The sequence below is a fragment of the Chrysemys picta genome, chromosome 3 (assembly GCF_011386835.1).
Source record: "Chrysemys picta bellii isolate R12L10 chromosome 3, ASM1138683v2, whole genome shotgun sequence".
In the NCBI taxonomy this organism is placed as follows: domain Eukaryota; kingdom Metazoa; phylum Chordata; order Testudines; family Emydidae; genus Chrysemys; species Chrysemys picta.
In genome coordinates this window covers 30,510,650-30,582,738 of record NC_088793.1, presented here as the reverse complement: position 1 = coordinate 30,582,738, position 72,089 = coordinate 30,510,650, and positions in this window count along the sequence as shown.

Genomic DNA, 72,089 nt, shown 5'->3' with positions numbered 1-72,089 from the left:
GGAGCAGTGTTAATGATGGTGAAGAACTATATAGCAAGGGGAAGAGAATGACAAGGAACTAGCAATTCATTGTCAGACATTCGCATGTTTGGGTCTTTTTGAAAGGTATACAAGTTTTGTAAACTGTAATATTGTTTTGAGACTACGCTGGATTCTGTTGAAACATACTTTCAAGCTTAACTCCTTATTAATTAAGTTTGTTGTGTGAAAATATGTTGTGCCCCCTAGTAAGCATTTTTGCTGAACTGTAGGCCTGGTCTACACTAGGGGGGGGGATCAATCTAAGATATGCAACTTCAGCTACGAGAATAGCTTAACTGAAGTTGACGTATCTTAGATCAACTTAGAATCACTTACTTCGCGTCCTCGTGGCCCAGGATTGATGGCCGCCGCTCCCCTGTCGACTTTGCTTCCACCTCTCACTGAGCTGGAGTTCAGCAGTCGACGGGAGAGTGATCAGGGATCGATTTATCGCATCTAAACTACACACAATAAATTGATCCCCGAAAGATCGATCGCTACCCGCCGATCCGGCGGGTGGTGTAGACGTACCTATAGTCTCTAAATACTGGTTATATGAACAAGGCAGTGGTTCAGCTGGATTTCCTGTCAGACAAAGACATACACTGGCACCACAATCATGATTTTTAGGTTCATTTCTTGGAATAACTAAAGGCTTCAGAAATGCAATATTTCTATCAACTGCTTTACCTTGGCATCACCTTATATCCTGCATCCTCCCTCTCTGTTGTCTCAATCTCTACCTGTTTCTGTTCTCAACAACCCTCAATACAGGTGTTGAAGACACTAGAGTTGTATGAGATGGAGAATATAAGAAATTGGAAAGAGAAACATTTCTACGGAACATAGGTATAGGTGCTGCACACCTCCTATAAAAATTGTTCCAGCACCACTGAAAATAGGTCAGATTAATAATAATGAATAATACCTAGTGTTTTCATCAGTAAATCTCAAAGCACTTTACAAAGGAGGTCAGTATAATTATCATAGATTAGGTTAGCCTCTTTTGTTGTAATTTTAGCGGTATAATTTACCATAGCACACAGGTATTTTTACTAACAGCTTTGAGACATTTTTGTAAGTTAGTGCCTAGAAAAATATTAGGAAGATGTCCAGCCACCTCATAGCCTCTGTGGCAGATATAGTAAAACTCTTTTAGACAGTTATTTTATTTGTGGTAAGAGGTATGTTCTTTATGATGAACTTAGGCCTTGATTGTTTTCTTTTGAATTATTATTTATTTATTTTATTTTAATTTCAGATTGATATTTACAGCACACAGGATCATAAGCATGGCCTGTTGAAATTGGATCTTAAATGAGGACTAAGTAACTGAGGCTTAGTCTAGATAAGATAATGACAGTAGATATGGGAAATCAGAAAGAATATGTGGTGGGGGCTGAAGGAAGACACACACTAGTTTGTTTTCCAGGGTCCCAGTTTGAAGGCTATGTTAGATCCTCTGCTGTGCTTTGGGTGTGCAGTAGCAGCTATAGCCAAGATTACTCTCCCCCCCCCTTCATTTGTGCTTGGTGAGAAAGGTACAAACTTTTCTTTTGAATGTGGGCCTTGCTATATTTATCCATGCTGTTGTCACCTTCAGATTAGATTATTGGAGCGTGTTCCAGACGGTCTATAGAGTTTGAAAACTCAAGTGAGCACAGCATGTTGCTGCTTCTTTGTAGCTCTGGTGTAGTGTATTCTTGGCATGAAACATTGCTTAACAAAGTATGCACTGGCTGTCTGCTAGTTTCCAGGTAGAATTTAAAGTGTTGGTTTTGATCTACAGTATAAAACCAAAAGTTTGGGACTTGCCTACCTGAAAGTCCATCTTGCTCCCTATGTGGGATCACCATAATTGCATTCAGTGGAGGCATTCGTGTTGACATCCCTCTTCAGGAGACTGGTGGCATAGTGTCTTCTGTGAACTGGCCATAAATTTGCATTTCACTCCCTCCATGGGCTGGTTGAACTTGTAAGGTATATTGGAAGGCACATCTGTCTTCTAGGATGTTTGACAAAGATGACTGGAACATTGGGAGCAAGGGGAGCTTATTGTTTATCTAATTCATTGTTGGTTCAGGATTGGTTAGTGTTTTATTTTATTCATTGTCTGTCTTTAAAACTGATATTGACATCCAAGATTTGAGATACAATAGGTACTTAATACAAAATCAGAACATAATTAAGAGAACAAAGACAATATATACACACATATGTATAAAAAGTTCCAAGTCTTACAATTGTCACAGTATAGTCTTGAATTCTTTTGTTTGGCTTATTATATCATGCCTGTAACCACAGTGTTTGAGCCCCTAGAAGGCTAACTGAAACCTATTAAAGAATCATAAATTAGAGAAATTAAGGAGAAACACACACAAGAGTAACAAATTAAACAATGTGAAATCTTTAACCCTCTCCTAAGACAATTTTTCTTCTTCCCCTGTATTCTTTGCTTCCTTTCCTCTCCTAGGCTCCAGCTACCAAGCGGCAGTTCTTTTCTTGTTATGCAGATATCCTAATAAACTTCTAAACTTTGCTTATTTGACTCCTCAGAAATCCTCCTTTGACTTGGCCTATCCTTTTGTGATCAAACAATGGTGTTTTTACTTTGTGTTGTTCTGGGTCTGAGTTTGTTCAATATTATCTTATTTCAAGGCAAATAGCTCAAACAGTTCTGGATGAACCCTTTCTCTGCTGAGGCTATTATAGCAGGATTATAATAATACATAGAAGGTAACCAGTGAGAGATCTATTGAAATCATAGTGAATGTCGATAAATAAAGCGTAAGACTGCTGAGAATCTTTTAGCCATTTGGGATTATAGAAAGTACACTGAGTGAGAGGCAGCTGAGCTCAAACAGAAAATTCAACAATTTGGGGTTGTGAGTTATGGAAAAAATGTTTTAAAAATAAAGAAATAATAATTCAAAAGAAAACAATCAAGGCCTAAGTTCAAAAATAAAGAGAGACTTGAAGTTATTCTTACAGAGATATAGAAAATCCTGAAAGGAAATGAGTATTCCAATGCCAGTAGTTTGTATGTCAGTAAGCAATATGAAAACAAGGTAATTCAGGCAAAATGTAGGTCCACACACATGGTGAAAGTGTTTAAACCAACATTTTTGAAAGGGATACTAAACTTCATGCTTGAGCATTTTAATCATAGACCTGTACGGCTGGAAGGGACCTCCAGAGGTCATCTAATTCATCCCTCAGAGCTGAGGCAGGACCAAGTATGCCTAGACCAGCCCGATAGGTCTTTGTCAAACCTGTTCTTAAAATAACCTCCCGTTATTGGGATTCCACCTCCCTTTGAAGCCCGGTCCTGTGCTTAACTACCCTTATAATCAGAAAGTTTTTCCTGGTATCTAACATAAATCTTCCCTGCTGCAGTTTGAGCTAATTACTTCTTGTCCAACCTTCAGTGGACATGGAGGATAATTGATCACAATCCACTTTATAACAGCCCTCAACATATTTGAAGACTATTATCAGGTCCACCTCAGTTATTTTTTCTTAGGGTGACCAGATAGTAAGTGTGAAAAATCCAGATACTTTTTTTTTCAAGGGAGGGGGGCCATAGTTGCATATATAAGAAAAAGGCCTTAATAGCAGGATGTCCGGTCACCCTATCTTTTCTCAAGACTAAACGCACAGGTTTTTAACCTTTCATCATAGGTCAGTTTTTATAAATCTTTTATCATTTTTGTTGCTCTGTTCTGGACTCTTTCCAATTTCTTCACATCTTTCTTATAGTGTGGTGCCCAGAATTGGACACAATACTCTAGCTGAGGCCCCACCAGCACTGAGTAGAGTGGGATAATTACCTCCCTTTTCTTACACATGCCACTTTTTCTTAATACACTCTAGAAGGATGTTAGCCTCATTCACAACTACATCACACTCTTGACTCATAGTCAATTTGTGATCCATTCTAGTCCCCTGATCCTTCTCAGCAGTACTACCGCCTAGCCAGTTGCTTCCTATTTTGTAGTTTTGCATCTGACTAGTCAGTCTCTAACTATTGGTGACCAGGAAGGGATCTAATGTGAAGGACAGATTATCTCATATATGTCTACTGCAGGATTCTTACACTGTCCTTTGAAGCATCTGGTGCTGGCCACTGTCAGCGACAGGATATAGGACTAGCTGGACTTGGGTATGATCTAAAATGGCAATTCTTATGAGATTTACAGTAGTTCCTGCTTTCTAGTTGGGTAAGAAATAGAGGGAAAACAATTTTGAGCCTAATTTTTTTTCACCATTTCTGCTCTGATCCAGGCCCAAACCTGGAAGTATACAGACATGCAAGAAGGAAAATTAATAGCATGGATGGGGAAATAACTAGCCAATTGCCTACTTCTAGTATTTTTGCCATTGTATTAAATGGACACTATAAGAGTTCATAATGCCAACACCAGACAGTCAGGTTCCCAGCTACTGAATAAAGGAATAAATTACAATAGGGCAGTATCACATAAAAATGAAAGTCTAGCAGGGACCTCAAGAGATCATCTAGTCCAGCCCCTGCCCTGAGGCAGGATTAGGCATAGCAAGACCATCCCTGAAAGACATTTGTCTAACCTCCTCTCAAAACCTCCAGTGATGGAGGTTCCACAACCTGCCTTGGTAACTTGTCCAGTACTTAATTATACGTATAGTAAGAAAGTTTTGCTAATATCCAATTTAAATCTCCCTTGCTGCAAATTAAGCTGATTACTTCTAGTCCTACCCTCAGTGGATATGGAGAACAATTGAACAGTATCTTCTTTATAGCAACCTTTACATATGTGATGACTGTTAACATGTAAGTGAAGAAATGGCAAATTACTGTTTCCACACTTTTGACCTCTTTTCTGCCAGATCAAATTATTTCTAAAGCTGATCAAATACTATTCAAATCTCACAATGTTTCATATAAAGTATTTCACAAATAATGTCTTACAGTACCAGCACAGAAATACAGTCCCTGCCCCAAAGATCTTACGCTCTAAGTATAAGACTGAGACAGCAGGTGGATATAGACAGATGGGGCAGACACAAGGAAGTAATGAGCCTCTGATGTTGCAAAGGAGTGAAGACTGGCTGCCTCTCCTCACAGGGCCCAGTACCAGAATGCCTATCTACTATGCCAGCACCCACCCTCCCTGAACAGTCCCCAGTGACGGTGCGGGCCCAGAATGTGCGAGACCCTGGCTATCCTCAGTGGGTGTGTACTGTTTTATGAGCACTGTTACCACCTGGCAAGTGCAGAGCAGTCCCCATGCTGCTTTAAGTTGTGCTGGGGCTGCAGCTGGTGAGAACTGGCCTTGGAATAGAGAGCTATAACCTTCATCTGTCCCTAATGAGATTAATCACTGAAACTTTCTTGGTGGCCATTAAAATTCAAGTAATATTTCTACCCAGAGTAGCTGTGTTAGCCTTGTTTTCTGAATAAATTACAAGAAAGTACATGCTGGCCTACCTACAATCACCTGTGGTTACAAGAGGATAAACTATCCTTCACTTTCCATCTTAATTTATCGTATTGTGTTCCTGGCAGTGGTAAATGTGTGCTGCATTCCAACCCAGAGGGGGCTATATTTCAATGTGAGTGCTGTGATCCATATACTGGTATTATCACACCATACCGCCGAGTCTGTATAGCACCCTGGGGTCCCAGCTCTTCTGGATGAAAGGCATTCCAAAAATGTAAGGTATGTTCATAATGGGTTGCAGTGAAATACCACATTAGCCTCACTGGATTACAATGATTACTTGAGTGAGTTATGTACTTCCTTTTCACAATGCATTCAGAGTATGAATACATTAAAAGTAGTTTGGACAGCCTCCACAGAGGAGGCCCAAGGCTGAAAGAGCATGGGAGGGAGAGATGTGATGACTTTTAATAATAAAAAATTAGCACTCTTCATGGACAGCTCTCAAAAAGCTCTTCCAAAAAGGCAGGCAAGAGTTCTTATCCCCACTGTACTGATGAGAAAACGGAGACACAAAGGGATTAAGGGTACATTTTTCAAAAGCACCTATTTAGTGGGGGAGGTCTAGGTTGGATATTAGGAAAAACTATTTCACTAGGAGAGTGGTGAAGCACTGGAATAGGTTACCTCGGGAGATGGTGGAATCTCCATCCTTAGAGGTTTTTAAGGCCTGGCTTGACAAAGCCCTGGCTGGGATGATTTAGCTGGGGTTGGTCCTGTTTTGAGCAGGGGGTTGGAGTAGATGACCTCCTGAGGTCTCTTCCAACTCTAATCTTCTATGATTCTATGATTTGAAAGTTGAATTGAAAGGAACTGTTAACTGTTTAGGCTACTCAGCCCTGCTCTACCCTACAAACTTATGTCGGTTAGGGGTGTGGAAAACCCACTCCCCTGAGCAACATACACCTCTACCCCGATATAACGCTGTCCTCAGGAGCCAAAAAATCTTACCATGTTATAGGTGAAACCGCGTTACATCGAACTTGCTTTGATCCGCCGGAGCGCGCTGCCCTGCCCCGCCCCCCCAGAGCACTGCTTTACCGTGTTATATTTGAATTTGTGTTATATCGGGTCATGTTATATACTGTAGTTATGACCACAGAAGGGTTTCTCCCATTGGAATAGCTACTGCCTTGCAGGTAGTTGGACTACCACACTTAACATAATTTTATTTTTTCATGAAGAAGGAAGGGTTAAAATGTAGCAGAACAAGGGGCAGTGCACAGTTATGCAGCCCCAGCAGCAGGTTAGAGAACAGGTTGTGAATCAGAGTCATACTCTGCATCTCAGATTCCTTCTGTTCAGCAGCGTTATCTGCACTAGGCCTGTACTTGGCGCAAAATACATCCCTGGCACAACTGTACTGTCCAGGACATTGCAGGGTAGGGGAGAGCCAAAATTCCTTCCTTTTCTTGCTACTCCCCACCCACATGTACAGGGAAGTGAGGGGGGGGGACATGTAGCAGCCCCGTAGAGGCTGCTCTCCCCCTTTCACAGAGATCCATAGTATGGGTAGCCAGTGGAATGGAGTAGGGGGCAGCGTATGTCCTCTTACTTCCCTATACCAGTGTGCAGATTGGGCTGCAATCTGGCCCAATGAAAGGAAACGTTACAAAAAATGGACATGGGAAAGTTAAGTATTTCAGTTCTCATAGTTGGGCAAAACCTGTGTCTGTTGCTTTGCAGTGCACCCTGTATGTCTTAGCTGCTGTAGGTTTGATCGTTATCTGTCAAGCTTTGTGTGTTGCATTTCAACATAATCTGAACCTTTTGTCATCTTTACCGCACACAGCAAAGCCATCACCCTCTGGGCCCATGTGAGGTATCTGTCACTTTTCTTTTTCTTTCTGCTCCACTTCTCTGTCCCCCATGCCTTCACTTTTTATAATTGTTTTTCATCATGCTCTACTTATATCATTTGATTTCTCCACAGAGTTTGTATCCCAATCTGAAAACTAGCCCCATCCCTCCTCGTAAAAGAAAATATTTGGTCATATTTACAATAGATTGAAAAGTCGATGTGGGGTGTTACTGCCACAGTTTACCCACAACAATCCAGTCCGTTAATATTTCAATGCATATTTAGCTAGCATGCCATCTTATAGTCCATGCAGTTATATGAGATCATGTCACTGTAGGCATCTTTAAATTAACAGTCACATAATGAAATGATTACACTAATTTTCTAGAGGGAATCTCAAAGATACAGGTAGGTGAGTAATATCTCTTATTGGACCAATTTCTGTTGGTGGAAGGTAGAAGAGAGCTTGTAACTCCACCATCAGAAGTTTGTCCAATAAAATATATTACCTCCCCTACCTTGTGTCTCCCAGATGTTGCGACCGACATGGCTACAACAACACCGAAAATAAGAGGGAATCTATCAGCTACAAACCAGTGCAGACTTTCCACCACTGTGTACTGGAGAGGGATCACTTTTGCAGATGATACTCCATATTTTTAAAGGTCTTTAGGTGTGTAAAAATCCCAGTAGGTGCCCATTAATTGCAGGAGTTAGGTGTGTAGACACTTTTGGAAATCCTACTGGGCAGCTACCTGCATCTTTAGGTACCTAAATACCTTTTAAAAATCATGCACTCAGTGTATTTGTATTCTGCTGAGGAAAGCAGATGTAATTGGTTTTCTTAGTATGGGGACATGTGTGTATTAACATTTAGCACTAACACCCAGGGCCGGCTCCAGGCACCAGGCACCCAAGCACATGCTTGGGGCGGCACCTGGTAAGGGGCGGCCGGGGGAGCGCGGTGCGGCATTCTGCAGGGGGGGCGCTCAGGCGGCGCGGCACGGCGCTGGGGGGGCGGGCTCCGGTTGCGCGGGGCTCGGCGAGGGGGCGGCGCGGGCGCGGCGCTGGAGGGGGGTTCCAGTGGTGCTCAGCGGGGGGCGGGGGCGGGCTCCGGCGGCGCGGCGCTCGGCGGAGGGGGGCAGCGCGGGGCTCAGTGCTCAGGGGGGTTCCGGCGCGCGGCGCTCGGTGGGGGTGTGGCGCGGGCACGGCGTTGGAGGGGGGTTCCGGCGGCGCTCGGCAGGGGGCGGGGGCGGGTTCTGGCGGCGCAGCACTGGGGGGGGGCGGCGTGGGGCTCGGCGCTTGGGGGGGGTTCCGGCGGCTCTCGGCGCGGGGGGGGGGGGGGCGGGCTCCGGTGCTCAGCAGGGGGGGCGGAGTGGCGCTCGGCGGGGGGGCTCGGGGGCGGCGCATTTTTTTGCTGCTTGGGGCAGCAAAAAAGCTAGAGCCGGCCCTGCTAACACCAAACTGTGCTGATTAAGGAACCTCGGAACGAAAAGTTCTGTACACCAGTAGTAATCCCATCAGTCAATCTTATCCGTCAGCCCATCTCCTTCACATTGTGACAGTCTAGTTTTACATATTTCTATATCAATTGCCTAAAAATATTAGACAGTAACCACAATCTGAGGGAACTCATTCATCACTCAAAGTGAAGATTAGTGTACAATGTAAACTCTTCATTTTATCTGTCATTTATTTATTTTCACTAAAGTCGTAAATTTATCTCCAACCTCTCCTCACCATACACATGATTTTCACACTTATGAATGATTAGTCTTACCGCTTACAGTCCTGACCCTACACACTTAGGCACAAGAATAACTTAATACATGAAAGAAGTCCCAAATGGTGGTACTGGTGGTAAAAATGTGAAGGCTGGGGGCTTGTATTTCCAACATAATGTATATGAATAAAAAAGAGAACATTATTTTTTCCTTTTCCCCAGTAGATGGCACTATGTAACAGTCTTGTGACACTATAAAGCCCAACATTTTTTCCTCTAAGAGGGTTTTTGAAATATTAATCGATTGGCAGAACTAATACAATACATGAAAACTAAGGCAAAAGTTATTTAAACTCTGTTTATTGGAAGAGAATGAAATGACAGGGAATACATTCAAATTCAATGAACAGGAAGTTGGACAACTGAACTCACCTTCCAAAACGCAGCTTTGCATGGGAATTTCAAAGCAAAATGGGAAGCTACTGTATAACTCGTAATTTTTCTGAGATTATAAATAGTTATATATCCATCATCCATGTTAGTGAGGGCATTAGAGGCAAAACAAATGTTTTATAGATGATAAAGAAGAATGACTTAAGCAAAGGACTGTCAAAATTGATGTGTGGGGGGAGAGGAAGGAGAATGGGGACCCTTCCCGCCCCCCCTTGTTTTGGAGAGAGTCTTGTTTGAAGAGATGAGCTTTTGCACCAGGTCCTAAAAACCATGGGGCAGGTACCAGGCTAACAGCTGCTGAGTGGTGGAGGTGGAATGGAGAGAGGGGGAAAAGAAACACAATGTGGTTCCCTGAACTTGGAACTAGTACTTCACTGGCCTCTGATATAAATTAGCAACCCAGGGCTGCCTGATTATAATCTGTAAGGGGCCATCTGCTAGTCAGGGATAGGTGTAGTTCAGCCGCACCCCCCCACACAAACTGACTGCCCCTTGCCATGGATGCTGCAGGGGAAAATGGTGTAGGAGCCAGTAACCCCTGTTCAACACCCATGCCAGGGGACTGCCTAGCCAGGGACATGCAGCTGTTTTCTGTGCCCTTTGAGCCACCAGAGCTGCACAGATGGAGCACAGCAGGCCAGAGAATTGAGCCCCTTTTGTATATTAAAATGCCATTTTTTTCTTTCATAATTCCAATGTTGTTATGAAAGAGCTAAAGGAGATAAAAATAGCCCCTTTTCAATTTAAAAGACAAATGTTCAAAGGCCAAGATTAAAAAGTCCAATTGTATATGTCAGTTTATTATATATCTCTCTGCATTTATATCAGCATTCATTTTTCTTTTAAATGGGGGGTGGGGGAAACAATGAGATGAAATAAACATCATCATGAAGCTTAACTCAACAATATCAGGAGAAATCTTGTTTTTGAAAGGAATACAGGAATAAAAGAATCTACTACAGATCTTATCCTGCAAACCATTACTTGGACAAATAATCTTGGTCACATAAGCATCTCTGTTGATTTCAGTGGGATTACTTGTGTGAGTAGGGATTGTTTGCATAAGAGTTCATAAGATTAATCTTCTATTTCTAGCTGTTTAGAATGTTCTTGTCCTTTTAATAAAACATACTGTGCTTTTGATCAGTATTTTCTAAGTCTTGATTAGCAAGCTGTGAACATAAAAGTGTGGTCCAAGTTTGAAAAGTCCACTGTAAAAAAATGACATTAGGATGTGTTTGTGTTTATGATCTCTTTATTGATCCTTCCATATCTAATTTGCCCAGTTAGCAAATCCAAACAAGATTCTCTGAAGTGCCAGCACTGCAAACAAGCTAAAGCCTAGCATCTGAAAATGAAAGCTCTACTCTTTCTGCTTCATACATTGTCACCAGCAACAGAGAGTATGGAAAGAGAACTCAGCTGTCCATTTTGCAAATGGTGCACAAGTTAAAATAAAAGACAGCAATGCCTTTCTGCAGCCATTGTATATTGGCGCTACAGAGCAGACAGTCTAAGTGAGAGCAAATGTTCACAGGTTTGGAGGTTGAGTTTAGGTCAGACCAATATAAAAATTAAGATTGTTGTTCAAACCTTATTGAAAGTTATCCTGACCTCTTGGGTTTGCAAAATTGGGCTGGAATCTCAAATTGAGGAGCTGTGTGATGGGACTTGCAGCATTTTGATACTTCAGCTTCTGACTTTATCCAGAAACTTGCAATGCTTGAGGCACATGGAACTGAAAGATAATGAGGAAGAAGCAATTTTTTGAACTCCAGGACTTGTTTGAATTTTGGCTGAATGTTAAGTCCTGTCTCATTTTATCTAAACTATTTTACCTGCTTCTAATAAAATCCATTTCTTTTGATTAACAACCCAAATAGATAACATGATCTGGAAGACTCTTAGGGAGCAGATAGATTTTAATATGCCATTTTAAAATCTGAATTATGGAAAACATTTGTCATATGTAATTGTGTAAAAGAGGATACTTTTTTTTAAAAATAAATACTCTAGATTTTTTTGGGCAAGATACTTAGCAGTAAAAAGTGAAATACCTCCTTTGAAGTCAGTTGAGCTATGCCTGAATTATATCTGCTGAGGACCTGACCCTTCTGAATCTTACAGCTGCAAGACAAAAAGTTATATGGGCCCCATTCTGCCCTGGGTAAAGGAGAGGCAATGCTGAGTTTCAACTCAAATATTTTCCTACAAACACATTCATCAGATGGATGTTATTATCTTGTCTCCCATAGAAGAACCAGGGATTTTGTTTTCTCAATCAACAGATTCCCCAAAGACTCTAATGGATCTCAAGGGATGTGCAGGAAGCAAAGTGCATTCTGTGACCCCCACTCCCAGCCATCATTGCTTCTGACTGGTCCCTGGAGAAGAACCATGTTTCCAAGCTTTCTCTTGACTGCTTCCTCCTTGTACAATGGGATTGGAGTGAGCAGGCAGAAACAAAGCAGGTAAATACAGCCTCAGCTTGCATTAATTCGTGCTGTTTCCCCGTGGGCTTGGGAAGAGGAAAATCCAGAGAGGCATAAGTGCTTCCCTTGCTCTGCCCTCCCAGCTCCATAGAGCCTGGACATTGTGTGCCCCCAAAGAGGGTCTTCAGTAGTGTTGACAGAGCTGGGGTACATACCACTCCTCATGTTCACAGGCTGCAGCTCTCCTTAGCAAGTAGACAGAAAGGAACATGAACCCATACATTTTATTGTACATCTCAACCCCACAAACATAGCCACGTCTTTCTTTGTCTTCCATAAATGCACCTCCTCCAGGCTGTGTTCAGCTTGGGGGCGGGGGGGAGAGGGGGAAAGGGAGAGGGAAGAAGAAGCCAAGTAAGGGTCTCAAAGCCAGGGGGGTGAGTAGGGAAATTGCACACAGGTCTTGAAGCTGCTGATTGTGTGATAAACTAGTGCATCATGTTATATTCAACCAACAAATAATCTTGCAAACCACAGCCATTGGAGAGAGAAATGTGTTCCTTGATTGAGAGCTTATCTATCCTATAAGGCTCAGTCCTGCAGATGGGCTGAGGACTCTGACTCCAACCAGCAAATTACTTAAGCATGTGTCCCATGGAAGTACTCACATGTTTAAAATTAAGCACATGGTTAAATGCTTTGCTGCATTGGGGCATGTAGGAGGAATGAATTAAATTACTTCCAAGCCTGAATTGTCTCTATGATACAGTGTACTGTATATTTCAGTGAATCCTGTAGCAGAAATGCACTACACCACTGGATGTCACTGTGAGCATCAATGCAGAGGAGCAAAATGATATTGCAGATGAATCCTTGCAGAGGGTGACTGGGGAAGAGCACCAGTTTGTGAGTCAAACTGGTATGCTTTCCTATCCAGAACAAGCAAGAGAAAAACAACGATGTACAGCTAAACTCTGCAATAAATAATACTGTGTCCACAAAGTTGCTTGTTGCATTGTTACAGACAGGAGAGTTGATAAATTGGGAAATCCCTGAAGCACCATTAAGTACTCAGCACACAACATTTTATATATGTAGATAAATAACTCTGCCAAAATGTAATAAATCTGTGAGGGTGAAATAGTGTGGTTTTATATCTATAATGTGAGCGTTTCCAAGACATAAGTACCAGTTTATGCAAATAGGTCCTAAACTCATCAGTTCTACTTACCTTATTATCGGTATCTGTCTTCACTGAAACTGTGTACTGAGTGCACTTCATTAAAGCTGACAGACCAAAGGCCTCTCCTTCTCCCTGGGTATTGCCATTTCCATTACAATACAGAGGCCATTAGATGAGCCTTACACTGTAAGTAAACTTTTTTAACTCCCCCAACATTTCTTTATTGTACTTTAAAAATCCCATTTAAAGAGGAAGGAAGGATTATTTTGCAATGGGAAATCTACCACCTTGGACCCCACAGGTAACGTATGCACTCCTGGGTATTTCATGTACTTCACAAGGTGTCTGAGCCTTTTAACCACAAACGTATAATTTAACCATTTTACAGGGAGTGGTGTTTGTGTTTTTGTGAAATCCAGATGTTTTCTTTTCAGAGGCCCCATTGTGCTGTTCACGACCATATTTTCTAGTGCATTGGTCATACTGCCATATTTAAAGGTGAAACAGAATGCTTCAAAGATAAATCCCCCTCAAGCATTAGGTTCCGGTCAACACCAACATGACCGAACCAAGCGGATGACAACAGGAAAATCTCCCCCAACTCTTGCACCCCTGCACAGGGACTGGCCAGAATCCTTTAGTCCCTGCTTCCTCCTAGCGCCACTAATATTTGTTTGAAAGAAGGTGGCAACTCCAGGAGTAAGGGGGATTATGTTGCACTCTCTTAAAGGGCCAGTGTGCGTACCTGGGCGTTCCCATCAGGAATTCTTGCTGAGTTGATAAGAATTCCTCTTGAGGTCTCTGAGATTTCTATGCAGCCTCTTCACACCCACTCCAACATGCCATATTGTCTAGCCCTTACAAAAGGCAGTCACTCTCCTACTCTGCTATGTGTACATGTCTTTACTCTATATCTGCATATAGTGATCCCAGGAACATTCTGTAAGACACAGTAGTCTTCCTCGGTAGTTAGCATTGGAAACGTGGTATCTGAAGTTGAGTTTCTAATGGTGACCTCTATAAATACATTTTAAAATATGTGTCAATCAATTTCTCCCTTACTCACTGCTAAAGAACTAAATTCAGGGTTCTGTTTTTCCTCTGCTACACATGATGACAACATTAAAACCTAAAGTATTGCAAAGGACATCACTACTTGCTCTGTTTTCTATGTTACAGGTGCCAACAACTGTTGCCAGAAAGACTCAAATTTGCACTCAGACATTGGCAGATAAAAGCTTTTAAAGTCACATTTAACAAAATATGAGTTGCTTGTATTTAGAGTTGTCAAAGTTAAGCCACGAATTATACTGTACAACAAACATCTAGAAGAACTCATACAAGAAACTTTGCTACTCTTACTGGTAGTGCCAATGTATGCTACATCACAGCCATCATTTGGTTTCCTGAAACTGAGTCAAGAAATTGGTCATACAGACGCTTATGCATGAATCACAAAGCATCTGCTAGGACTTTCAAGTAACAATGCTTATGTTTCATTGAAGCCCCGTATGAGTCTCGAGGAGTATAAGGAAGCAAGTAATAGTTTGGTTCCAGCTCAGGTCATTGGGCACATGCACTGCATTACTGCTTATTAGAGGGTTTGGGAGTATGCCATTCAGTCATAAAAGACTGTAACAGCCAGGCCATATGATATTAACATCATCTTAGGCACTTCAGTCACTAGGGAAAGAGAACCAATATGGTGCTAAAATCAGGCGCCTAGATACTAGGTGTAAATGAACCCTTTATTACATGAGTGAAGTAATCACTGCAAAAAGGGGCCTGCATAACACTGATCTACTGCTTGGTTCATAATCTGCATCCACATGCAATTTAAGGCAGCGTGGCTGAAACAACCTGGCAGAATAAATCATAATGATTTACAATTGGATATTATTGGCCTTTTGTCTCTAAAATGTGGGCCCAGGCAGATTTTTCCTTCAAAGAGGACTGGCAATGACAGATGTCTATACACTCAATCTTTTTCTCATTCTCCTGCACAGGCAGGATTTGTTCACCCTTGGTACTCAGTGTATAGGACCATGGCTCTTAGGAAAGCTGCTTCCCTACGTAGTGCCTGTACCCACATATTATCTGTTGGAGTTTTTATGACTACTAATAGTGTAGTATCTGGATGCCATGGTCTCACTCTGCTTCTACTGTTTTCCCATGACCCTTCAACAGCCCTGCTGCTTCTTGGTCTGTGCTGCGAGACGCTAGCCAGGACTCCTCTAATTAAGGAGCTGATGAAGACAGTTTGGGTCCATAGTCACATCTCAACATGGGGTTCCCCATACACAAGAATCCTGGCTTCAAGAAAAAATAGACAGTAGTGGGGATCTTTGGTCTGCATAGGTGGGGTATGTGGGACAAGGTGGCTTCCTCCCTGGCTCTAATGGTTACTGCTTCTACCTTTGCTGGAGGCTGTCTGCAGACTCATACAGACATCGCTGCATCATTTACACTTAGGTCATGTATACAAGCTTGCATAGGGTTTTTTTTGCAAGTGAGGGCCATAAACTTTTTAAAAATGAAAACTGAGATTCTGATGTCATCATACCAATCTCTGTCATGTGAACACTTCGGACTCTCAGGTGCTAATTGGTAGGTAGAATTATCCGGGGAAGGCCGTTCTCTTTCACAGTTGTGGTTAGAAGAGGATGCCAAGGCGCATGTAGTTATTAAACAAGCATTAAAGGAGGTTGCAAGTATCTTAGAGTATCTTATGCAGGGCTCCCAAGCTGCCAGTTTCATAAACCATGTCTTTATTTTTCCAGCATAATGGAGGTCACTAGCTGCTGGAGGCTCAGAAATGCCCATTCGTTATATAATACTTTTATTTCCAAATAGCATAGCCATTATTCTCCCCTGCCTTTGATTAGACACTTACACCTGTGCAAAGTGGGCATAAAATGCTACTGGATCACAATAGCAGAGTTTTACACTCCCTTTGCACACGCTCCAGGGCAGGGGAGAACCAGGCCCTATGTGTTTCATGGTGAATATTTCTTTTTTCCCCTGAATGCTTAGATTATTTAGCAAAACCAGAAGTTTCCTTTTCAAATAGCTGCTACTGTTGTCTAGAATTTTCAAGGGCTGGTTATGCTGATACATGGCAGATCTTGATACCAACACTTTGCTGGTGGTGCCATCGAGATCTGCAGAACTTCAGTGTTAAAAAAAAAGACTTCATTGACATGGCATTGGCATGTAAATAATGTGATGAACTAGGCCCTACATTTTTAGTCATTCCTGTAGTGAGGAAAATCTTGATTGTGAACTGCTGAGGTCCTGAGGGATTGTCTTCAGAGCAGCACGTGAAAAGAATAGTTTTATGTGAGGAGTGAATAGCTGTCATTCATCTCAATCAGATGTTAACTCCTAAGTCTAACCACCACAATGTATATATCAAAAATTCACATACACATTCTAGCCCTAGGCTGCCTTACTGACTGCCTCTTTCCTTGTGGGGTAGCACACAATTGAGATCCACTGAGGTGTTTGAACTAACTTCCCCCTGGTTTAAAAGCGTGGAAACTAGTGGCAGAGCTTTTCCAGTGTGATGCACATGACTCTGGAATTTGCTTCCCCGTTTGGTCTGACTTTTGAAGCACACTAGAAGACCTATCAGTTTTGAGCAGGAAGGTGGATTAGAAAGGTTTAGCAGTGGTGACATTTGTCCTGTGGGGCCTTACTGCAAAGCTCAGTCCTGAGGGCCCTCTACCTGTGTGGAGAATGCCCTTCTGCTGTACAAAATGACATCCTATTCACAGTGTGATCTCCCATGCACTGTACATGCAAGATCATACTGAATGGATGCCATTTCTCTGCACAGGTAGGGCACATTCCAGCTCCATGCAACTGTTTGTCACCAGGGACATGTGGCTGATCACCATTAGCTTGCATGGATTGCAGATGCCTAATACAGCCACTGGGGACAGTGGTTATTGATAATTTGGGTGAGTTAATTGGTCAAAAGTCTATAATTTATTGAAATATGCTAGAAGACTTGCAATTATACATGCACTTATTCACCCTTTAAAAATGGAAGTGAATATTTAATTATTTAGATATAACCTCTCCAATACTCTAAGCACCATAACATATAATTAATAATACAATGCAATCCCAGCATCATTACAATAATCATCCACAGGAACTAGGCCAACTAGCCAGAAACTCCCTGCCACTCCTTTATTGTTATGGGAGGCATACCCTCAGCCCTCTTCAAACACCCGGTCAGAAACAATTCTCTCACAGTGTCCTTGGAAGGTCACCATAAACAGGCCATTTCGGAACGAGGGAAAAGCCAGTTCCAAAGTCCTGGAGTCCTCAGAGAGTGCCCTGCCAGAACCACCTCCACCCCCTTTATAAAGAAAGGGATCCAGTTTGTATGACCCTCATGACTGCAGCTGTGGGAAAGAGCTGATACCTCAGGTAGGCCAAGTAAACATCAAGGTTTATCCCTTTAGCAGAAACATCCAATTCCCCTGAGAATGTAGGCAGAGCCTTACTGTATCCAACCCACCTCAAGCAGACTGTTGGTATCTTTTTGCACTTAGGACTGAATGATTAAACCTGCTGTAATTCTGGAAATTGTAGTTTCTAATTAATTTGTGCAGTATTCATGTATTTGGGACAAAAATCTGAGAACTAATTGACAGCTAAAATTTTCAGCTCTGCAGTAACTCCTGTGACCTCCTTACTCTGCTAGTCTTGCTACAATCACACATATTTCACCACTGAACTCTCTCTACTCTTGCTTATTGGGATTAAATCCTCTGAGGAAAGATGATTGCTGCCTTAATGAGGCAATTATTACAGTGCCACTATAAACAAGAAGGTTTTTTTTTAAACTATGATTTAATTCTCGAAAGAGAGTTGGGAACAGGCAGTGAAGGTTGGGAGAAGAAGGCAACATTTTAAGTGTTTATAGTGAACACAATCTGAGCTGTGTGAAACTCCATTATTTCAGTTTGCAGAAATTTGTACAAATGGCTTATTTGGCTTAATTTCCTATAGGTTTGTGTATTGTAAGGAGAGGACTGGGAGGAAGGGGATCTGGGTTCTGTTCCTTGTTAGTGTGTCAAAGAGATTATTAGGTTGCTTTCTCATGTTTTTTCCATACAAGATAAAGGATATCAGTTCAAATCTCCTTCTGTTTGGCAGGGAAATCTGGGTTTTACAGTCACACCTAAGTATACTTCATCTGGTTCAGGTTTTATCAAGATTGTGCTGAAACAGCTGTATTTAAATATCACGCATTTGGTAACTATATGGTCATGTATCAGCTTCTTTTTCCTTTATGTCACTTTTCCTGGTTAGGGTCGCAGTGGCAGCATGGGGAGTAGGAAGGACCAGATCTCCCTTTCCTCCACAGCAGGTTCCAGCTCCTCTTGGGGGATTCCCCAGTGTTCACAGGCCAGACAGGAGATATAATCCCCCTCCCGCATGACCTGAGCTGGCTTTGGGGCCTCCTCCCAGTGGGACATGCCTGGTAGCCTCCTAGGGGCATCCTTATCAGGTGCCCGAATCACCTCAGCTGGCTCCTCTTGATTCGGAAGAGTGACGGCTCTAGTCTGAGGCTCTTCTGTATAGTCTAGCCCCTCACTCTATCTCAGAGAGTAAGCCACTTGTACTCATGATTTCGTCCTTTTGGTCATTACCCAAAGATCATGACCATAGTTGAGGATGGGGACATGGACAAATCTCTCAGTTTACAGGTCAATCTAAGAACTCATGTCCTGCTTCACCACCACAGATCAGTACAGCGCCTATATCACTGCTACTGCTGCACCAATCCGCCAGTCGATCTCATGCTCCCGCTTGACATCATTTGTGAATAAGACCCCTAGATACTTGTGCTCTTCCATTAAGTCATCTGCTCCCCTTTCACCTGCAGAGAACTGTCCACTTTCTTCTGGGAAAGGACCATGACCTCTGATTTGGAGGTGCTGATTCTCATCCCAGCTGCTTCACATTCGGCAGCGAAACATTTGAGTGTGCATCGGAGTTCGCGGTCTGAAGAAGCAAGAAGGACATTATCTGCAAACTGCAGAGATGCCACCTCTGAGTCCCCAAACCAGATATACTCCACTGCTCGGCTGCACCTTGATATCCTGTCCATGAAAATCATGAACAGGAGTGGGGACAAGACACACCCTTGGCAGAGTCCAGCACCCATCTTGATGAACTCAACTTAATGCCAAGAATACAAACACAACTCGCACTCTGAGAATAGAGGGACTGGATAGCACGCAAAAGTGGCACCGGCACCCCATCCTTCTACAGCCCTTCCACCATGACATCTCGGGGAATGCAGTCATATGCCTTCTCCAGGTCTACAAAACAAAGGTAGACCGGATTAGCAAACTCCCACGACCCCTCAAGAATCTGCGAGAGATCAAAGAGCTGGTCCATTGTTCCACGGCTGGGACGGAATCTGCATTGTTTTTCCTGAATCCGAGGTTCAACTTATGGGCGTAACCTCCTTGCCAGCACCCTGGAATAGGCTTTGCTGAGGAGTGTGATACCCCTGTAGTTGGAACATACCCTCTAATCTACTTTCTTAAAGGTTGGGACCACCACCCGGTTTGACAGTCCAGAGGTACTGCACCCGACTTCCACGCAACATTGAAGAGGAGCATTAACCATAAAAAGAAGAACAGGAGGACTTGTGGCACCTTAGAGACTAACAAATTTATTAGAGCATAAGCTTTCGTGGACTACAGCCCACTTCTTCGGATGCATATAGAATGGAACATATATTGAGGAGATATATATACACACAGACAGAGAGCATAAACAGGTGGGAGTTGTCTTACCACCTCTGAGAGGCCAATTAATTAAGAGAAAACGAACTTTTGAAGTGATAATCAAGCTAGCTCAGTACAGACAGTTAGATAACAAGTGTGAGAATACTTACAAGGGGAGATAGATTCAATGTTTGTAATGGCTCAGCCATTCCCAGTCTTTATTCAAACCGGAGTTGATTGTGTCTAGTTTGCATATCAATTCTAGCTCAGCAGTTTCTCGTTGGAGTCTGTTTTTGAAGTTTTTCTGTTGTAATATAGCCACCCGCAGGTCTGTCACTGAATGACCAGACAGGTTAAAGTGTTCTCCCACTGGTTTTTGAGTATTTTGATTCCTGATGTCAGATTTGTGTCCATTAATTCTTTTGCGTAGAGACTGTCCGGTTTGGCCAATGTACATGGCAGAGGGGCATTGCTGGCACATGATGGCATATATCACATTGGTAGATGTGCAGGTGAACGAGCCCCTGATGGTATGGCTGATGTGATTAGGTCCTATGATGATGTCACTGGAATAGATATGTGGACAGAGTTGGCATCGGGGTTTGTTACAAGGATAGGTTCCTGGGTTAGTGGTTTTGTTCAGTGATGTGTGGTTGCTGGTGAGTATTTGTAAGTATTCTCACACTTGTTATCTAACTGTCTGTACTGAGCTAGCTTGATTATCACTTCAAAAGTTCGTTTTCTCTTAATTAATTGGCCTCTCAGAGGTGGTAAGACAACTCCCACCTGTTTATGCTCTCTGTCTGTGTGTATATATATCTCCTCAATATATGTTCCATTCTATATGCATCCGAAGAAGTGGGCTGTAGTCCACGAAAGCTTATGCTCTAATAAATTTGTTAGTCTCTAAGGTGCCACAAGTCCTCCTGTTCTTCTTTTTGCGGATACAGACTAACACGGCTGCTACTCTGAAACTTTAGCATTAACCATGACACCCCAACATTGTCCAGTGATTTCAACATCTCTGGATGAATCTTGTCCACCCCTGCTGCCTTACCACTTTGAAGGCACTAGTGAGAGAGCTTATAAGGGGTATGATTTGCACTTTTTTATGGTTTTAAGCTAACTACATAGATTCAAATTCCCAAATGTTGTCGTTACTTATAGTGTGCACAGATTTTATTTATATAACACACATCCACACTAAGTAATTACTTCAGAAAGAACAAATCCTGTCCCCCTTAGGCTCTGCACCAAATTCTTCTACAGGGAAGTGCATCTCCCTCTATTGTTACCAGAAGATTTGATTCAATAATCCTTTATAACTATTTAAACTGATAACCAAGGTTGTGGCCCGCCCTAAAGGAGTTGCCAGGAAAAGCCACAGCTAGCTAGCTTTCTCTTGAAAGGACAGGGATATGGCCCTCCGATGAAGAATAGACAAGTAAGCAGTAAATCTTTGAAAACAAAAATAATATTTATTTAGAAATAAGTAGTTACAGTGAAAAAATAAAGATAGATATCAGTAGGTACAAATACAATAAAGGTTACAGTTACAAAAGTGAAGTGGCGTGGCAAATAAAGCGATGCAATAACAATATAATAATTTACTTAATACTCTATGCCTTATACCAATATAGCAATTAAACATATAACAATATATCAATTAAACATTCAATACTAAAAGCTAAACATCCAGGAAGCACTGGCTGGGTGGTTAATAAACGGGTAGGGGGAGATCTCACTCAGACGACAGACATCCAGCTTTATTTACACTTGGAACCCATGTGCTCTAGGATATTAAGCAAAAGGAAATTCACTTACAAAATGCTTCTTAAAATTCCTTCTGAGACCATCTCAAAGGTCCTTCTGCTCTGTCTGGTGTTGGGGTGCAATGGAAGGGCGATCTTGCTGAGCCTGCGGCTGCTGACATGAAGTGCCTGCTTGCTACTGCTAAGATAAAACGGTTTCTTAGGTGAGAGAGACAGAAGTCCTCTTGGTAGCTGCTGCGGTGGCCTCCTGCTGGCTGGGTAGCAGAAGAGCCGTTGCCCGGGACAACCTCAGAACTCTGGGTGGGCTGCTGCTAGTGCTCCTGCAATAGCTCCTTTTTAGGCAGCTCTTGGCTTCGCAGGGTTCCGCTGATGCTTCTCAGGTGGCTTCTTCCTTGCAGGTGTCTTGTAGCCTCTTCTCTCTTCCAGGTTCTCGATCCCACTATAGTGTTTAGCCTACTGGCTGTCACTCTTGTATACAATTTGCTCTCCCAAGCTCAGCCAATCAGCTTCCAACTTTCAGCTGGCTCCTCCCACTCAATAGACTTCTATGGGGCTATAATGTATCTCTATGGGACTTTGCTGAGTCATACCCGGAAGTGGTGCAATCCTACCTCCCAATTGCATCATCCCCATACATTCCTATAAGCTTCAATGCATTCCTATGGGGATTTTCTTAGCCGATCTATGAATGACCTGTACTTCCCTTCTGCAAACCCCATGTATTTCTATGGGCTCCAATGTATTTCTATGGAGTTTTGCTTAGTCATTCCCCACAGAAAGTGAATATAAGAACATAAGAACGGCCATACCGGGTCAGACCAAAGGTCCATCCAGCCCAATATCCTGCCTACCAACAGTGGCCATGCCAGGTGTCCCAGAGGGAGTGAACCTAACAGGTAATGATCAAGTGATCTCTCTCCTGCCATCCATCTCCACCCTCTGACAAACAGAGGCTAGGGACACCATTCCTTACCTATCCTGGCTAATAGCCATTAATGGACTTAACCTCCATGAATTTATCTAGTTCTCTTTTAAACCCCGTTATAGTCTTAGCCTTCCCAACCTCCTCAGTCAAGGACTTCCAGAGGTTGACTGTGCTCTGTGTGACTGTGGAATTACTTCTCTCTATGGCCGCCATTACTGAACTTTTCCATTTAAACTATTATTATTTTATCTTTAATTAAGTCCTTATTTTTAAAACTAATCATTACTCTGAGCATCCCAAAGGATCCTGACACTATCACCACTTCTTTTATGTCTAATTAAGCAAGTTACAATTTTCACAGATTTAAACCCCTTCCTGAGGTTTTTCTGCAGACCTTCAATTTAAAGTGTTATAAAACATTTCAGGCAACTGAGGCAAAATTTCTCGCCATGCCATCATAGAGGTGATGTTCACCAAGATTTAGTTTACATGGTAATCTGGATACAATAATAAGAAAGCTAGAATTTGGCTGCATTCAATGGAGCCAAATGACATTCATGCCATCTAGCAGTACATAGTTCCAGAAAGAGAGCATTTTCTGTCCCTTGCATCATTTAAGCCACACTAAGGGCTGAGGAGTGGTATATCAAAGCTGAGTACTATCATACGCAGCTGAGGAGAATTTTACCCCTAAGGATCTATACTACTGCTACTTATGTGATATGTAATTTGGTTCTACTCCCTCTGGAATGAAGGCAATGGAAGATAATATAAGTTCTTGCAGTACTCTGGATGGAAAAAAGCTAAGCTTGGGCCAAATTCTGCAGTCCTTTAATCCAGCAAACCTCCAGTGGAACTAGTCATATATGTAAATGCTATTCAACATAAATGTGAAATCATGCCTTAATTGTATAAACCAAATGTGATTATAATGCTGTTTACTTTTATTAAATATGTATGTGTATATATATATATTAGGCATATCACCTATATATACAATATATAGTACAATACACAATTATTTTGCATTGGCTCTTTCATATAAACTGTATTTCAAAGTGCTTTTACAGTATAACAATTTTACAGTAACAAACATGAAATCAGGAAGAAATAAAAGCAGAGGCACATACATTAAGAAGTAGTGGCAAGGGAGAATAGAGATGTTTTCAGATGAGATTTGAAAATAGATGGAAAGTAGAAAAATCCTTCGGTAAGCAGAGGGATGGCCTGAAGTGTGCATTATGTATAAATTTGGGTATTAATGAATATCCACAGTTGAATGCTCTCTCATTGCCTTAGAATACAATGTTTTATGCTTGCTGCTTTTTCTATAACTGATAAACAATATCATCTTTGACTAAAACTTTGCACATTCATTTTCACCTTTAGAAGATTGCAATCCTTTCATCCCAGATCATGATACATGGCAGAGCTGTGTGAAAACTGTTATGGAAAAGTATGGAATGTTATATTTTTAACCCATTTAATGCAATGGTTTTGCCTTCATATATCAGAGTCAAGTACAAGACCAGTGAGACTACCTAGTTAATCACCGCATTGACAGGGTTTTGATAGGTGAAGGCAAAACACAATTTCCAATAAGCCCTTGAACTTTATTGGGGACAACTTTTTGTTGCAGAGAGCGGAGAAAGTATTTCAAAATCTTCAATAATGATTTGGATAATGGAGTGGAGAGTGTGCTTATAAAATTTGCAGTTGACACCAAGCTGGGGGAGGTTGCAAGTGTTTTGTAGGACAGGATTACAATTCAAAATGACTTTGAGAAACTGGATAATTGATCTGAATTCAACAAGATGAAATTTACTATAGACAAGATAAAGGAAAAATCAACTACAAAATGAGGAATGCCTGGCTAGGTAGAAGTACTGTTGCAGAGGATCTGGGGGTTATAGTGCATCATAAATTGAATGAGTCAACAATGTGATGCAGCTGTGAAAAAGGCTGACATTATTCTGGGATATACTAACAGGGATGTTGTATATAAGGCCCAGGAGGTAATTGCCCTGCTCTACTTGGCAGTGCTGCTCTACTACATGCAGACTGCAATATGAAAAGGGTCAACAACTACCCCAAATTGTATTGTTACCTGAACTTGATTATCTCCTTGTGAAAACATTTTACACCATACTCATGCATGGTCTAATTCACAGGCTTTGGATGTAGGGAGGCAGGAAACTTGGAAGAGAAATAGTCGACGGATTAGTTTTCATTGCTTATTCCTTATCCAAAAAGAGTTCAGTGCTTCTCCATCATACTCTGTTACAGATTAGCCAATATTTAATGGGTTCATTCAGTCCTTTTGCTTCTCTTCCATGAGTCTGAAACAGCTTTCATTTATATCTATAAATTGAAGTCATATATAAAGGCTCCTTCAGTTAAATATTGTGGAGAGAAATCATTCACCACATTGATCAAGTCTGCCTGTTCTGCATGTAAGACTACCTCTTCTTAAAGAAATGAGGATTTAAACCCTCTTCGTAATAGCTACTCAGAATGAAGGTAGGTACTGTAGTTCTGAGGAACAGGCACCTGTTTTAATGAACAAATTCCCCAAAGCGATTATGACTCCAGGATGCAGTTGGAATTTCATTCCATTACCATTAAAAGAAAATCACATTTATTTCTTTGACACAGGAAAGCATATGACAGAAATTTTACCACAATTCTAGTTTTTTTTTTAATATGCAATAAATTTTCACTCTATACATACTATTTCCTTTCTCAAGCAATGCTACAATCAGGTTTTAAATTCATTGCTTGGAAACATGGTGGAATGTTTAGTAACCACTCAGGAGTCAGATTTGTCTGGAGAGAAGACACAATGTTTCATTAATTGTGTGAGCTCTCAGTCAGAAAAGGCTCAGATTTCTTTCTGGAAATGTCTAGCTTACATTGGGCATGCTCAGAAGCTTGACACTGAAATTAGCATAGTCACTCCCATATTAGCATTACATTTCCTTTGCATCACCCCTCCTCTTCTGTTTAAATTAATCCTCTACATTACAACTAGAATGAGGGCAGGAACCAATGAGAGAGAGGTAGAGACACAGCAGCTCTGAGAAACAAATTGAGAAATTAGAGAGAGTGTAATGATTAGTGTAGACATCATCTTCACCGATAGATGGTGCTGTAACTTTATCTTAACATTATGTTGCTGTGTTTTATTTTGTTATGCTGTTGATCTGACCTGGAGGATGGTTAGCAGGACAGTCAGTCTTGCCTGTGTGTGCTGGAGTTGTTATTTTCAATGTTCCAATAAATCCCTGTGATTCCATAAGTGACTGTGTGAAAGGTAACTTGGAGGGCTGGGCAGCTTTAGAGCACATGGCTCTCAGCCCCCTGCACGGTTGAGTAGCCTCAGTCTTTAAGGCTGGGGAGTAGTAGGGGGACCCAGGCCCTCTGTGACGGGAACCCCAGGGTACAACATGGAAATGTGGTACTGCTGTGCCTACTTAACTCTCCAGCCTGGGCTGTCTCTCACAATGCTTTGCTAGTGACAGGCAGCAAACCCCTTCAGGTGCTGTTATCACTCAGCACAACAGCATGTGGAGCCCCACACCCAGCTAGATTGCATGAAGGCTCCCAAAGTCTCTCATGAATCACACAGAGAAAGGCACTAGCCAATTATCCCCAGCTCCTCAGCCTTATACTCCAGAGCTGTACTATCTTGCCCTGGTCAGAAGCATGACCAGTGTACATTTTTTACCAAGTTCATCCCTCCCTTATTTTGAACAGGATGTGCACCAGATTTTGTAAATTCAGCTGAGGTTTCCCAAGTACTTCAAGCAAAATACACTGTTTTAGATAGAGTATAAAACAGATTTATTAACTACAGAAAGATAGATTTTAAGTGATTATAAGTGGTAGGCATTAAAGGTCCGAGATAGTTATAAAAGATAAGTGCACAATCTAAAACTTAAACCTTATTCCATTAGGCAGTATTTAGATCAGCAACTTTCTCACCCCACTGTATGTTTCAGTTCTTAATACATAGACTTCTCCCTGACGCCTGGACCAGTCTGCTCAGATGAAGTTGTTGTTTTCTCAGCGTTCTTGTTGCTTCCAGACATGTCCCAGTGGGCTTTGCTGAGTCACAGTGATCGAGTAAACCCCCCATTGTGTGGACTTGTGCAACTGAGTCATAGAGTTGATTAATGGTCGGTTAGCACCCTCCTGGCAGTAGAGATTCTCAAACTTACAACATATTTCAATAACAACCCTACAGCAAAATGCCATAACTTTATTCACATTAACAATATGTATAACTGGACAGAACAATGGGTTTCAGTAGGGAAACAGCTAGCTCTGGTCTCTTTGTCAGTCAATCCCAAACTGAATCAGGCAGTTCTTTTCTCCCCCCTCCAGGGCTGGCATTGACTGCAGGTATAGTGGGGCAGGGCTATCTTGGCCCAAAGGCTTTCCTTAACCCCTGCTGTGCTTACTGTCAGTTTCTCTGCTTCATCACAGAGTGATAGCTTCATGATGGAATATATGATTCAAGTGGGCAGACCGATATGGAACCCTGCATGGAAGGCAGACGACCTGGATTCTTGGGAGTTACTCTTTAAATTCATAATCAACTGGGAGGGGGTAGGGAGTTGAAATGATGAGACTGGGCAGCACCTCCACCAGTAGATGGTGCAGTGTCTTTATCTTGTATGTTATATTCTATGTCATCTGGGGCATTTAGGAGGAAGTTCAGGCCTGTCTGTGTTGGAGTTGGTACTTGCAGGGTTCCAATAAATCCATGTGATTCTTTAAGCAAATATTACAAGTGCAGGGGTGCTGGAACAATTTGTATAGTGGGGGTGCTGAGAACCATTGAACCAAACCATAAACCCTGTATCTGATGGAAACCACTTGAAGCCAGGCTGTGTGGCAGCACCCTAGCACCCTTAGTTCCAGCACCTATGTACAGGTGTCCCGTGGATCCTGGAATACTCTGGATTTCTTAGTCCTCCTTTATTTGGGTGTTTCCTGTTTCCCCTGCAGCACTCCTCCTATTGTCCCATCCCCTATTGTTTGGCTCCTATTTCATTGCTTGTGCTTCCTCCACTGGGGTTCATGTTTGCTTACTCCATTTTTCTCACACATTGGCTCCTCTGTTAGTCTGCACTGTAATTGCACTGATAGCAGCACAGATTGGCATGTCTGTGTTAGCTTTAATCTAACGAGCACAGGTAAAAATAGCAGTGAAGATGTGGCAGAACAGGCTTCAGTGTAGGCTAGGAATGTGACTAGGTACCCAGGGTCCCAGCATGCTTGTATAGCCTGCCCTGAAGCCCAGGCTACCACCATTTCATTGCTCTTTTAGCTGTGCTAGCTAGGTTAAAGCTAGGTTAAAGGTAGAGTGGGAATGCCAACCTGTGCTGCAGTCACACCTCTGATTGTAGTGTAGACATATCTGCATCTCCTGTTGTGCTCCATTCCCAGCTTTACCATGATTCACTAGAGTTGTGATGGTTGGGAATGGATGGGAAAGCAGGAGTCCTCAACCTTATTTCCTCTAGCACTGCTCAAAGCAGCTTTAGGCTATGTCTACACTTGGAGCTGAGGTTATGATTCCCAGCTCAAGCAGACATGCACTGGCTGTCATCAAATAGTAGTGCAGCCGTGCTAGCAGCAAGCAGTGGCATGGGTTAGTTACCCTGATTAAGAACTGTAGGGGTCCAGGTGGGTTTGTTCTGGGGGCAGCTAACTCATAAGAACATAAGAATGGCCATATTTGGTCAGACCAAAGGTCCATCTAGCCCAGTATCCTGTCTTCTGACAGTGGTCAACGCCAGATGCCCCAGAGGGAATGAACAGCACAGGTAATCATCAAGTGATCCATCCCCTGTTGCCCATTCCCAGCTTCCAGCAAACCCATGCTGCCACTCACTGTGCCCATACTGCTGTGGCTACACTGCGATTTTTAGTGCAACTTTGACAAATTGATCCAGATTCAACAAAATGAAATTTGAAAAAGACAAGTGCAAAATACTTCACTTACAAAGGAAAAAATCAAATGCACTACTTCAAAATGGGTAATAACTGGCTAAGTGGTAGTATTACTGAAAAGGATAGGGGACCATGGTAGATCACAAATTGAATATGAACCAACAATGTGATGCATCTGCAAAAACAGCTAACATTATTCTTGGGTGTATTAACAAGAGTTTCCTATGTAAGAAGACCTGGGAGATAATTGTCTTGTTCTACCCGGTATTGATGAGGCCTCAGCTGGAGTACTGGGTCCAATTCTGGGCATCATGCTTTACGAAGAATGTGGACAAATTGGAAAGAGTCCAGAAGGGAGCAACAAAAGTGTTAAAAGGTTTAGTAAACCTAACCAATGAGGATAGGTGAAAAAAAACCTTAGTCATGTTTAGTCTTGAGAAAGGAAGATTGAGAGGGGACCTGATAATAGTCTTCAAATACGTTAAGGTCTGTTATAAAGAGGATGGTGTCAATTGTTCTCTATGTCTTCTGAAGGTAGGACAAGAAGTAATGGGCTTAATCAACAGCAAGGGTGATTTAGGTTAGATATTAGGAAAAACTAATTATAAGGGTAGTTAAGCTCTGGAATAGGGATCTAAGGGAGCTTGTGGAATCCCCATCATTGGAGGTTTTTAAGAATAGATAAAAAAACAGCTGTCAGGGATGGTCTCTGTTTACCTGCTCCTGCCACAGGCTTGGGATTTGATGACCTCTCAAAGTCCCTTGGAGCTCTACATTTCAGGGAACTAAATAATGAATATGTATAACTTTCTCTGATCATCTCTAGGAGTAATGTGAAAAATGTCAGTCTCTGTTAGTATCAAAAGTGCTGTAATCAAACACTCAGCCAGTGACTTTGCCTGTAATTTAGTGTATTATACAGTGTTTATGCATCAAAAACCAGATATATTATTGAGACAAATAGTTAGATTCAGGAGATGTGGATTGTGTTACCCATTAGTCTATACAAATAAATGCTGAAATCTGTAACCTGTAAACTTACACTTAACAAAAAATAGAAATATCATTAAAATAGATCTCTTTTTAAAAAATCACTTCTGATTGGAAAAGTATTTATTACACCAGCTACTTGCCCATACTTTCTATTGAAATTCTATTTATAAATAGCTTATAATGTGTTAATAAATTAACATATATTATAAGAGTCCATTTATAAACAAGTTAATAAGTAGCAAAGATAGGAGTTGAATATTTAAGGAGATGAAACTATCACTTTTCTCTAGATGATGTAAAAATTGAGACACATTTGAGAGAAATATGGTGAGTTTTGACAGTTTTTATTGTGATGATCCTGTTTTGTGGACAAAGAAGTGGGATTGGCCATCTCTGTTGCTGATCAGAAACCAGTCCATTTGCTCTTAGATGCTACACTGATAAACACTGTATACGAATTTAGAGAGCCACAAGTATTTTATTTGGCTAGATTGGAGGTGGGGGAGGGAGGGAAGAGCGTGAATGGGAGAGGAAAAAATGAGAAGTTAAGGTGTGAAAAGGAAGAGTTAACCAAACAAGAAGAGGGGAAGATCTAGTCAGCATTGTAGACAGATGAATGAAAATTTCTGCTCAACGTTTAGCAGTGGTCAAAAGCAAATGACTTGTTAAGATTTATAAAGAATGGGTTAAAAATATAATGTACGTTTACATGGAATTCTGGTCACCCTGTGTCCAAAAAAAAAAAAAAAAAAAAAAGCTAGAATAGTTTTCAGTCCCCCCTCTAGAGATCATTTCTCTCAGAGGTGCAAAGGCCAGGTCCACAAAGGGATTTAGATGTTGCAATACTGAGTGCCTTGAAAATCACTGGAATCCAGAAGCTCTGAATTAGGTGCGTAGGCACCCTATCCAACACATTAGGGCAGAGAGATGCCTAAGAATGGGATTCACAAAAGCCAGCAAGCTAGTAGGGAGCCACCTAAATGAGTCAATGGGAGATGCCAACAAGAGGGGGGGATGCAAAGCCCCACCCCTCTGACAGAGTTAAATGCCTACATCCAGGCTGCAGGGAAGTGCTTAGTCTCTGCTTGAAATCCACAGGGAGATCCTGTCTCTGAATCAGGCGCCCAAGCCATTCTAGTGAGGAGGAGGAGATTAGTCCAGTGATTACTGTACTCATCCAGGTTGTGGAATGTGGTTCAACCCCCCCTCTGTTTGATGGGAAGAAGGGATTTGAACACATCTTGGGTAAGTGCCCTAACCATTGGACTGTAGAGCCAGTCACTTTGTCTAGTTCAATTAATGTTTATTTATGTTAATGCAAAGTAGAATGGCTTCAACAGGAATGATTGAGAGAGAAGCCAGTTTAGTTTAGAGACAAAGCAATTAAGAAGGGATGTGATAGAGCCATATAGAATAACAGACAATACAGAGTTGGTAATTTGAGCACTTGTGCTTACTTTTTTCCATAATACAAGGACCAGGGCATATTTAATGGATTGGCAGGTAGTGATCAATCTATCGGGGATCGATCTAGTGTAGAAGCAATAAATCGATCCCTGATCGCTCTGCCGTCGACTCCTGTATTCCACTGCAGCGAGAAGCGGAAGCGGAGTCGACGGGGGAGTGGCGGCAGTCGACCCCGTGCCGTGAGGACACGAGGTAAGTTGACCTAAGATACGTCAACTTCAGCTACGCTATTCTCGTATCTGAAGTTGCGCATCTTAGGTAGATCCCTCCCCCCCCCCCCAGTGTAGACCAGGCCTTAAAGGCAACAAAATGAAAGCACTTAAACAAAATGAATTAACTGTGGAATTTGTCACTACAAATTTTCTCTGAGGCTGAGTGCTTAGTAGGATGACAAAAATAATCTGATACTGATTGGGAAATGAGCTTTGGTTGACTTTATTTTTTCCCCTCCCATGGAAATTTCATTTTTTAATTTTATTTTTAAATCCAAAATCCCCCCCCCCCAAAGAGGTGATTTTAGGATTTTCAGTTTCCTAACCACCAAAACAAAATAACAACAACAAAAAACCAACCAACCAAACAAAACCCCTTTGTTTTCCTAGGTGGGAGACAGGGGAGAGCGGAGGTACCTTCTGGAAAAAATCTTGTTTTGTCAAAAACCTAATTTTTCTGTTGGAAACAAGTTTCATTGGAAAACTTTTGACCAGCCCTATCAGAGATGTTTATATATTGAGAACATACATAGTTACATTATAGGATATATATGTCGGATATAAATTCTCATGCTTCAAGGCATAACTCAACCACTGATGAGGGATTATAAAGAAGTTTCCCCTATAGACAGGTTATTTCATAATTGTCTCTAATGGGATTTGCTTCAAAGTATCTGGTAACAGCCATTGTCAGAGTCAGTATACAGGGCTCAATAGATCTGTCTGATCTGGCAGACGAAGGAAAGAAGGGAAATAAATAGATAATGTTAAGACAAAACAAGCAAACAACACCACCACCATCCCTCAAACTCATAGAGTCAGATTCCAAGACCGGATGGGACCATTGTGATCTTCTAGTCTGGCCTCCTGTATAACACAAGCCATACAACTTCTCCAGAATTATTCTCCTAGAGTAGATCTCTCAGGAAAAAATCCACTCTTTTTATTTAAAATATGATGAAGAAAATGCTGAGAATGCCTTAGCACAATGGAGTCCTAGTCTATTTGCTTGGGCTCCTAGATGGTCCTACAATATAAATACTACTACTACTAATACAAAACAGAAACAAATAGAAGTAGGACAGTAAAACTGGCAAACAGAAAGTTCAAGCAGAAGAAACATTTTTTCATTCATAAGAAATATTTCATAAATGTAACAATCTGTGTATTGCTTTTGAAGGAAGTGGAAAAGATGTCTTGCAGATAATTTATGGTGTTAAAACAATATTTTTCCAGTCATATTATATTGCCAAATGTTCTGATTGCTTCTAAACTAAACAAGAGTATTCAGGACACTGACCTCATCCGAGAAAACAACCTCTTGAAACTTTTTCATCCCTGCCCTAGGGTCTGATTCAATAAAAACGGTCCATGGAAGCTTGTGTGAAACTGCAGGCACAGTGGAAAACAGATGATCTTTTATAACTTGTACAGAGATAGCTTTCTACACTACTATAACCATACACTCTATAGGAGACCACACCCCCAGGGGTTAAGGATAAGTGCTCTTTTCTTTCTCTCTCTGTGGCTATTTAAATGCTAATCTGTCTCCTTGTTTCACTGTTTTTAATTATTCTTTTTAATTATTTCCTTCTTGCCTTCGAGGTTCAGCACACCATTATCATTAAATATTAAGTTGTTTTTTAGCAAAGTCATTTCTTAAGGTTCTTTGAAACAGTCCTCCAAATACATTTGTTTATAGTCCTTCTAAATTATGTCTTGATGAGTTAAAAGGGTGGTGTAGATCTTCCCAGATGTATTCAGTTAATAATTATAATAGTACTCGGCACTTACATACCACTTCCATCTGAGGATCTCCAATCAACTTTCAAATATGAATGAACTGTGCCATCCAACACATCTGCAGTAATTAGTCTCAATTTACAGATAGGGAAACTGAGGTACATTTGAAGTTAAATGAGTTGCCAAAGGTCAAATAGGAATTCTATGGCAGAACTAAGAATGGAATCTAGATCTCCTGGATCTCTCTCCTGTATGTTAACCACAAGACCATCCATCTGTTCTATTGCTGCAATTTGACAATGCCCTGAAGATGTTTGGGATCAGATTTTTTTTCTAAAGAACTCAGCTTTATTTAGGCACCTATGTAAAGGCTGCACACTTTGGGAAACATTGATTAAAGAAAGGATTCAACCAATGAGTATAACATGTGAAGGGGTGGGAAGGATGGGGTAGCAGAAAAACGAATACTCTACAATTACAAATTGTTCACAGAAATTTTGATTTTTGTTTGTTTTTGTTGATGGAGAAAAATAAGCATAGCAGGAGCAGTAATTTCAGCTTGTTGCTTACCTAGCCATTTATCTGTTGCTCTTGTTTTGTAGGCACCGCAGGAAAAATGTGTGCAAAGGAGGGTGTAATTATTACTGATCTTAAGGTAGTAGCTAAGTACCCCAAACAGCTATTAGGGCCCCATTATATTAGGCCCTGTACAAAACTGTTCCTGAGAGCTCATGATTTAGGATTTAGAAAATATGTAAGAGGTGACCTTAACAATGTTGGGGTTCATTAAATAACAAACCAGTGAATGAGAGAGGAATAAAACTTTAATAAACAAAGTGGAGAGCACCTCTGGTCAGGGGTGCTGGAACAATTTGTATAGTGGGGGTGCTGAGAGCCATTGAACCAAACTGTAAACCCTGTATCTAATGGAAGGCACTTCAAGCCAAGGGGTGCGGAGGCACCCCCAGTTCCAGCATGTATGCCTCTGGTGAACTGCTGCACACAGCCACGTAGTGTTCCCAAACCCTGCCTCCAGGGCATATTTCCAAATTCCCACACTCACAACACAGTCCCTTATGAGGGAGCATCTCCAAATCACAGTCTCTCATAAACATATCTCTACAATGACTAAAGACCCAAATGTGGGTGATGAGTACTAGAAACAAGGTGATGGTAAAGTGAGTGGCCACAGTTTGCTCTCAGCAGTGGTGGGATGTGGCTCAGGACTGGAATGGATCCTCCATTACGTCATATGGTCTGAAATCTCGAGCTTCAGCTGGTCTCCTGAAGGAGTCAGGAAGTAATATATTGCCCCTGATGTATTCTGGGCTGTGTATTTTTGTTTGTTTTGCTTTCTCCCCTTCCTCTGAAGCATTAGAAATGTCCACAGCTGGAGAGGGGACACTGGGTGAGATGGGCTGGTACTCTGAATAGGTACAGACACTTTTTTCTCAGATGCTTTGATGGTCAGGATCAATCTGGTCTCCGTTTTCGGGGTTGGGAAGGAATTTTCTCTCAGGTCAGGGGGATCATAGGAGGGTTTTGTCTTCTTCTGCAGGATGGGATGTAGGTCACTTGCTAGGTTCATCTGGCTATATTTCAACTCCCTGTCACTGTCAAATCAACTCCCTGTCACTGCAGAGGCCTTGGTCATGGGTGACCCCAGTATCTCCTGTTCTGTGCTTGTGGCACACAATAGTTTAGTCTCCTGAGGGCTGTGATACTTGAGTCTAATTCAGGTTATTGGGCTCAATGGGTAACTGGGTGGGGTTTAGTGGCATGTGCAGGAGGTCAGATTAGATGATCTGGTGCTCCCTTCTAGCATTAAACTCTGATTCCACGTGGATGCCAGCGTAGGTAGATAGTGGCTTTAAGTATTCTGTCTTGATATTGATCTCACTCCAAGTGAGCGGCAGATGGTGTTGAGATGCAGATTTCCATTTATGACTCTAACAGCATCCTGGTGAAAGAAGGCAAGAGACGCACTGTTATCTGGTAGTGAGTTTCAGCTGGCCTGACCAGTCAAGTGTACTACAACTCACTGTCATACACTGTGTCCAAAAGATATCATGTCAGGTAAGATATCAATAGACAGCTTATAACATACCAGTCATTAATATTATTGCTTGGGGCATGTAGAGGACAAATGCAAAATTACAAACATATTGGGAATTATGTTTTTGGAATGTATCTTCCGGGCAGGACTGAAGTTACCCCACCTTAGACAAAGGAATGTGGTTCTGCCACCTTGAAGGTGCCTCCAAGGTACATTAAGAAACAATGGGAATGTATTTACATAATAGATAAACTAAGCCATCAAGCTGACAAGGGGAGGAGATTGCAGGAACAGATCAATTTGCATTTTAGCAAATACTAGTGGGGGAAGAAACCAGCATGGAACTTCCATCACCAGCAAACTCCATATCTCCTTCCTCATAGCTTGAGTATGTGTGTGTGTGTGGGGGGGGGGGAGTAACATTCAGAAGAATCCATTTCAAAGGTTCACTGGACTATGGAAAAGAGGGGCAAAGAACCCCAAGCTATCTTTCACTTAAGAAGACAAAGAAACTGAGCACTTTGGACTTGTGGGAGATTCTGACCAAGGGGGTGGCTAGCCATCTTGATAGTAGGTAGTGCAGTAAGACTCTTACCTTGAACCAAGACTGTAGTTTTGTTAAGTCTTAGTCTTCAGAAAGCATTGTTCACTTTAATTTGCTTGTAACCATTTCTGACTCTATCCTTCTTATTTGAAGTCACTTAAAATCCCGTCTTTTTTGTTAATAAACTTGTTTTACTTTTAATCTAAACTACCCCAGTGCTAATTGAAGTGATCATTAACTCCAGTTAAAGTGATCAGCTGGGCATTTTGTCTCTTTAGTGGAGTAAACAAACCTTATTATTCCCCTGAATGGTCCAGCAGAGGGCTGGACATTGTTGGCACACAGTTTTCAGAAAATTTGGGAATGGGGGATGTTGGGGTCATCTTGCCAAGTGTAACCAAAAGCTGGTGGATACAAAGTGTGGTTGGAGTATAACAAGCAGGCTGCTGGAGTCAGAGTTGCTGATTCAGGACTGCTTATCACTCAGACAATCAATGCGTGATTGTATGCTGGCTGTGAGCACCCAGATAAGGGAGCTACAGCAGCAGAGCAATTTAAGGTACACAGGATTACAGGGCAGGCAGTGACACAACTCCTCACTCATCTGGACTGCACCCCGAAACATGACATATTTCTACCTTTTAACAGTCTATTGAGTCTCCACTTCTAAGCTACCATTGAACTGCTCTTGGGAGAAGGGTAGAACGTTCCAAAAAGTGGGTCTCCCTCTGATCTTAACTCTCGGGTACAGCACACGCATTCTCATAGCTCCTCTCATGCATCATCTCACACATCTTCTCTCTCTCTCTCTCTCTCTCTCTCTCTCTCTCTCTCTCTCACACACGCACACACACACACACACATTCCTTTCAATCAAAAGCTATTTTGGGTGCTTGATTTTTGGAATTGCTCTTAGCAAAAGCCTAAGTTCCAGATGTATTTCTTGCTTTTTGTTTTTAATAAAATTTACCTTTTTTAAGAACAGGATTAGATTTTTGGTGTCCTAAGAGGTTTGCGTATATGTTGTTTAATTCTGGTGGCAACAGCTAGTTTCCTTTGTTTTCTTCTCAGCTCTTCCCTGGAGGTCGGGGTCGGGGAGGACTTGAGGGCACCCCACAGGAAGGAATTCCCAAGTGCTCCTTCCTGGGTACAAAGGGGTTTTTTGCATTTGTGTGGTGGCAGCATTTACCAAGCCAAGGTCAAAGCTGTAAGCTTGGGAGTTTAATACAAGCCTGGAGTGGCCAGTATTAATTTTTAGAATCCTTGCGGGCCTCCACCTTCTGCACTTGAAGTGCCAGAGTGGGGATTCAGCCTTGACACGAATCTAAACCGCCCTGGCTGCAATTTAAACTCATTGCTTCTTGTCCAATCCTCAGAGATTAAGGAGAACAATTATTCTCCCTCCTCCTTGTAACAACATTTTATGCACTTGAAAACTGTGATCATGTCCCCTCTCAGTCCTTCTATTCTCCAGACTAAACAAACCCAATTTTTTCAGTCTTCCCTCATAGGTCATGTTTTCTAGACCTTTAATCATTTTTGTTGCTCTTCTCTGGACTTTCTCCAGTTTGGCCACATTTTTCCTGAAATGTGTTGCCCAGAACTTTGGACACAAGACTCCAACTGAGGCCTAATCAGTGCACAGTAGAGCAGAAAAACTACTTCTCATGTCTTGCTTATAACACTCCTGCTAATACATACCAGAAGGATGTTTGCTTTTTTTGCAATGGTGTGATCCACTATGACCCCCCAGATCCCTTTCCGCAGTATTCCTTCCTAGGGAGTCATTTCCCATTTTGTATGTTTGGAGCTGATTGTTCCTTCCTAAGTGGAGTACTTTGCATTTGTTCTTATTGAATTTCATCCTATTTACTTCAGACCATTTTAATCCTACCCTCCAAAGCACTTGCAACCCCTCCTAGGTTGGTATCATCTGCAAACTTTATAAGTATACTCTCTCTGCCATTATCTAAGTCATTGATGAAGATATTGAACATAATTGGATCCAGAAATGATCCTTGCAGGACGTCACTTTATATGCCCTTCCAATGTGACTGCGAACCACTGATAACTACTCTGTGGGAACAGTTTTCAAAACAGTTATGCACCCACCGTATAGTAGCTCCATCTAGGTTATATTTCCTTTGTTTGTTTATGAGAAGGTCATGCAAGTCAGTATCAAAAGCCTTACTAAAGTCAAGATATACCACATCTACCACTTCTCCTCATCCACAAGACTTGTTAATCTGTCAAAAAAAACTATTAGGTTGGTCTGACATGATTTGTTCTTGATAAATCCATGCTGATGTTACTTACCATCTTTTTATCTTCTAGGTGCTTGCAAATTGATTGCTTAATTAGTTGCTCCATTATATTTCCAGATACTGAAGTTAAGATGACTGGTCTGTAATTTCCTGGGTTTTTCTTTTTCCCCTTTTTATAGATGGGCACTATATTTGCCCTTTTGTAGTCCTCTAGAATCGCTCCTGTCTTCTTTGACTTTTTGAATGTAATCGCTAGTGGCTCAGATATCTCCTCAGTCAACTCCTTGAGTATTTTAGAATGATGTTTCTCTACGAATATTATTATTAATCATTTTTTGTTATGGTGGGGCCTAGGCCAGCCAAGAGTGGAGCCCCATTGTGCTAGCTTTTGTCACAAAGAGCAGTGACAGTCCATATCCCAAAGAACTTACAATCTAAACAGACAGGACAGGCACAGGGTGGGGAAGGGATAGAACACATAACCGGAGTGAACAATGCAGTGGCAGTAAATGGCATGTTAGCCAAGAATTTTGTGGGGAGGGGGGGTTACATAAGAGAGGATCAGCTTAATTGAAAGAAAAAGGAATTGGGTGAGGGGAAGAGGGAAGATGGGCAGGATTGTAGTGACGCTCAAGTGGAGAAACTAAGGGAGGTAGAGAGTTAGAGCCAACAGTCAATCAGCACAGAGCAGACAAAATCCAGTGAACACTGTAGGAAGTTCTCTGAATATCCAGAGGTACCTGCTTTGGCTGCCTCTGCCTAGAGTGTCTCTGGCTGACTCCTCTGTGCAGTTTTCCCCAAGACCACATGGTGCGGGGGGAAAAGGGGAGATGACATCTAGGTCTTAGTGCCCCAACAGTTGGGGGTGTCTCCCCTGCAAAGTTCTGAGTCAAGCAGGGTGCTGAGGAGGGCCCCATTTTACCTACTCCCCGGCCCAGTGCAGCAGTCTCTGCTTTGGGTGCTTCGACTCCTACCAGCTGGAGTCTCAAATTACTTGTAAAACAGAGAGACACCATCTTCACAAACATGTAAAATAATCAGCTTAATTGAAGAACTGAGAAATAAAGCCAAGAATAAAGAAGGCCCAAAAGTGAAAAAAAACCCAGCAAGGTTTGTTTTAATGAAAATATAAATAAAATTTGCTTAAAAAAAGAAGGAAAGAGGGAAAGAAAGCAAGAAGAATAGTTACCAAACCCTGTAGTTCTTTGTACTGTCCAATGGATAAAGTCAACTTCAATGTGGACCATTTTTTTTAAATATGCTTTTTTAAAGCTATTACCAATAGAAGTGATTCTATTTTTAAAAATTCTGATTTTAAAATGTTTTTTTTTTAAAGTTTCCTGTCACATTGAAACACTGAGACATGGGCTACACCTAGAAATTGCACCTATTTAATAAATATTTTTTTGGATATTCTTAAATAGGCTGATATTGATGCAATTTAATTCAGTTTATCACAGAACAGTTGCTCCCTTTGCCCACAAACCTTCTATATTTCTTCTCCGCAGGGCCGGCTCCAGGCACCAGCTTACCAAGCAAGTGCTTGGGGCAGCCACACCAGAGAGGGGCGGCACGTCCGGCTCTTCGGAGGCAATTCGACAGTGGGTCCCTCACTCCTGCCGAAGTGCCGCAGATCGCGATTGCGGCTTTTTTGTTTGTTTTTTGTTTTGCGCGGGGGGGTACGCGGGGGGGCTGCTTAGGGTGGCAAAAACCCTGGAACCGGCCCTGCTTCTCAGGCAAAACAAAATGTGCACAATGAGTTACTTAGCAAATTAATTTTATGTTGCTTTCAACATTTAGGAGTATCCAACTCAGGAATGTCTTCCTCAGTTCAGGGACACAATGATTATTTTGTTAACACAGTTAAAGTTCATTAACATTTATTATACTAGTTTGAACAAATGCTTCTGCAATCTGGTATCTGAAACATCCATTAGGATAAATTAAATTAATTTGACTTTCAACTGTTAGAATGCGAAAGCTATGAATAAATGAGTCCCAACAGCAGCATGTTGTTCAGACTACAAGGACAGATTCCCCTTCTCCCTTGCTCTTTTCCCTGTCTTTTTTTTTAAAATCCTATACCTTCAAAGCAAGAAAAATTAAAACTTCCATTACACTTACCCTCAATAAATAAATAAAATAAATACATAAAAATGCCAAAGTAAATATAAGAATTGAGCAAATCTTAGGAAATGTTTCCCACAACTACTATTACTTTTTTGTAAGGCCTACATGTTGCAGTCAAGATTTGGACCCCTTTTGTGTCAGGCACTGTACACACAAAAATACAAAGGGCAGCTGTTGCCCGAGAGAGCTTAAATCTAGTAAGAGCTTAAGCTATGCTTCTGACCCTTTCATGTTGCATCACCAGAAATATTCATGAGTTCAGGCTTTGCCAGCATGAAAAGTGAGTTTGTAGCTCAAATGATTGGGGCTAGTCCTGAAAAGGATTTCAATTTGTGTATAGTAATACTGAAAATTTATATTCTGCTGGTTAGTTATATAAACAGACTTGGAAGGATTAGATTCCTATCAGTAAATGTTGATAAATGTCAGTTTCACCATACCCATACACACACACACCACACATACACACACAGATGAAAAAAATATTTCCATTAATGGTAATAGAAATGTACAGATAGACAAAGTAAGAAAAATGCTGCTTGACAACTTAGAGTTTGATTTAAGGCTGTTGACTTTGTACATTTTGAGACATGATGTTGACAATTTATGTTTTAACAGTTATACAGCTTTAACTTTTAGAATCTCAAGATGTACTGTCATTATTTCTCATAACTGAAAATTTAAATGGATAAAAATTGAAAAAAAAAGCTTAAAATTAGGCATTGATTTCCATTTAATTCTGCCAACTCTCTATATAAGTCATCCAGTCAGGGGACAAAAAGTGCATTACCTTTAGGTCTAGAGCAATGGAACACATGGCCTATGTCATTTCAAAAGGTGTAGCAGAAGTCATGATTCACCAGTACTCTGAGGCAATGTATTTCAGCACAGTGGGAGTGACTGACCCCTTCTCTTCTGGCTCAGCCTAACCTAGCCAAGAGTCAGTGGAGAATTGAGAATCCCATTTGATTTTGGATTCACTTCCAAAACAAAGCCCATAGAATGGTTCAGATTTGGACTTCAGTATCCAAACTCCCCCCAAAATATTCATGGTACAGTTCTCAGATAGTGGAGCTCAGTTGTGCTCATTTCTAGTAGTAGTCTCTATATAATGCTGTTCAAATGATAAATGGGTGACTTGGAGACTGCACGGGATGTTTGATTTCATGGTTACTCAAGAAGCAGTTAAGGGCCAAGTCAACATTATTGAATAGAATGCAAGGGTGTACTGGTCAATTGGCATTTATCTCCATTAAAGAGGACCTGCATTTTTTGATGATTTAGTTTCACAGTTACTTGTTATTCAAGACTGGACATTGTGGAGTAGTCAGAAAGAATTGACACTGCTAAGTAAATATGTCATGTGCATCAAAGAAAAAAGCTTGGCCATAATGTTTAAAATTGACTCATGTTGAAGTATGCTGAACACTTAATTAAAACCAAACATCAAGAATACAGTTCTGTGGCTCAGAACAATGCAGACTGTGACCAGGTCCTCTGCTGATGTAAACTGATGTCACCCCATTGAAGGAAATGGAGCCATGTTGGTTTAGGCCAGCTGATCCTGTGTAGTTAATAAGCAACATTACTGAATAAGGCACGTTATGCGTAAGGAGCAAAACCTTGCAGACAACAGAGAAGCAGGAGGTGTTTTTGCTATTGCTTTGTGGCATGAACAGTATCAAGGATTGGGATAATCTCATAACTATCTTGTAAAGCAGTAGTTTTGTTGCCTTCTTCTTGCTCTCCTATTTTATTGTTTAGCCTAACTAATAGCAAATTGCATATTTGTTAGGCATACATGTGAGATCTGTCAAGAATATTCTGTTCCCTTGCAGTAAAAAGAAGAACATCAATGTAATTTGAATTACAGTATTCATCTCATTGTAGTGACCTTCTACAATATTGTGGCCATAGTAGCAGAAGATGTTTGAAGTCTTTGATATATTGTATTTATTACAGTGTTCCTGAATGTCTAGCTTCAAATTATAAGATTGAAAACAGAAATACACAAATCTTTCAAGGGACACTTTCAGATTATAATTTATGTATATAAACTAGACTATAAACTCTTCCAGACAGAGACTCTCGTGGTTTATTTTGCAATGTATTCCAGTGTAGAGAGCGATCTGGAGAAAATGAAGATCACTTCTTGTTCTGTTATCTTTCCTTTGAAATCTCCCTGGAGTTTATAGAGGATTATGCACATCTTGCTGGTCCCAATCTCTTCTGCTCATATCCAAGGACCCTGTCCCTTGAATTCCCTGGACCTGCAAGGAGCCCTCCCTCGGAAAAGTGGGGGATGTTGCAGTAGCTGAATCCCTTCCCATACAACAGGGATGAAATCTATGTCAGGAGATTTCTTCCACTTGTGGATCCCAGGGGCATACCCAGATGGATCTCTTTTCTCCCCATCAAGCACCTTTTTTAGTTTGTTAAATAATAAAAATATTTCAATAACCTTTATTAAAACTAAACTAGATCCATATGCAGGAGTGCCATAGAATGTGCAGAGAGTGCCCTAATTTAGGATATGAATGGAATTGGAAATACAAGAACGATTTACTATATGTCATGAGCCATTCTTAAAATACTGTGGTGTTTGTATTCCTTTAGGAATAATATCAGCAGAGGAAACTGCAGAGAATTTATTTGGACTTCAAGACAGGATTTTTTTTATTCTGTACCATGCAAAAGACTAATCTAACAGACCATTAAAATGTTATATATGCTGATCTATTTTAAAGGTTGAAGATGTGTCCTGAAAATAGAAAACAATAGATCTTCAGTATAGATAAAAGCAAATGGAGTTCAAGGATCAGAATAGAAGCAATTTGTACCTGGAGAAAGGATTAAATTATATAATAACTAAATTTAAAGCCACACAAAATATTTGAAGGGTTGGAAAGGTCACTGCAAAGAAGAAGGGCAACCAAATTCATAAAAGACTAAAATAGACTAGAAGCATGAACAAATAAGTGGCTTATTTGATTTAGCATGGAAAAGGGGAAGGTAATAAAGCTAGGGATATAACACCTGAAAGAGAATATGCCCTGAAAAGATAATATATTTGGCAAAACAGATCAGGAAAAGGATCTAGGGATTATTATGAATAGAACAGTAATATCTTCAGTATGATGTTTACAGCCAATACAAAAAGTCAAACAGAATTTTGGATATATAATAATGAGCAAGAGTCAGAAAGATAAAAGCTTAAATTTTATATAGATGAAAAATACACACCAGGGACATCTGAATGAATTGCAAATTTTAAAAGTAGAGAAATGAGCAGAGGAAGTAGGTAATTCCCATGTGGTATACAATTTTTTTAATGAGAACAGAATGGTGAGATATTGCCAGATAAATGTGGACTATAAGAACCAAATGACTTCAGTATTTAAGTTAAAATTAAAGGGTAAGCACTACTGCCCAGACTTTCAAAGATATTTAGGTGCCTAATGATGCAGATAGGCATTTAGTGGGATTTTCAAAAAGCTTTCAAAATTAAAAAAAATCTTTTAAAATCTGGCCCCAAGGCTGTGATTCAGGAAGGCACTTTGTGTCCTGAAGACCATCCTTATTCAGGACTTTGTGTACATTTTGCATTGATGCCAATGAGATTTAAGCAATGCTTAAGTACTATCCTGATTCTAGAATAGAGACACTGTCCTGAATTGCAGCCTATAGTAGCTTGCACAGGTGTTGTTTACACAAATAGAACAGATCACGGAAGGCAGAAATGCTAAGTTAGTATAAATTGTTTATAAAACGTATATTAACTCAAAGGTAAACATAAACAGGACACTTGGTCCTCCCACCTATGTGATTTAATTTTACAAGTGAGATACCATGTGAAAGACAACTACAGCTCATCACAAGTCAAAATAACAGCACAGCTTGCTACTAAGTAGTTCAATCTTATTTCTATAATACCACATCTAACTTCCAGTTTCTCATCTAAGAAACCCCTTCCATGTTAGCAGCACTGTGATATTAAAGGAATTGTCCATCCATATTACTTTAACCAATGAAGCTTGGATCTGAACGTCCTTTCCTGATTTCCCATTACCTGTGTGTCAAGGAGATTTCTTTTTACTTGCAGGAAAAATAAAAAAAAACAAGATTAGATTCAGCTCTGCCTAAATTTCAGGGGACTTGACAAAAAAGAAATGGAAGCAGTACATTGTTTTAGAATCAAAACTTTCCCCACCAACCCCAAATTTAATTTTAATGTAGTAAACAGCTGTTGCAGTTATTTGTCCACTATGATACCTAAGGTCTTTTCAGAGTCACTGCATTGGGGGATACAGTTCACCATCCTGTAGGTATGGTCTGCATTCTTTGTTCCTTGCATTTGACTATATTGAAATACTCTTTGTTTGAATGGCCCCAGCTTATCAAGTGATCCAAATCATTCTGTCCGACTGCCCTGTCCTCATCATTTACCGTTTCACCAATCTTTGTGTCATCTACAAATTTGATCACCAAGTGATATTCTTACTTACTTTTAGATCAATGATAATATTGAACAGTGTGAGGCCTAGTATCGATCCCTGTGGAACCCCAATAGAAACACGCCTATTCAATGATGATTCCCCTCTGACAGCTACTTGAGATCTCTGTTAGCCAGTTAGTTCTTAATTCATTTAACATGTGTTTTGAGATTATATAGAGCTAACTTTTTAATCAGAATGTCATATGGTACAAAGTCATATGCTTTACAAAAATTTAAGTGTACATTTCCGCAGTTACCTTTTATGAACCAAATTTGTAATCCCCTCAAAGAATGAAATCAGATTCATTTGACAAGATCTATTTTCCATAAAACCGCATTTACTGGCACAAGTTATAGTCCTATTCTTTATCAATTCAATCCTCTATCAAGCTTTTCTATTGTTTTGCCCAGGATTGATGTCCGAATAACCAGCCTGCAATTACCTGGATTATCCTACTTGCTCTTTTTGAATATTTGCACCACATTAGCACACTTTCAGTCTTCTGGAATTTCCCTGGTATTCCAAGATTTATTAACAATCAACAGCCCACTCTTTTAAGATTCTTAGAGGCAAGCTATCTGGGCCTGGTGATTTAAAAATGTTTATCACTAGCAGATGCTGTTTAGCATGCTCCTTACTTATCAATGGATAAGTAAAGTAGTTCATCTTCATGTGATGTCATCTTGCTTCTTTTCAAATACAGAACAGAAATATTTATTGAAAGTTTCTGTATTTTCTGCATCAATATTTCATCTAGCAATGGGCCTATGCCATCATTACAATTTCGTTTGTTCCTGATAGTCTTAAAGAAACTACTTTTTAATGTCATTAGCCCTGCCAGTCATCATCTTTAACTTCCCTTATCAATTTTCTACATTTCTTAGTTTCTAATTTTATATTTATTTCTACTTGCTATGTTTTTTGTATTAGATTTTTTTTTTACATCTAATTGCTGCTTTCACTTTTCCAATCCATTGGGTTAGCTTTTTACCCTAAGTTATCCTCATTCTTCATTGTATAGTTGTGCCTTTTTGGCCATTTAATAAGTTATTGTTAAAGAACTCCCAATTTTCATTCATATTTTTCTATCTAAATTTTGGCTTCTGGTCAATTTCACTAATAATTTTCCTCCAGCTTTGGGACAGTAGACCTTTTGAAGCACCAAGTATAATATTACTGGTTGGACTGTCCTCTGTCCATAGTAAACATAATCGGGTCATGATCACTGGTCCCTAGGCAATCACCTACTTATGGTCTAGTGATTAATTTATCTTTATAAACCATAATGAGGTCCAAATAGTTATCTCATGTTGGACACATTATATTTTGTGTTAGAAAAAATTATCATCTGTAATGACAATCTAATAATATTTTACGACTGGCTGGACAAGACCTCCAGCATATGTTTCCAAAACTGACATTTCCTATAACAACACAATTTTTCTTTCCACACATTACAGATGGATGCTTACTGAGCAACTCATCCTATTCTCGGATTTGATTTGTTGATCTGCAGCAGATCCCCACCAATACTCACTTATGGGTTTTGTCAGTAAGCACATTGCATTCAAGCTCCTGAAGTTCTGAATTATCAAGAACTCTAAAACTGGTAATCGTGTATTTACTGTACAGTGTTGCCTGTCCAACTTTTTCACCAACTCTGTCTTTCCTAAGCAGGTTGTAACCAGTGATATTAAAATTCCAAGCATGTGACTATCCCCTCAGTAATGCTAATTATATCAAATTTCTTCTCATCTGTGAGAATGTCCAATTCCTCTTGCTTGCTACCCAGACTCTTAGCATTAATGTATATAAGCAGTGGAAAAAAGATGGAACTGAATTGGAAATTTCCTTCTTCTACAGCCCACCCATGGGAGGGGGAATCAGATGGTGTATTCTTATAAGACAGCACATTTCATATGCGTGTGCTCTCCTTCTCTCTGTGTGCTTATCCTCCCCCATGTCAAACTCATTCCAGATTGACTGCAGAGAGATTTGGTCTAACTTTATAACCAAGTAATTCCATCAAAAGCTTGTCTCTCTCACCTATAGAAGTTGATCCAAGAAAAGATATTACCTCTCACTGGTGTGAGAGATCACAGTTGGGCCCACAAGAGTCTTCTGGAATATCTGCTGAACAACCTACCCAGGCAAATCTTCCCAGTTGTTATGTTATTCAGCACTGAGATCACTGCATACAGTTATAAAACAAACAAATTCATGATGTCCCTGCACTAAAAGATTCCATTTGCAAGAGTCTAGTCTTTCTAGTTCTTAAAATGTACCAGGAAAACTAATTATTCTTTAAGTATCAGGGGGTAGCCGTGTTAGTCTGTATCTACAAAAACAACAAGGAGTCTGGTGGCACCTTAAAGACTAACAGATTTATTTGGGCATAAGCTTTAGTGAGTAAAAACCTCACTTCTTCGGATGCAAAGAAGTGAGGTTTTTACTCACAAAAGCTTATGCCCAAATAAATCTGTTAGTCTTTAAGGTGCCACCAGACTCCTTGTTGTAATTATTCTTTAGTCTTTCTTAATTTTAAAGTCTGACTGTAGCAATCCATTATATTATGGCTTTATGAACCAATACAGTAAATTTCATAATCTGATGTCTTTAATAGCTAGAGTATTTCCGCATAATACATAAAACCAATGTCCTGTGCAGATCACCACTGCAGTAGTTCTTAAAGATCCCACAGCCACTTTTCATAGGACCAGAATGTTAGCAGCAAGTGTCCTGGACATTTTACACGACTATATATTCTGCCCAACAGAATTCCTGCTGTACTCTCAATTAGATACAGTATTCTTCTTCATTTTTCGGCCAAAACTGTTGTAATGTATCATCATGCATTGTTAAACAGTTGCTATGTCCCACCACAGTAGTAGCTGTAGTTCAGTGACAAGGGCCTGTTTTACCAGAGACCATTAGGATCATATTACCATATTAAGATTAATGCATTGCTGGAATCATTCTACATTCTATTGCATACACAACAGCTGAATCGTGTGAGCAGTTTAGTACCTTCTGGCAGTCTATGGTCTCAAAGTTATTACTTAGCTTAGTCACAATTTTTGTTTCTCTCTTTCAGTGTACCATCTCGCTACAGGCTAAATGTTAGGCTTTGTTCACACACAGAAGAGCCACACAATGAGTAAATCTTCCCAATAGAGGAAGAAATTTCAAAAGGAAGAAAAAAAAACCCTACTTTAGTCTCCAGTCTATCAAGTCTGATCTACTTTACATTTTATTAAGGAAAACATCGATACATGCCAAACTGGTTCAGAAAATGTCAGGTATCACATGACATTCAAGTGTTCAGAACCATTTCTGCCCTCTGCTTCCTTTCTGAACTGTAGCAGGCATAATAAATTTGGATGATATTCCTGGAAGTGTAACCTCAGGGAGAAAAAGTGGCACTTCCTGAAATAATGATACAGTTTCAGAAGCAGTAATTGCTGTCACTGTGATATTAACTAAGAGCTTGTGGTTGCAGGCCCAGACTATTTACTGCATGTCTGTAAAGTGCCTAGCACAATGATGCCCTGATCTTTGATTGGTATCCCTAGGTGCTACTCTATTATAAATAACAAAGATACTTTCTTAATGTTATGGAGAAAATTCTTTGCAAGTGTAAATAAGCAAAACTCCATCAAAGTCATCAAACTGTGTCCATTCACACCAGCAAATAATCTGGGTCTGTAATTTCAAGAAGAAGTTAAAACCTTCCAGTCAGATCCTCAGATAGTGGCAATTGGCATAGTCCCATTGATTTCAGTAGAGGTAAACAATTTACTCCAGCTGAGGATATAGTTATGTTTTACTTTTTTTCAAAATGGCTTTCATTTTTTGCCCATCCTTAAAACCACATGAAGAGTCTTTGGAACCTGCCACATCTATGGAGAATTGACAGATTATTGATTTTATACTGTGACCATTAATAATATAACTGAAAAGGGTTAGCATTTATGATGTATGAGAAAAGCCAAGCTGGTGAATTGCCAAGCACCAGTTAATGTGTCTAGTGGTGAACAGTCCAATTAACAGTCTCTTCCATGGGCACAATTTATGTTGTAGCACTGCTGTAAATGTCTCTAGTTTGTAATTCTAAGACATAAAAGTGGTTCTATTGCCTTTTACTTGTTGATAGAATATCTTCTAACAAAAGATGGGGGAGGGGGAGAGAGAGAGAGAGATTCATAGTTGAAAATTTGAGGTGTGTGTTTATTCACAAAACCGCTCTTCATTTTGCACAGATGGTTAACTTTCCTATGATTAACTTTCTAATGGAAATGCAAGTTAAAATGGGAGCACTTTTGCTGAAGAATATTCCCTCCCTGCTGAAACAAGCATGGAATGCTCTCTCTCTCTCTCTCTCTCTCTCTCTCTCTCTCTCTCTCACACTCACACACACACACACACACACACACACACACACACACAAAACACTAATTGATCCCCCTCCCCCATAAATAAATAAGGAGAGAGAGAAAGTATATCTGCCAAATGCAATAGAGAGTTATACCCTGGACATGAGTCTTGGCAAACTCTCTCCTAAAGAGAGGAACAATTACTTGATTAAATGAATCAGATATACTGTGCAGTGAGAAAATAGCAATAGGGCCAAATTTTGAGTTAGGACCCACATAAAATCCATTGTCAGAAAGGAAACAGCAAGAGAGAAATTATCCCTCCTAATTCTGCTCCACCCCCCCCCCCAACCAGCAGAGGGAGTTCCACAAGCTCTTTGAAACTAGAAATGCAGAGAGGCCTTCCTGATCAGGACTTATTATTATTAATGATTCTAGTGCAGTAGTAGGTCCTGCTTAGGGCCCCATTGTGCTAGGTCACAACTAAGCAAAGGCCAATCCCTGTCTCAAAGAGTTTATGATGTAGGATTATGACCATGTGCCACTAGTGGATAAAATGGTAAATGGAGGTGGAAAGAGGGACAATATAACAGTAAAATAGGTGTATTCGCATAAATTAGTAGTTTTTATGGCCATAGTGGTTACAGGTGACCACCATCTTAGGATTTAGGACTTGGGCGGGGGGAGGGGGACAAGATCTACTTATTTTGTATGTGTAGATTCACTCTGACATAAGAATGCCCATATTGGGTCAGACCAATGGTCCACTGTGTCTTCTGACAGTGGTCAGTTCCACATGCTTCAAAGGGAATAAACAAAGCAGCGCAATTTTGAGTGACCCATTCTCCATTGTGCAGTCTCAGCTTCTGGCAGTTGGAGGTTTAGGGATGCCTGTAGCATGGGGTTACATTTCTGACCATCTTGGCTAATAGCCGTTGATGGACCTATCCTCCATGAACTTTAATACTTTCTTTGAACCAAGTTATACTTTTGGCCTTCACAGCATCCTCTGGCAATGAGTCCCACCAGATGATAGTATGTTGTGAAGAAGTATTTCCTTATGTTTGTTTTAAAACTGTTGCCTATTAATTTAATTGGGTAACCCTTAGTTATTGTGTTACATTTCCCCATTCGCTTTCTCTGTATCATTTGAGATTGTATAAACCTTTACCAGCATCACAGTTGTCTCTTTTCTAAGATGAACAGTCCCAGTCTTTTTAATCTCTCCTTCTATGGAAGCTGTTCAATATCCCTAATCATTTTTTGACCTTCTCTGTACCTTTCCCATTTCTAATATATCTTTTTTTGAGATAGGATGACCAGAATGACATGCAAGTGTTCAATGTGTGGGCATACAATGGATTTATATGGTGACATTATGATATTTTCTATCATGTCATCAATCCCTTTCCTAATAGTTCTTAATATTCTGTTGCTTTTTTGACTGCCACTACACAGTGAGTGGATATTTTCAGATAATTATTCAGGAGGACTCCAAGGATATTAGGAAACACTATTTCACTAGGAGAGTGGTGAAGCACTGGAATGGGTTATCTAGGGAGGTGGTGGAATCTCCATCCTTAGAGGTTTTTAAGGCCCAGCTTGATAAAGCCTTGGCTGGGATGATTTAGTTGGGAATTGTTCCTGCTTTGAGCAGGTGATTAGACTAGATGACCTCCTGAGGTCTCTTCCAACTCTAATTTTCTATGATTCTATGAGTGGCAACAGTAAATTAAAACCACATCATTTTGTACTGCAGTTGGGATTATGTTTTCCAGTGTTCATTACTTTGCTTTAATCAACATTGAATTTCATCTGCCATTTTGCCTAGTCACCCAGTTTTGTGAGATCCCTTTGTAAGTCATTGCAGTCATCTTGGACTTAACTATCTTGAATAATTTAGTATTCTCTGCAAATTTTGCCTCCTCACTGTTCGCACCCTTTTTCCAAATAATGTATGAATGTGTTGATCAGCACAGGTCCCAGTAGAGATCCTTGGGGGACCCTGCTATTTACCTCTCTCCATTCTGAAAACTGAACATTTATTCCCTACCTTTTGTTTTCTATCTTTAACCAGATATTGATCCATGAGAGAATCTTCCCACCTATCCCAAGACTGTTTATTTTGCTTAAGAGCCTTTGATGAAGGACCTTGTCAAAGGCTTAGTGAAAGTCCAAGTACATTATATTGACTAGATCACCCTTGTCCACATTCTTGTTGACCTCCTCAAAGCCTTCTGATAGATTGGTGAGCCATGATTTCCCTTTACAAAAGCCATGTTTACTCTTTTCTAACAAATCATGTTTATCCACGTGTCTGATAATTCTGTTCTTTACTATAGTTCCAACCAATATGCCTGGCACTGAATACAGGCTTATCAGCCTGTGATTGGCAGGATCGCTTCTGGAGACTTTTGTATAAATTAGCATAACATTAGCTATCCTCTGGGCATTTGGTACAGAGGCCAAACTGATAGGTTACATACCACAGTTAGTAGTTCTACAGTTTCATACTTGAGTTCCTTCAAAACTCCTGGGTGAATACCAATTGGTCTTGGTGATTTTTATTAGTGTTTAATTCATCAATTCCCCACAAAAACTCCTCTATTGACACCTCATTCTGGGATAGCACCTCAGATTTGTCCCCTAAAAAGAAGGGCTTGTGTGTGGGAATTTTCCAACTGCATAACACAGGCCAAAATTAGTAACCCTGTAATTTCTGTGTCAAGCCCATAACTTCGGTTTGAGCTGTAGTGTATATTTCAGAAAGATATCCAGTCTTGACTTAAATAATTTAGTTGATGGAGAATCCACCATGTCCCTAAGTAAATTTTGCCATTGTTTAGTTACTCTCACTGTAATTTGTTTTGAATTTGTCTACTTCAGGTTCCCACCATTGAATTATGCCTTTTTTATGCTAGATTAAAGAGACTTCTATTACCAGAAATCTCTTCCCTATGCACATACTTGTAATGTATCCCAAGAATCTTCTGAAATATTTGTTAAACAGACACACACACCCCCATGGATAAGTTATGACAATATCTCATGCAATATCAACTGTGTATTTCCCACACCTGTTCAGGATTGTATTCACTGACTTCAATAAATAATTTGAGGTTCCTGTTTTTCCTGTGCTTTTATAACTTAAAACAGTCCCTTTAAAAGTGTATCTACAAATAATTGTACCCTACTCCCACCACCACATCTTATTTCCCAAATAAGCCATTTGCCACACTAAGGACTTAATGTTTATATTTTTACATATTAACTGTCCATTGCAGTCTGCTTTTTAAAAGGGCTGGCTTATATATTCTTATAGTTAACATTAGTCTATTCTGTATCAACTAGAAATTATTGACAGAGTCAAGGCCAATTGTTAGAATCAGCACAAACATTTTCTATTATAAACTGTGATAAAAACAGGTTGATTGTGGGAGGAGGGAAAGCAACAAACTAATCAGGAAAACTTGTATCAATTAATTGAGCCCTGAGGGTCTACAATCAGATTTTCTATGTTGTGCAATACAACTGCAAATTACTTGACTTCCCTATGCTTGTCCAAGAGGTCAAATCAAATCTTCATTCAAATTACACAGAGTTCCTTGATGTTGCCAACTTGCAATTATCTTTGCTTCAAATAATTCATACAGAAACACATATTTTTAGATGTTACCATTGTATTTGAATATCTTCATGCAAGAGATTCCCATGCAAACATTAACTATGAATGAGAGGAAAGAAGAAAACACGTTATGTTAATATTAAACTACTTTTTAAATAGAGGAGAGGGATTTGCTGGTAAAAAAAAAAGTGTGGATGTTGGTTAACAAAAAAATCTTGAAAGGCCTAATCTCTTAAATATAAATTTAACTTTAACTACAACAAAAAACGTATACCTCACTTTACTTTGAAAGGCAATTGAAATTAAATAGGGAAATTATTTTCATTTATTTATTTTTGATAAATAGGTGTAAAAGTCTCCCTGACTGAACTAGATCTACACCGACACAAGCTAGGAAGGTAAAATAATGGAACGTGGATGTTAGTGAAATAGATCAACATGTTGCTGCGGCAGTGGCTGCTGCATGGGATCAATATTTCCCTCCCCACCCTTCCTTCGTTTTAACATGTGGTAGACATGTTCTGGTCTCACTTGCATTGGTGTAAATCAGTCAATGAAGTTAAACCAGTTTTGTGTTAATGTAAACAAGATCAGAACTGGGTCCATTAACTTTACGAAGTTTATTTTTAGGCCCTGACTCTGTGTATAATCATTGGATGATGGCTTCTCTATCCTTATGAAATATAACCATATACCAAATTTCACTGGAACTTCTCAGTGTTCTGTTCTGAGTGGCTGATTATTCTATAGTCTACATTTCTATCTGGTGATGAGGCTTTCCAAAGGAATAACTAGAATGGTCAGCCAATAAAGTGGGAGAGCATTGAATAGGTTGTCACAATGCAATAATTCAGAGAACATATGAAGCATTCAAAGTTTGCCACATATCACCTTCCCATGACAGATGCTTGTAAAGAGCCAGAAAATGCCTCTGCCAGAATTTATTCCTGGCACAATGACTAGCAGGCACAATGTGAGGAATGCCATTATTGCAGTTTGTGCCTGAGCTTTATAAACGTTCATTATGGTAATAATATTTTAAGGTGTTCACTACAAATTTGTCTATGAAATTTGTTCTGCAGCTTGAGAGTGACATTTTACTGCCAAATTTGGAAAACAAAAACTATGTTGGGTTGTTTTTGAATTATAGGAATGCAGAAAAGGCTTGTTTCAGACACTTTTGTACTTTTTTATTATTATTGCAGTTTGTTAATCAAATGAATATAACTGTTACAGTGCAATAATGCACTCTACTGTAGCGCAAAACAAAAACAACAACAACAAAACCACCTGCACAAGATACAGCTTCTTTTACTCAGTTGAAAAAATACTTGTAGTTATTTCTTCCTGCAAAGATTTATGGAAGTAATATTAGGAGGGGCTGTGTGCTGAGTATGAACATGATAAAGCCAAAGTATTACAGGACTGAATGTAGGGAGGATAGGAGGATAAGGATCTGGACTTGGGCCTTTTATCTGAGTATAGGCTCTGAGAGCTTGTCTACATTGCCCGCTGGATCGATGGGCAGCGATCGATCCAGCAGGGGTTGATTTATCTCATCTAGTATAGATGCGATAAATCGACCGACAAGCGCTCTCCCATCAACTCCGGTACTCCACTGGAGCAAGAGGCACAGGCGGAGTCGATGGGGGAGTGCCAGCATTCGACTCACCGCAGTGAAGACACCGCAGTGGGTAGATCTAAGTACATTGACTTCAGCTATGTTATTCATGTAGCTGAAGTTGCGTAACTTAGATCGATTCCCCCTGCCCCAGTGTAGACCAGACCCGAGACTGTGAGGGGCTTCAGACCTAAGGCATTCCATTCCAAGGTAGATGTTAGAGTTGATGCAAGAAGGATTGTCATTGTCTTGTCAATCATTGTCTTGTCAATAATTTGGTAGGAATCATGATTTGATGGTTAGGATCTTGATCCAGGACTATAGTCTTAGCTTTGATATGGAGTCTGCAAGTTCACATTCTTCAAAACCATTAGATGTTGTGCAGAATAAGATTATATAAATTTTATTATGCATTGGTAGTTTGTAGATTTGTCACAAAGCAGATGGTTCTTCTTATGTCTAAAGTTTAAGTATTAACACAAGTAAACAATAAGAAGAAAGACTGCCTCAGTCCAAGACTACAAACAGACATTACAAATAACCTTATTTATAAACATGGGAAGATATGCCAACACTTTGAGGCAGTGTCACATTACATAAAGACTTCAAAAGTCTAACGCAATCTTAGAATGGTTAGCAGTTATATTGAGAGGGGAGAAGGTTAGGTAACAGAGGACTGGAGCAGGGCAAACGTAGCACCTATCTTTAAACAGTGGAACAAAGAGGACCTGGGGAATTATAGACCAGTCAGCTTAACTTTAATACCTGGAAAGATACTCAAACGAATTATTACACAGTCAATTTGTAAGCACGTAGAGGATAATAGGGTTATAAGGAATAGCCAGCATGGATTTGTCAGGAACAAACCATGCTAAACCAACCTAATTTCCTTCTGTGACAGGATTACTGGCATAGTGGATGTAGGAAGCAGTAGATATGATCTGTCTTGATTTTAGTAAGGCTTTTTACAAAGTCCCACAAGACATTCTCAAAAGCAAACTACAGAAATGTGTTCTAGATGAAATTATTATAAGATGGATGCACTACTTGTTGAAAGACCGTATTCAAAGAGTAGTTATCAGTGGTTCACTGTCAAACTGGCATCTCTAGTGGGGGAGGGCATATCTACAGATCATTCCTGTGTCTGGTACTAGTCAATATTTTCATTAATGACTTAGATAATGGAGTGGAGAGGGGATTAGAATTTAAAATGATCCCAACAAACTAGAGAGTTGGTCTGACTATAACAAGATGAAATTCAATAAAGATAAGGGCAAAGTACTGCACTTTTGAAGGCAAAATCAAACACACAACTACAAAGTGGCGAATAACTGGGTAGGTGGTAGTACTGCTGAAAAGGATGGGGGTTATAGTGGATCACAAACTGAATGAGTCAACAATGTGATGCAGTTGAGAAAAGGGCTAATATAATTCTGGGGTGTATTAACACAAAGTTGTATGTAAAACTTGGGAGATATTTGTCCTCCTTTACTCAGGACTGGTGAGGCCTCAACCAGAATACTGCGTCCAATTCTGGGTGCCACATTTCAGGAACAAATTGGAGAGAGTCCAGAGGAGAGCAACAAAAATAATAAAAGGTTTAGATAACCGGATTTATGATGAAAGGCTAAAAAAACTGGGTATATTTAGTCTGGAGAAAAAAAGATTGATGGGGACCCTAATAAGTCTTCAAATATTTTAAGGGCTGTTATATAGAGGACCCAGATCATTGTTCTCCATGTCCACGGAAGGTGGGACAAGAAGTAATGTGCTTAATCTGAAGCAAGGAAGATTTAGGTTAGATATCAGACAAAACTTTCTAACTGTAAGGGTAATTAAGCTCTGGATTAGGATACTAAGGGAGGTTATGGAATCCCCATTGTTGCAGCTTTTCACAAACAGGTTGGACAAACGCCTATTAGGGATGGTCGAGGTTAACTTGATCCTGCCTGAGCATAGGGGGCTGGACTTGATGGCTTCTTGATGTCCCATCTGGCCCTACATATCTATGATTCTATAAAAGCTTCTATAAAAAGCTTTTTGCCTGAAACACATATTGTTAAGTGTTGAGCTTGTTGAGACATATCACGTGGGTACTGCTGACTCACTGAGGCAGGTGACTCATTACCCCACCTAGAGGTAAGGGAGGTGGAAGCCACAGTCTCAGAAGAGTCACCGTAAGATGTGGGATGAGTTGTCTGGAGGGAGGGACTTTTGGAGCAGCCAAATCTTGGGAGAAGTTTACTAAAAAATAAAATACAACCCCCAACCATGTAAGCCCATTATGCTACTAGGAAATCAAAATAATGTGCTCTCGCAGTGTTACAATCCTTGCTAGTACAGTCGGCTCTTCTTGCTCAGCTCTGCCATTCTTCATCCCAAGCCCACCTCTCCACCTACTCCAGGGCACATCACATTTCCCTCTGGACATGGCCAGCATGCAGGTGTAACTCCTAAATTCTAGCAAGCCATCAGTTTCTCAGATTCTGCCGTCCTGCCTCCCCACTGCCTACCTGAGCCAAGGATGTCATAAAATTATCCTTCCTCCCTTTTCAACCTTTGCACCTCATAGCTCTGTTTGGCTACTATGTCTCTCTTAGAAAGTGGAGATTTTACATTAAAAACTAAGGCTTTTTAGAAATGCAAATTAAATGAAATTAGTAAATCTATCCAACTCATGCTTAAAATAAGAGGGAGCTACATTTGCTTTTCCTCCCTGGATCAGAACTTAAATAATACAGCAATCAGTTATTGCAGCAGTGCTGTTGAAGGATTTATTTATATTGTAGCAATGAAATCAAAGATATCAATAGGAAGTAAATAAAATTAAGCAGGAATAAGGCTAGCATCTATTTGCTGTATATGGAACAAAAATGGGGAGTGCTGTGTTAACATGTGGTCTGCATGTGGGTTATCACAAATACATTGTGAAAAATGGGGGGCTAAGTTAACCAAGATGTGTTCATCACGAGTCCTTCCTCAGCAATAGATCATGAAGAGAAAGGTAAAATAAGTCACATTAATTAGATTTACATTTAATGCAGATATGCTGTACCAGTATAACACCGACAGACCCCAGTCATCGGCGGGCGGGCGGGATTGAATGTGGGACCTCTGGAGCTTAGTGCATGAGCTTCTACCACATGAGCTAAAAGCCAACTGGCTGTTAACTAAGGCTGTAGAACAGGCTCATTTTGTCTCTCTCTCTAAGTGGTCTAGATCTAGTGGCCACTAGATGGGACAGAACACCACACCCAGGAGGCGTGTGGGTTACACCAGCACATACCTCCTCTCACCTTGATTAGGGGTCCCTAGATGCTACTGCAATGTACATAAAATATACCTATAGTAATTTAATAACATTAAATGGAGTGCAAGATAAATAATAAAGCTATCTGGGATTCTGCTGCTATTCAATATGAATTCAAAGGGCTTACTTTTTTGACCATCCTTTTTGAAATGTGTTTTGGCCTTTCATCTCGTACTGTAAGCCTGTTATAGCTAGCTTACAAGTTAAACAGAGTCTGTACCTCAGATAGGACACCTACCGGTACTTCCTGAACAAAACATGTTAGTGATGTGGTAGGTGGTGTGTGGGGGTTTAAATATATATATTTATATATATATATACACAGTAGAACCCTTATTTTATGAACTATTTGGGGATTGAGGAGTTCATAAAATTGAATATCTCAAAATTACAGTAAGTCTGGTGCATAAATTGATGTATGGTGCACTGAATTATCTTCTTAAAAGTGCGGGAAAGTGACATTCAGTGCACTGAAAGCATCAGGCTGTGTAGGGATGTTGACTTGTTCTTCATCAATATAATTTTCTTTATATTTTTTTCCATCAAGAAAAAAAAGCCTACGACCCTAGTGTGCCCTGTGGTAGGACCAAGCAAACATGCAGACCTTGTATTTTAGAAAAGTAAGCTACACTCCATAAAGGGGTTTAAAGGTGGATATGCTCGCCCTGCCTGCCAGGGGGCTCAGGCAGACATTCTACCTCTTGATGTTCTCTCTGGGGTGGGATTTGGTCCACACCATCTGTTACTTGTGACTGTACCAACACCATAGTTAGGTTCTTATGGTTTGTTGCCAAAGCTGAAGTGTGAGCATGTGGACATGTGAGTGACCCTGCATTTACTTGTGTCAACATGGTAATGGTTTCTGGTCTGCTTGTTTTTAAAATGTGTTTACTTTTAAGGGCTTTGTTTATTAGAATCAATAACGTATGGTAGATATTTACATATCTTTCTCTTTTTTGTTTGTTACTCTTGTTTTGGAGTTCAAACCAAACCAAATGAGTACATCAGAAGAGTGAATATTTTTATTTGTAGTACCATAGCTCTAGTTAGGGCCCCGCTATACAAATACAAAACTAAAAGACTGTCCCAGCCCCAAAGGAGCTTACAGTCTAAGTTTAAGGCGAGAGACAACAGATGGGTATAGACAGGTGGACAAGTACAAGGAAACAATGGGACTACATGGTCATTATGATAGTGGTCTCAGCCCATCAGCCTAAGTTTTATGTAGGCAAAGGAAAGAATTTATGAGGAGAGATTTTAAGGCATATAATAAGGTGGCTTTGGAGATGTTTACAGCAAGTGCTGTGCATTTTGGATACGCTTACAGAGCATCACTACAGTCTGATTGTGGCTTTGTCACTGACTACAACGGCAAAAGGAGTGGGCAGAGTAGATGCAAAGCAGGAGCTTCAGCAACAATTTTGACTTTTAGAGTTCTGGAAAGTCTTGCCATCCTTTTAGAAGTGCAGCCTATGTTCCTCTCCGTAATGACTCATCTCCTGTGTTTGCTTGACTCCCACGTGGTAGTAGCTTCTAAATAAGCTTGTTTAAATTACATTTGAGTACTTTATTTATTAGACTCAATATCTTGGGGAAAAATATTTATCAATTTCACACACTGCACCCATTCCCTGGACATATGATCTCGCCCACAGGCAGCAACAATTCAGCACTTGGTATTGGCACTGAGGGATCGTTTAGTGAGTGGCTCCATTAAATTTCCAGTTCATGTGAATACGCTGCTACTAATGCTGTCTTTGTGGTTTTTTGCTGAAAATGACTTTAAATGTGCAGGCTCTTTTATCCAAGAAGAGAACAGTACTGGTTTTCCTCCAAGATCCTTTTTTTAAATGTCTGTGTACTCCAGAAAACCTAGCCTGCCTCTAATAGTAGCATTCTTAGTCTATGTCTACACTAGCACTGTGCATGTGTCCATAATTGTGCCTTAAATGCGATTAGTGTCCATGTCTAAACACCATGGATGCATCTGAAGGTGAGTACAGGATGAATAAACTAGCACACTTGAGGGGTGTGGGTTAGTACATGCCTCGGGCTGTGGCAGGGCCCCATACCAAAGATAATGTGCACAGGGGGCACGGGCACATACGAGGTCTCAAGTTTGAATAGTCACTCGCATCCATTTCCACAGTTCACTGTACCCTTTTCTGCCTGACCCTTATCCAATCTATAAAGGCCCCATTTCACGGTAGAAGGGAGCTGCACTGAGCATATCAGAATGATTTTCCACTGCCCTTTTTTGATCAATACAGGTGAATATGGTTCCTCTCCTGCGAGCAGCTTCATAGTTTGCTGCCGCATCCAGTTGCTGATCAATGGGTGATCAGAATACACCAGGCTCCACAGCTTCTGGACTGGCAGGAACATTCATCTCTACTGGGAAATTTCAGAGGCTGTAGCAGGCAGGCATCGAGCAGACTGCACCACATCAAGCATCTGAGGCAGCTGTACTGGAGGTCAAAAGGCTCGAACAGTCACTCGGGGAGGGATCCTTGGACATGGATGTTCTAGGAGGAGCTGGGCCAGGTGCTGTCACGGGCTCACAGTACAGAGTGGCTCATGACCCCTCCTCAACCCTGCTGGCCTCACTGTTGGATGGGATGCCGATGAGGGCCAGAGTGAGGATGCAGCAGGGACCCTGGAGAGTGCCCCAAAAGACCTGGAGGATGCATAGCATGTCATTTTGCATGTAGAGCAAGTCCCCCGGTGAATCTGAGGACCACCCCAAGCAGCAGCAGTAACCATAACCCAAGGCTGGTAAATTACAATGGCCCCCCATCCTCCACACAAATATCACCTCTTGCTACATTCCTGATTTTAAGCCCAGCTCCATGCTGCTGCACCTCAAAATGGCCCCCGAGGAAGATGTGGCTATAAATCAAAGGTTTTGTTGATTTCCCAGGAACCACTATTACACATTTGGCAGAAGCTATAAAAGAGATTATTAAGGAACATTCATTGTGCCCTGTCTGTGCATTTCTTGGCCAGCATGCAGACAGCGATGGTCCAGGGGCTGCACAGACAGGAGGAAGGAAGGGGGAAGGTGTAGAAAGGTCCTGGTTGGGGATGGGACTGGTGTAGGAAACATGTATCAGTGGTTGGCAACCTTTCAGAAGTGGTGTGCCGAGTCTTCATTTATTCACTCTAATTAAAGGTTTTGCGTGCCAGTAATACATTTTAATGTTTTTAGAAGGTCTCTTTCTATAAGCCTATAATATATAACTAAACTATTGTTGTATGTAAAGTAAATAAGGTTTTTAAAATGTTTAAGAAGCTTCATTTAAAATTAAATTAAAATGCAGAGCCCCCCAGACTGGTGGCCAGGACCCGGGTAGTGAGCATGCCAAAGAAACTCAGCTCACGTGCCGCCTTCGGCACGGTGCCATATGTTGCCTACCCCTGAAAGTTGATTATAAAAGTTATTAACAGCTGTGTTTTCTTCCTTGGAAGACTACATAATGTCTGTCCTTCTTCCCCCAGATCTTGCCATCCCCTTACTAATGTGAGCTGTGAGGCAGGGGGTTGTTGAGGTGGAGGTGCAGGGTTCTGGGTCTGTGAAGGGAACCCTTTAATTGTCTGAGAAAGAAGCACAGCAGTCATTTCTCCTTGGAAGAGTACAAAAGTTGTTACTGTCCAAGGTGCCTGGCCTCACCCCACACTGAACTGGGAGAAACAGGAGTGGGAGAAGGATTCAGTCTGGTGTGGTGTCCCTTTGCTGAGGAGAGGCAAGGGGCTTGCAGTGCTCGTCTGAAACTTCTGGGAATGAAATAATGTTGTGATATGCCTCTTTTTCCCCCTGTTCATTTCAGGCACAGATGCTAGATTTTCTGGTGGTGCCAGGGGGATGGAGAGTAGGCAGTGTTTGTTGTTTGCTTCTTCCTTTCCAGGTAAATTCTGTATGCTAGCTGAAAATATTGTTAATTTCAAGTAGAATTGCCTCTCAGTCATGTAAGGATATTTCAGCAAACTTCTGATGTAGCTGGAATTCCTGCTGGGTCTGGAGAGTCAATGGCAGTGCAAATCTCCTTGGTCCACCTTCATAGCTGGCCAGACCTCTCCATTCAGCAATATATAAAGGGGTGACTGTAGCAGGGTGCTGGTGCAAAAGCACCTAATTACCCCTGCTCAGCCAGCTCCAATAAAGAGAAATAGGTTGGGACTGGTGAAACAGACCTGATGTCTGGCCTGCGGATTGGCTCCACCTGCGGGCCTGACAAGCCAGCAGTCATAAGGGCTGAGAGCCAGCAGAAAAGGGGGCCAAGGAAAGGTCAGTCTCCTAGCTGCAGGCTGATTGCAGGAAAAGAGGGAACTAACCCTGCAAGCCTTGTGTATAGCTCAACACTGGTGGTGGGAGAACTGTGTGTGTTTAAATAAAGCCATGGGTGCTGCATAACTGGAGGCCTCTCTGCACTTTATTGGGACAGCTAGTGGGCCCAGGAAGAGGGGCGGGGCAGTGGACCCATCACCATGACCATTAGCAGAAATATTTCTCTGGCATAGATTACTGGCCGTCCTCCTCAGGACTGGAAAGCCACCCCTGTTTTCCATTCTGCTATCTCAAAAATCACAGTGTTCTCCAAATGTTGGCCAGCCTTAAAAGAAGAAATTGCAAACTGGTAAAATAGCCCCTGGGAAGAATTGACCCTCCTACCACCTTGAGACCGTTGTCAAATTTTAATTAAAAAAAGCCATTAGTACATGTATCTTACCTTTATTAGCCTCTGCTGCCTCCTTGGGGACTTCAAAAATTGTCTGGGTAACAGTTTTCCTGGAATGGAAAGGTATCAATATTGTTACTTTCCACAGCAAAATTATGTTATGTAGGGGTATTTCTTGGTTTCTTCCAAAGAAAAAAATTCTACTTTTTCTTTGAATTGGCAGGATGTTTGGCTCCTCAGAGGGAAACCATTCCACATAGAGAGCAGGAGCAGCAACCCACAGATAGCAGAGGCAGTTGGAGAAGGATCCTGGAGGACCTTCCCATTTGCATGGATAGGAAGAACCAGGAGCAGTTTCAGTTCCTCAGAGCATGGGATGACGGGTCTCTTCATCATGAAGAGACAGTGATGAACCAGTTCCTGAGCAGGATAAATACCATAGGAAAAGGGAGCATGTCTTAATGGAGAGGTTCATTGAACTGATGGCCAAATGAGTTCCACATATTGCAATAGCCACTGCACTTCTCCAGCAACCAGCAACACAACCACCACTTCCTCCTCTTCCTCTGGCTGCTGTCCAGGGTGCTACTGAGGAGAAGGACAAAAACCACCTGAATGATCATGAGAAGCCTGCAGAAGTCCTAGGACAACATCCTCCACCAGCACCTGAAATCCTTCAAAGAGTGACACCACTGAGCATCTAGGAAAGAAACGATGAGGCCACAGGAATCCCTGAAGCTCCCTATGTGCCTGTCCCCCACTCCAGACCATGTACAGGAGAAGTGCCCAGTTGTCCCCCAGAACATTTTCCCTCACCCCACTTGTCAGCAGGAGGGGAAGAGCAAGGAGACAAGTTCAAAGACATTTGGCCACTGTTCACGGATTCAGTCCCTTTGTGTTTTGCTGATTTACAGTTCCTTTTAAGAGTTTCAATTTCACGTTTGGTATACCAGCTATAATAAATGTTATAGTTTCCTTGATTTGTGTGTAGACTCTCCTTCCTAAGTATGATGAACCTAAGATGTTTTCAGGTTCAGCATTGGGCCTTATGATTCATAGCATATCAGTTGAAATAGTGTAACTGTCTGGGGCCATCGCACTGCAAATGTTCTCTGTCTGCCGTGTACCCACGTAACCCCAAATTCCACAGATACACAGGAGGGATGAAGAAAATGTATGGTTATGGACTTAGAAAGCACTGGCAGTATTAAAAGCAGCAGAACTCATAACACAGAAAATGGGTAGATAAATGTCTTTATGCATTGGTTCTATACAGAACAACCAAACACATTAAAGTAACAATACAGGCAACTGCCGGTATTCAGTGATTAAGCAGCCCCTCTTCCTCACCCCCCCTCAAACCTTGACCAGTTTCAACCTTGGGTTTAGTGTTCCATAACAGCCACTAAGTGCAAATAGCATCACAATGAACAGTGGGGAAAAAAGAATGGGCAAACCCCCTTCTTCCCCCAAACCAAATGTTGCTAAGATGGACTGAGTCGCCCAATGAGATGTTTGCAAACAAGTGTGAACACTAACACAAAAGCATTGCACAACGATCGCAGTACAGCTCAGCCATCACCCTCCACAGCATAAACCCAGCCCCTAAGGTGTTATCCAGAAGAGGAACAGGAACAAACAGCTAATGCCCATTGGCTAAAAGAGAACAAACCCCTCAAATCTATGTAACCCCCACAAGTATGTGCCAGTGTTCCCTTCTCTGCTTTTCCAGCAGCTGTGAAGTTGTCTCTCGGCACAGGCAGATATCACTCTGTCTCCCTGCTGTTCCAAGATGTGTGTTCAGATGGCCTCTCTGATGTCCCTTGCCTGCTGGGAACCGGACCAGTGTGGATTTGGGTGGGATCTGGCTTCCTGTACAGAGTTTGTAAACCCGACTTGTTCTGTGCCCACTCTGGACAGAAGCACTCCCCTTTATCCTCACACATGGTATGCAACGTGCAGCAGGCAGTGCTTATGTGAACAGCACTGGCCATGATGGCATCCAGAAAGGTGCGTAGGTAGTGCAAATAAGCTTTCAGCCTACCAAACATGCAGACACTGATCATTCTGCAGCTACTGAGTTTATAACTGAATCCCTTTTTCCAGGGACATTGATGTTGGGGTATGGTTTCATGAGCCAAGTTAGCAAGTGGTAAGTGGGGTCTCCCAAAGTAACTGTTGGCACAGGCACACTATAGAGAACCATATCATTTCTGGGGGATAAAGTCTCTCCTCCCCCTCCTCCAGTACAATCCTAATCTCCTCAAGACCCTTATGTCATGAAACTTTCCAGTGTGTTCCATGTTGGTATTGATGGATCTGCCTCTATTGTCCACCAAGCCTTGGAAAATGAGGGAACAGTAACCTTTTTAGCTCACATACTCATTCACCCCTTTTGGTGGGCATAGTATTGAGATATGGGTTCCATCGGTGGCCCCTGCATCATTCAGAAACCCTATCCTCTCAAATCCAGCTATTAGGGTATGTCTACACTACGGGATTAATCCGAATTTATATAATTCGAATTTTGGAAACAGATTGAATAAAGTCGAATGTATGCAGCCACACTAAGTTCATTAATTCGGCGGTGTGCGTCCACGTACTGGGGCTAGCGTCGATTTCTGGAGCGTTGCACTGTGGGTAGTTATCCCATAGCTATCCCATAGTTCCCGCAGTCTCCCCCGCCCATTGGAATTCTGGGTTGAGATTCCAGTGCCTGATGGGGAAAAAAACATTGTCACAGGTGGTTCTGGGTACAGCCTCACCCCTCCCTTCATGAAAACAACGGCAGACGACCATTCCACGCCTTTTTTCCTGGGTGAACACTGCAGACTCCATACCACGGCAAGCATGGAGCCCACTCAGCTCAAGATAGAAGTCATGAACATTGTAAACACCTCGCGCATTCTCGTGCAGTTTATGCTGAGCCAGGACCAGAAAAATGAGGCAAGGAGGAGGCGGCGATGGCAGCGCAGCAACAAGTGTGATGAGGACATGGACACAGAATTCTCTCAAACCGCGGGCCCTGGTGCTTTGGAGATCATGTTGTTAATGGGGCAGGTTCTATCCGTGGAACACCGATTCTGGGCCCGGGAAACAAGCACAGACTGGTGGGACCGCATAGTGTTGCAGGTGTGGGACGATTCCCAGTGGCTGCGAAACTTTCGCATGCGTAAGGGCACTTTCATGGAACTTTGTGACTTGCTGTCCCCTGCCCTGAAGCGCCAGAATACCAAGATGAGAGCAGCCCTCACAGTTGAGAAGCGAGTGGCGATAGCCCTGTGGAAACTTGCAACGCCAGACAGCCACCAGTCAGTCGGGAATCAATTTGGAGTGGGCAAATCTACTGTGGGGGCTGCTGTGATGCAAGTAGCCAAAGCAATCACTGAGGAGCTGCTACAAAAGGTAAAAAGCAACAGAGGGTCCTGTGGCACCTTTGAGACTAACAGAAGTATTGGGAGCATAAGCTTTCATGGGTAAGAACCTCACCCTCTGTTGCTTTTTACAGATTCAGACTAACACGGCTACCCCTCTGATACAAAAGGTAGTGACTCTGGGAAATGTGCAGGTCATAGTGGATGGCTTTGCTGCAATGGGATTCCCTAACTGTGGTGGGGCGATAGATGGAACCCAGATCCCTATCTTAGTACTGGAGCACCAGGGTACCAAGTACATAAACCGCAAGGGGTACTTTTCAATGGTGCTGCAAGCACTTGTGGATCACAAGGGACGTTTCACCAACATCAACGTGGGCTGGCTGGGTTGGGTTCATGACGCTCACATCTTCAGAAACATTAATCTGTTTAAACGGCTGCAGCAAGGGACTTACTTCCTGGACCAGAAAATAACCGTTGGGGATGTTGAAATGCCAATAGTTATTCTTGGGGATCCAGCCTACCCCTTAATGCCATGGCTCATGAAGCCATACACAGGCAGCCTGGACAGGAGTCAGGAGCTGTTCAACTACAGGCTGAGCAAGTGTAGAATGGTGGTAGAATGTGCATTTGCCCATTTAAAAGGTCGCTGGCGATCGTTACTGACTCGCTCAGACCTCAGCTAAACCAATCTCCCCATTGTTATTTCTGCTTGCTGTGTGCTCCACAATCTCTGTGAAAGTAAGGGGGGGGGACCTTTATGGCGGGTGGGAGGCTGAGGCAAATTGCCTGGCTGCTGATTATGCGCAGCCAGACACCAGGGCGATTAGAAGAGCACACCAGGAAGCACTGTGTATCAGAGAAGCTTTGAAAACCAGTTTAATGACTGGCCAGACTACAGTGTGAAATTTCTGTTTGTTTCTCCTTCATGAAAACCCGCCCCCTTTATTGACTCATTCTCTGTAAGGAATCCACCCTCCCCCTTCCCCCAGCTTGCTTTCAAAGGAAATAAAGTCACTATCGTTTAAAAATCATTTATTCTTTATTAATTGATTATAAAAAGAGGGAGAGAACCCAGGTGGGATTTGGGAGGAGGATCGGTGGGAAGGAAAAGACCACTAAAAAAAGGTTAAAAAAATGACAGCTTTTTGCTTGGGCTGTGGACTGGGGTGGAATGGGAGGGTGTACGGAGCCTCCTCCCCACCCCCCCGTGTTCTTACACGTCTGGGTGAGGAGGCTATGGAACATGGTGAAGGGGAGGAGGGTTATACAGAGGCTGTAGCGGCACTCTGTTATCCTGCTGCCGTTCCTGAAGCTCCACCAGACGCCGGAGCATGTCTGTTTGCTCACGCAGCAGCCCCAGCGTTGCATCCTGCCTCCTCTGATCTTCCTGCCGCCACCTCTCATCTCGAGCATCTCTCCTCTCCTCACGTTGGTCCCTTCTGTCCTCACGTTGGTCCCTCATGTCCTCACATTGGTCCCTCCTGTCCTCACGTTCACTGGCTTCTTTCCTATACTTTGAAACCGCGTCCTTCCACTCATTCAGATGAGCTCTTTCACTGCGGGTGGATTCCATGATTTCTGCGAACATCTCGTCTCGCATCTTCTTTTTCCGATGCCTTATCTGAGATAGCCTTTGGGACGGAGGAGGGAGGCTTGAAAAATTTGCAGCTGCTGGAGGGAGGGAGGGAAAAAAGGAGAGAATTTTTTAAAAAGATACATTTTGCAGAACAATGCTTATACTCTTTCACGGTGACCAACACTATTCACATTACATAGCACATGTGATTTCTGTGCAAGGTCGCATTTTACCTCTTAATATTGAGTGCCTGTGGTTTTGCTGCTAGAGATCACAGACGCAGATCCGGGCAACTGAATTCGGCTTGCATGCGGCCATGGTAAGCCATTGCCTTTCGGCTTCTGCGCCCTCCTTTCCCACATACTAAGCAAAGCCCGTTGAGTGCTGCGGTTTTCCTGTTAACCTTCAGCAGCAGAAAACAAACTAACCGCCCCCCCCATCCAATTCTCTGAATGATCGCTTTATCCCTCCCCACACCACGTGGCTGGTATCAGGGAAGATCCCTGCAGGAACCAAACTAACACCCCCCACCCCGCCATGAATTCTCTGGGATAATCGCTTACCCCTCCCCCCACCGTGTGGCTGGTATCAGGGAAGATCCCTGCTAGCCAAACGCGAAAAGCTCTGGGCCAATCCCCCCCGCCCCCGCCGCACTTGGCTAACTGCAGGGAAGGATTTCTTTTCAGCCACAGGCAAACAGCCCAGTAGGAATGGCCACCTCTGTCCCCTTAATTAAATTCCCGTATTTCAACCTGGTTACCATGAGCGATATCACTCTCCTGAGGATTACACAGCGAGATAAAGAACGGATGTTGCTTGAATGCCAGCAAACACCGGGACCATACGCTGCCAGGCTTTGTCATGTAATGATACCAGATTACTTGCTGCAAGCATGGCGTGGTCAAGTGTCCTACCATGGAGGACGGAATAAGGCTGCACTGCCCAGAAACCTTGTGGCAAGGCTTTTGGAGTACCTCCAGGAGAGCGTCATGGAGATGTCCCTGGAGGATTTCTGCTCCATCCCCAGACACATTAACAGACTTTTCCAGTAGCTGTACTGGCCGTGAATGCATCCCAAGTTCTCAGGGCAAAGTAATAATTAAAAAACGCTTGCTTTTAAAACAAGTTTTATATTTTCAAAGGTAAACTCACCTGAGGTCCCTTCCATAGGGTCATGGTCTTGGATACTGGCTTGGGAGGGTTGGGAGGGTACTTCAGTGAGGCTGAGAAAAGGATCCTGGCTTTTGGGGAGAATGGAGTGCTGGGTGCTCGCCGCAAGCTCGTCCTCCTCCTCCTCCTCCTCTTCCCCGTCCGCAGAATCCTCAGGTGTAGCTGATGAGATTATCCCCACCTCGGAATCCACGGTCAGAGGTGGGATAGTGGTGGCGGCCCCCCCTAGAACTGCATGCAGCTCGGCGTAGAAGCGGCATGTCCGCGGCTCTGACCCGGAGCGACTGTTTGCCTCCTTTGTTTTTTGATAGGCTTGTCTGAGCTCTTTGACTTTCATGCGGCACTGATCTGAGTTCCTATTGTGGCCTCTCTCCATCATGCCCTTGGAGATTTTTTCAAAAGTTTTGGCATTTTGTCTTTTCGAACGAAGTTCTGCTAGCACTGAATCCTCTCCCCATATAGTGATCAGATCCAGTACCTCCAGTACGGTCCATGCTGGTGCTCTTTTTCGATTATCGGCCTGCATGGTTACCTGTGCTGATGAGCTCTCTGTGGTCACCTGTGCTCTCCACGCTGGGCAAACAGGAAATACAATTCAAATGTTCATGCATCCGAGTTCAGATTGCTGTCCAGAGCGGTCACAATGGTGCACTGTGGGATAGCTCCCGGAGGCCAATACCATCGAATTGTGGCCACACTAACCCTAATTCGAAATGACAATATCGATTTTGGCGCTACTCCGCTCGTCGGGGTGGAGTACAGACATCGATTTTAAGAGCTCTTTATTTCAAAATAAATGGCTTCGTTGTGTGGACGGGTACAAGGTTAATTCGATTTAACGCTGCTAAATCCGAATTAAAGTCATAGTGTAGACCAGGCCTTATTTATGAAACTTTTCAGATTGTGATCTACCCAGGTGAGGTTGCTGTGTCAATCGCCTCACAAACCTGCACAACCACAACCCCAACAATAGAATTTCCAACTTTGCAACTGACAGACAGCTATCTAGTGTTGCTAGCTTCCACAAGGCAATAGTTACCCTCTTCTGCACTCTGCTAGGGCTTTCCTGAATCCAGGGTTCTGGCACTGGAGGCATGGTGCAAGTTCCTCAGATAGCTCCATGAAAGGTCAGTTTCCTCATTTGGAAGTTCTGAAACCACCACTGGTCATTCCAGAATTGCAAAACTATGTGTCCCTAACAATTTTGCAGTGTAATCTCTGAAAGTCTTTACAGTGGATACAACAATCTGAAGCTTTTGCTTTAAACAGAAATGGCTTGCAAAAACATTGTTCATTGTAACAAATGTTTTTGTTAAGAAATAATGAACAGAACAAGTGCTGCTTTCTCATTTCTCTTACATGTTGGTCTATAGGCATGTAGAGATGCAGAAACAAATATTAAAGATTTTATAAGTAAAGGAGATGTGAAGAGCTCTTTTTAAATGCCGTGAGTGCTCTTTCAAGCACAAAGTATTTTAAGCAATAAAAACAGAAGAACATGTTATTTTCTGCCAAATTCAGGAAAAAGAGCGAATGATCTCTTGGCAAATGTTACTCAAGGCTATTTTTGGATCCATTTCCCCATCCAGTCACCTCATCACCACCACAAAGACGTTCTTTAAAATAGAAAGAAAGAAAGAAAGAAAGAAAGAAAGAAAGAAAGAAAGAAAGCTGAACAGGGTGGCATCACAGGATAATATATCCGTAACATTATTCCACTGATGAGTCTGACCCATGTAACTGTGAAGCAGTTGCTCCTCTGGGCTCCGTTCTGTGTGGGATATGTGGACTTCTTGAATGGCCTCTTCAACCATTCCCATCTCCCATGCACAGTGGAATTGTTAAGATTCTGCTACTGAGGCCTTGAGCTGTCAAAGAACCATTCTTTGATGCACCTACTATAGAACATTCTGGGACAAGATACCAGATAAAATGAGGCAAGGGTTTGTTTCATTTTTAATAACTGTTATGTGTAGTTCTTTCCTCTAATATCCTATCTGAACCATTTGGTACAGAAGTGCTTTTTTTGGCCTCTCTCTGTCCTTCTAAGGCAAAACTTGTGCAGAGTCAATGCATCCCACCTGTGTAAGGATTTCCCTTACATTAACTTGATTAACTCTGGCTAGCCAGAAGAAGCTGCCAATGACTACTATAACTCCTTGAGATGCCTTACTGCCCTATCAAACTCAATGATCTGTATCCTTGATAGCTTCTTTTAAAGTGTTGTATAGGCAATTTATCTAGCCCTAATGAAACATTTGATCACATGCTAAAGTGTAATAGATGACTGGACTGAACCTATATTATTCTCCCCAAATTTTAATATTTTTAAATGGCTATAAAATGTTCATCTCTAAGAATAGATACAGTTAATTTCTGTCTATCTGGTCATTTCTTTCTGTCTCCCAAATTACATGCTAGAAATTGGAAAATGGTCTATAAAAGTCTTGTCTCCAATTAGTATTTCACTTCTATCCTGTATTAGACTGAAGGGTGAAGAAATCCATATGTGAGCAAGGCTGATGAGCCCCAAATAAAATGCATAATCCCTGTCTGCCTTATTGCCTAAATTACTGGAGATGAGAACAAACATCAATTAGAACATTGTTTCCAACCAAACCTTAATAACACGTGTAATTTTTAAATGTCTTGTGCAAGATTTAGAGCTTTTAGAGAGCACCTTATCTAAGATCAAATTAAAGTCACAGACCATTATGTTAGTCATTTGATTTGAAGGAAACTGTCCATTTGGCTCAGCACAGTGGTTTGAAAGTACATGTAGTGAGGAGCACTTCTTACTATTGAAAACCTGTGAAATATATTTGAAAATAAAGCTACTTAAAATATTAAGATGGCTATTTTCATTGTCATTAAGATGTTGAAAAAGAATCAGTTTGCCTCTTCCATGTGTCACCTTTAACTTTACCGGTTTAGTGAATATTTGCACAATGTTTTGAAGTACCAGATAAGTGCTAATTGTTATTCAAACATTCTAAATTATTTGCATCAGAATAATATAAAAAGTTAGTTGTCTTAGATTTATGCAAACAATTGGAATATTTTCCAAGGATAAAAACACTATTTGCATTCTACAATATAAATTTCAGATTTGCAAAATACCTAAGACATGATGGAGTCCTTATCCGTTCTTCATCAAGATACAGAAATGCTAAAGTTATGGGGTTTAAAAAAACCAGAAACCTCAGTTTAAGTTTCCCTAGTTGAACCTAGGTTCCCTCGAGGACAACTCCTTCTATCTAGAGAACCACTGCCACTTTCTTTACATTCCAAGTGGAGTTAACGAGTTGCACCAATTACAGTGACTCAGCAGTTTTAATCCAGCTTCTGAAAAGGTGGATCAGAAATAGAGCTGGGCAGGGAATCATTTTTCCATCCCAGGAACATTTTTTCGATTTCAGAATTTTTTGCTGAATAAATTCTTCATCTAAAGCCAGAGCTTGTAAAAGATTCTGCTCCTCTTGCCTCAGTTAGAGCACTATTTCCCACCAATTCTTAATAACACTTGTCACCTTTGTCCTGAATCAGGACAAAAAGTCAAAAATTTCACACACAAAAATCAACAGTCTGACTATTTGGGGGGACCAGCTGAAGAGTTTCATTGTAGTTTCAATCTTTTTGTTTTGAATTTTCCACTAACAACAAACGGAATTTTGTAGACAGACATGATGGAAATGCCATCAACATCTACAGTCAGGACTTCAATGTCATTATTATCTGTCATAGATGCTGTGTTGATGACAACATTAAAAAAAATGGTGCTGCTGTATTGCTCATGTGGTCTTTTGATGGCCAAGTTCATCCCAAGTATCTGGGGCAGTTGTTGTTGATCCCTTGTGTGTCTCCTGGAGTCATAACATCTGGCAGTTGTAGTTAGTGCATATTTTGGCTATATGATTTTATTTGGCACCCATAAGCCCTTTGCCAAT